The sequence below is a fragment of the Eleutherodactylus coqui genome, chromosome 2 (assembly GCF_035609145.1).
Source record: "Eleutherodactylus coqui strain aEleCoq1 chromosome 2, aEleCoq1.hap1, whole genome shotgun sequence".
Classification (NCBI taxonomy): Eukaryota; Metazoa; Chordata; class Amphibia; order Anura; family Eleutherodactylidae; genus Eleutherodactylus; species Eleutherodactylus coqui.
Genome location: NC_089838.1, coordinates 292,622,174 through 292,694,262, shown reverse-complemented (window position 1 = coordinate 292,694,262; position 72,089 = coordinate 292,622,174). Strand labels below are relative to the sequence as shown.

Genomic DNA, 72,089 nt, shown 5'->3' with positions numbered 1-72,089 from the left:
GTGTGGCGGGTTGTCAACAGATGGAAAGAGACACAGATCAGTCTACAATTTATTTTGCTCCATACCATAGGAGTCTGATGGCGGTAACGTTTTTCCTTGTGGAGAGCATCACGAGAGTTTAGTGAGTATTTTACAGCATGCAATGCTCCCTGGGAAAAGGCTATGCAAATAAGCATTACTTCATCACTTATTTGCATAGCTTTTAAATAAATTTAAAAAACTTATTGGAACACAAAAGGTAGCCCAAACTTAATTAAAAGTTGCCATTATAACTTTCTGATAGTAGGAGTGGATTAGGATAGCAAAGCCCTCAACTATGTGACAATTTTTCATGGGAATCTACTGCGTAATTCCGCACCTACAATCTAATAGACAGTAAGGTTGGTCTCACACGATTGGATTTGAATTGTGGACCACGCGATCGCTGTCCGCCAGGGCGATCTGCAATGAAATGCAGGCATCAAAAGGCATGTAGTTTTGAATTTGCCTTCACTCCGTGGGTACGAATTCCATGCAAACGGCCTCCAATGATGTCAATGGATGTGTTCAACCTGCAGCACATAAGCAATTAACATTGCATATAGGCTACAGGTACCCATGACGTCACTAAGCGACGGCACAGAAAGTACAAGCAAAAGAAATAAACTGTACAGCGCATGACCACCTGTGAGCCTCCACGGTCATACACAGTACAGCTACTTGCCGTATGCAGGGTTACCGAACGCAGCTCACAGCTGGAATCCGCTGTGGGCCTCCTGCATGTGGAATCCGACCCGGTCGTGTGAGTCCGGCCTGAGGAACTGGCATTTCCTTTTTTACGATGGAAACAGACCCCTTGCCCTGTGGGACGTTGTGCTGCCGTACAGGCTGATCAGTGTTTGTCAGAAAATAGCACACTCAGCAAAAGAAGAGAACAACTATGAGAAAATGTGGTTAAGTGGTCATGATAAGGAGGAAAGGAGATACATGATTAGGGGTTACAGGAAGTTCCTGTATCTGTACTGTTGCCTTCTGCACATTTAACCCTACAGCAAGGAAGGCACTTACATCCACACTCTACATCAGGGTTGCCAACCTGAATTTGTCTTTTAGCTGGACAACGTATCTAAACACCACGGACAACCAAGACTTTTACGGACACATTGGAATAAGATTCTGAATCATAAAGTCTCAAGTATATAGAGGTCTTTAGCTGAGATACTGATAGGAATTTATAAGAGCCTTATTTTTATGGACTGTCCAAGAATTTCTGAATAGTTGGCAACCCCTTCCGAAGATGGAACTCGATGAGTTAATATTGTCCTTGAGTTGTCCTCTTCTGTGTAGCCCCGTCTTCTACCCAACCAATGTCCCCATAGAGCTTTTCATGCAGTTTTTCCAGGTTTCTGGATCTGACCAGTTGTGCAGATGAATGTATTGCTACATACTGCAGGAGTCTGGTCAGCTACTACAAGAGCTATATTGGCATCCATCACTACATGTTAAATACAGTACATTGGGTATATAAAGTATTTGTATGGATCTAATGCCAAGGAGAACCTGCAGTGCTGGAAGGTCCATGATGTTTATTCATGTGGTAAGAGGCAGCACCAAACACCTCCGAGCTTGAAGAAAACAATTTTTGGAAGCCCCAACTTTGTGTGCAAACTGAAAGCAGTGAGGCTCAGTCACACCTGCACTAGAGCTCTACTAGGGCTTTCTGTAGCTCCATTCTGCTTTTGGAGCGGTCTGCTTCCTTTTTTTTCACCATTGATTTTAATGGGTTTTCATTTTGCTTCTGTTCCATTAGATTTCCCTTTTTTAATGAAAAAATTACACAATGGAAACCTAATGGAACGGAAGCAAACTGAAAACGTTCTGTTTGCTTTCCGTTTTTTGAAAACCCATTGAAATCAATGGTGAAAAAAACTGAAGCATTTAATTCAGTTTCTCTGCTCCAAAAACAGAAAGCCCTAACGCAGGTGTGAATGAGGCCTTACCCATTTTTTTCTGTATGGGAAAGCCAGTTGACAGCTGTGCCATTTACAATACTTTGTCACCTTAGAAAGAATTATAGAGCATGACTCAGTATAAACATTGGGAAATCTGTTTCAGTCTTCTGGCCTTTACCAGCAAGGACTATGTGAGAAGTGCATTCTTATTGGCTCTCTGGGTAGATTTTAGTAGTCCAATTAGACTATTCACACAGCTAAACAAGTCGATGAGGTCCAAAATAGGAGACAAACAATTCCAGGGATCCAAAAAGTTTCAGAGCTCATTTCTCCAATGATTAACTCCACAACTGGTAATTCTGGTTAGATACATATACATAGCTCACCACCAATCACTACTCTTCATACTGTCTCCCTACAGACACATGTGTCTTTCTCAATCTTTGGTTCCCACAACTCCAATCATGTACATTTAGTATATTCTTGTTACCTGTGCTGGCATCATCCAAGGATCGCTCATAAAGATTCTGCATTCCTTCGGGAGGTAGCACTGTCTCCTCTGACTCTGTCTTCTGTATGAAGGATTAGGGCCAGCTCCAGTACATCACATGTCCAATCTCATGCCCATTTGCTCCCTTATATTTCCTGTAAACAGGGAGAATCACGCAAAGAGCTAAAAAGAGGTGAAAGAATAGAGGAAGCTGGTGGAAAATGCTGACTCCACGGCAATCTCTGGACAAGCATAAGGTTCAGTTTAGTATGATCCAATATTCCATAGAAGTAGCAGAAGGGCAACATTAGTAACATTTCCAGCATTTCACACAATTCTGATACTAGGAAAACTTTTTTTTCACAACCAACTTTTTGGATGAATGAAGGAATTTTACAAATGGTCTTAATTCTCATGTATTGATTTTTCAATACCGGTCCAGCGATCCAAGTAAAAAAAAAAAAACGCTCATGTGAATGAACCCATTTAAATGAACCAATTTATTTTCCATGCGAGTTCTGTTCCCCATGCCTCTCGGCTTAGCCCGCCGCTGAAACTTTCTCTGTTTTGTGAGGTCAATGCTTTTAGCCTAATGGAATAAAGTTTCACAGTTTTATTATGAAGGTGAGCACTGAATCTCTTCACAATTTTTAACTCGTCCGATGCCCATGTCTGACATGGTTCTTCCACAGCACAGTCCAGGATGTGTGGAGGACCGATGGTAGACAGCTCCACAATTCCAGGCTTGCTGAATCAGGAAGGATCAACTGCTCAGTTTTACCTCCATTCGTTAGCATGAGTTCTTCTTCTTCAATGGGTGTTGAATGATCCCACATATACACTAACCAGGCGCAGGTTGGGGCCACACCGGCTCTACAAATGGTCGAGTGAGGAAAAAGGCTCTGCTTAAGGTGTACACCAGATTGTCCGGGGCAGAGGTTCATACATAGGCTGTAAGGTCATGCTGGTAATGGGTGAACTGTTTTATTTTAACCCTACAATGCAGGCTGTAGAATTCTGGATACATGATTCAAAGTGCAGAGAGGACACAATAAAAAAAATCATGCATTGTAGGGTTAAATAAACACATCCAATCTTAACAACGAAGAACTTGAAACTTACTTTACCTAATTGCTCGGGCTATATCGGTGGAAGCGAATATAGAGGAGCCAGTAATGATTATAATATCCTACGCCTCCTCTCACAGTGGCCAATGTAGGATCATGCACCACTGGTGCCACATAGAATTGCTCCAAGGAGGTACTCTCTGATGCCACTCCCAACTAGCTCACGTTCTCCTCTCTCATGCCCAAAAACTCTCCGTTCTTCTGACTCCACTATTCTTACCCACTCTTAAAGGGACACAAGTCAGTACATGTTCCAGGGTAACACTCACAATATAATATCATATAAACCCCCCCCCCCCTCTTACTACTATAGACATGTGGCTGGACTGAGAGCAGTGAGTTGGCAAATATTTGCAGTTTATGTTATAATCCTTGATTGACGAGGTCATATATCGCCCTCCACACTTTAGAAGGCTAAAACTACATGTGGCAGGGTCAGTAGTGTAACAAGGGTAGGCCCTGGTTGCTAGATGCCAGGGGCCTTGCCAACAAGCCACTTTGCCTTAGCCAGGTTATTTTGATACAGGGCTAGGATGGCAAGTCAGAATCTATGACTCTGGGCAGGGCAAATTCTCTACATGTGAGGAAGGGATCCCTCTTCTGCACCTACCACACTTAACGGTTCAGTCCTGATGCATATATAAGAATGTCTAGTCCAGTATACTAGGTCAGTTACAGGGAAATGAATAAAGCTTGAGAAATGTCATAATATGCACTTTTATGTGGTTAGTATATACAAGTGTTATGCATTTTTATTCAGATATTAAATGTGTATTTGTGCTGTTGCTACTGTGTTTCCCCAAAAATAAGGCACCCCCTGAAAATAAGGCACCCCCTGAAATTTGCAGAAGTCCCAAATATAAGGCATCCCCTGATAGTAAGGCATAGTAAAGTGTGCAGGCAAGTCAAGAGGCCTGTTTCCTGCTGCTATTCCTGTTGTCTCCTACCTCCAGATGTATAGGTAGATCTGCAGACAGTCTGCTGTTATCCTGTCCCTGCTGTGCTGTACGAGTGTGCTGTTGTGAGCTCCCCTTGCTGGCTGGAAAGGTCCATACTGTACGTTCTGTTCCTGCTGTACATGTCTGCTGTGATTAGCTCCCCCTGGTGGCCGGAAGCTGCAATACCATCCCTGCTTACAAGTGGTACAGGAACTTCTGTCTGCAGACAGGTACGTTACTTTATAGCCCTTATTTTTTTATGGCTCTGTGTGTGAGTCAGGCACCCTGTGTGATTCTTAATGCTGGCTTCTCACAGAGCGTATTTCCAGCAGAAATCTCGCAGTTTGTCCACAGCGATAAACAGCGAGATTTCCGCCGGGAAAGCGCTGCTTCAAAACCCACGGCACTTAGCCGCTTGTTTTGAAGCGACCTGGCTGCACGCTTTTCCGTTTCTGCGGCCCGTGAATCCGCACCACGACATCGGCTTCTCCCAGCTTTGCCGTGACAGATTTGCTGTCCCATGTGGACGAGATTTCTGAGAAATTTCGTCCACAAAGCTGGCCAATTGAGGGATTAGCGGCCACAGATGGATTTGCCGCAGCGAAATAAGACACCCCCTGAAAATAAGAAGTAGCGCATATTTTGGAGCAAAATTTAATATAAGACGCATCTTATTTTCGGGGAAACAGGATACATGTTTTTGCTTGTACTGTGTTGTCACAGCCATGCCGTACATGTACCTGCACATTAAATTGTTGGAGATGCTTCCACGTTTGTCATGCACTAGCTTCATTCATCTGTCCCAGGCCTTTTAATTAGACTATATAGCCTGGTATCCTACTTTCCCTAAATCCATTGAAGCTTATAACAGAGAGGTGTCTGTTAGCGTTAGAAACCTATCTGAAGGAAAATGGTCCCCTGGACGTAGCGGATGGGCACACATGTTTTGATCAAACTATGTGTAAAGAACTTTCCATTTTTATGTGGTTACTATATCTACAGTTATGCACTTTTTGTTTAGCTATTACGTGTATATGAGTGCTGTTGCCACATGTTTTGCTTGTACTATGTTGTTGCAGCCAAGGCATACATGCACCTGCACATTTAACCCCTTAGTGACCAAGTTTTTTACATTTTTTCCATCTTCGTTCTTTCCTCCTCCCTTTTAAAAAATCATTACTCCTTTATTTATCCATCGATGTAGCCGTATAAGGGCTTGTATTTTGCTGGACGCGTTGGATTTCCAATGGTACTATTTAATGTACCATATAATGTACTGAAAAACCATTTAAAAATTCTAAGTGGAGAGAAATGGGGAAAAAAATGAAATTCCGCCATCTTTCGTTGCATCTTGCTTTTACAGTGCACGAATTGCTACAAAAGTGACATGATAAATTTATTCTATAGGTCAGTCCGATTACTATGATACCTAACTTATAGGGGTTTTTTTGCTATATTACTGGTATTTTTTTCAAAGATTTTATTTTTTTTTAATTTATTTTCTGCCACCAATTTCTGCGCACAATAGCTTTTTTATTTTTCCATCAACATAATTGTGCGAGGGCTCATTTTTTTTGCAGGACGTCCTGTAGTTCGTGTTGGCACCATTTTGAAATACGACTTTTTGATCGCTTTTTATTGCATTTTTTCTTGGAGACCAGGTGAGCAAAAAAGTGCATTTCTGGCGTTCTTAACTTTTTTTCCTGACGACGTTTACCGTGCGGGGTAAATAATGTGTTACTTTGATAGATCGGACTTTTACAGACACGGCGATACCAAATATGTATTTTTGTTTTATTATTTACATTATTTTATTACAAATATGGCAAGAGGGTTTTTTTTAACTTTTAATTTTTAATAATTAGTAAAACTTTATTCTTTCTTTTTTTTAAATCCCGCTAAGGGACAACAACTTGCGATGCTTTGATGGCTCCTGCAGTATGATGTAATGCAGTACATCATACTGCTATCAGGCAGGCAGTCTATCAAGCCACCCCACAGGGATGGCTTGATGAGCATTCTGCCATGACAGCCCTGGGGCCTTTCAGAAGGCCCTTGGCTGCCATCACACCCGCGCAGCTCCCTGTAATCTAATCGCAGGGGCCTGTACGGGACCCCCGAACATAGTTCAGGGAATTTAAATGCCACTGTCAGAATTGACAGCGGCATTTAAAAGGTTAATGATCCCAACTAGCTGTGTGGCTCATTGCAAGAAAGAGCCGGCACCGGATGTATGAAGGGAGGTTGCCCCACGATCTGCAGGACGCAAAAACACACCAGGCCAGTCACTGAGGGGTTAATTTATTTGTTGGAGTTGCTGTTTGTAATGCAACATTAATGCTGACAAGCATCGTATGTCTCCTTAAAAAAAATGGTGGTACATATACAACATGGTTTAATCTTGTCAGGCATCGGGCTACGCTACCGCTATCTCTGCAGCTTGGGGCTGTTTATAATGTAAAATTTATTCTATTAGTGTTGAATTATAACAGGGGCCAACAAGAGAACAGATTAGGACCCACAACGTTTCTGGGTCCAAGAGAATATGATTAGCACATCTAGCAACAGGCCATTTTACTCAATTGGTCAGGAATGTCTTCCTCTGTCTGCTTCCATGTCTTCTGCTGACTCTGCATGAATAACATAGAATTGGGGTCAAAACCTAGTATGCAATGCTACATGGAGATACTTGACGAGCTTCACAAGTATCCATTTTCTGGGTACCAATACTTCGGGTGCAAGAAATGCAAAAATTCCTGACATTTTGGAATCTTAAAGGGGTTGTCCCGCGGCAGCAAGTGGGTCTATACACTTCTGTATGGCCATATTAATGCACTTTGTAATGTACATTGTGCATTAATTATGAGCCATACAGAAGTTATAAAAAGTTTTATACTTACCTGCTCCGTTGCTGGCGTCCTCGTCTCCATGGTGCCGACTAATTTTCGGCCTCCGATGGCCAAATTAGCCGCGCTTGCGCAGTCCGGGTCTTCTCCTGTCTTCAATGGGGCCGCTCGTGCAGGATGCCGTCTCCGTGTAGCTCCGCCCCGTCACGTGCCGATTCCAGCCAATCAGGAGGCTGGAATCGGCAATGGACCGCACAGAAGAGCTGCGGTCCACGGAGGAAGAGGATCCCGGCGGCCATCTTCACCGGTAAGTATAGAAGTCACCGGAGCGCGGGGATTAAGGTAAGCGCTGAGCGTTTTTTTTTTTACGTCCCTGCATCGGGGTTGTCTCGCGCCGAACGGGGGGGGGGGGGGGGTTGAAAAAAAAAAAAAAAACGTTTCGGCGCGGGACAACCCCTTTAAGGTAAAGGGTGGTTAATATGAGTCTGTGTATTCATCCAGCATCAGAGTGCGCTAAGTAACCTCAGGTAATGTTTCTGCTTTGCCAAGTACCAGTTGTGGAACAACAATAAACTACAGCTGTAACTTACATATAATATTCATTCTAGCAGGAGCCTAGCTAAAGGCTCTGGGGCCTGGGTGCAAAAGTATTAGCTGTACCCATACCCATACCTACACTGTGCTGCATACAGCTGCAAAACAATAGACATGCATGAGCCAGCCCCTTGACATAAGCTTTCCAAACATGAATCATTTACTGGACTATGTGAAAAATTTGTTTGTAGCCTCCTAGGGTGTGTTTGTGTATTTTGTTGCATTTTTGAACCACAATTAAAAAAAAGAAAAAAATACTGAATGCAGTATACAACAATTGTGTGCATTTTTAAAAAACTGCGTACACTATTAAAAACTGCGAATGGATTTAAACAATACATGTGTACATATGTAATTATATACAGGAGATACCCAGGTTATACCAGCATAGTCCATATCACTATATATATGGAGATGTATAACTTATACCAGCTGTACATATATAACTATATACAGGAGATACCCAGGTTATACCAGCATAGTCCATATCACTATATATATGGAGATGTATAACCTATACCAGCTGTACATATATAACTATATACAGGAGATACCCAGGTTATACCAGCATGGTCCATATCACTATATATAGGATGTATAACTTGTCAGCGCAATTTACTGTAGATTTTCTGCATACAGGGCATATTCACAGGGACGTGGGATGACACCCCTTCACTGTGATTTAAAAGGCTTTTAAGCCTAATGAGGTCCAGATATTTTCTTTTTTTCATGGAATTGCTCTTGAAAAAAATCTTATGTATGCTCTGGCTGGAACAGGAAAGGTTTTCCACTCATGCTGATTCATGTATGCTGATAATCTGCTTTATTTCCAGGAATTCATTAATAATACTGTCACCAGCTCAGATCCAGTAATCAGCAATGAAATTCATGTACTGTAACATAGAGGTTATCTATAAAAGTTCAATAACTTTGCTTCCAACGATATAGCAAATTAGTTGCACAGTGTGTCATAGATATATTAGTCTACACCCAAGTGCTGGAGCACAAAAATTGTAACAGCCATTCAAACACCCGCTAATGTTTCTGTTCCTACTCACAGCAGGCCTGCTGGCTGGCTATTTTGTCCCTAATGATGTGCATACCTATTTGTTGGAGGCTGGCCCCACTTACGGTTGTGCTGTGCGGGAGTCTCCACTTTCACTGAACAAAACTGTGTCAGGTCAGGAATACAACTGCACTGCATTATTTCTGTTGCTCCTGTTCACAATCCAGGTGTCTCACCAATTGTTGTTCTGGAGACTCGCTATTTCTCCCTCTTTGTGACAGCAGGCAGTCTCAGTCTCCTTAATGCAGCGATGTGACCTCCCAAGAGGTCACATCAAAGCACATCACATAGGAGGCAACAGGGAGCAATCTGGGAGCAGTTTGTCAAACCGGCCACTAGAGGTCACTACAGTCCCAGATTTCCCATCTCCAAAGCAACTTAAAGACTGTCAGGATCTTTTTGCCCCCTCACTGACAGCACCATAGGTTAGTGCCTGTCACATTTACGACAGTAATATGTCTGCTGTATGTATCTGTGCAGTAATTTTGGAGAAGCTTATAATTTATCATTAGCAGCCAAAAAGAACTAGTCCTGCATATTCATGAGCTGCAGCCTAGCCACACCCACCTTGCCCTCCAGCCAATGATTGGCAGCTCTCTCTCTCTCTCTAACTTTTTCTTGGCCCACCCTGTATGTGAAGCTGGCTCAATTGTATGTTTGCTGGAGTTGGGAGAAACAGTCAGTGGGGTTCGTGACTGTTGGACCCTTGCAGTCACACATTCAGGGCATATGCTATTTGTATAATAATGTATAATTCCTGCAAAACCCTTTTAATAAATGTCATAACTGGTGACCTGTCATATAACTGTCTTGGTAAAAACTTTTTTTTTCCAAAACCCTTAATGACACGCCCCCTTTTTAACTTAAGTGTTGTTTTTTTCTTCCCAACTTTCAAAAAATCCTAACTCTTATTAATCTATTGATGAAGTTGTAATTTTCAATGCTACTATTTAATGTACTGAAAAACTTTTAAAAACTTCTAAGTGGAGTGAAATGGGGAATAAAATGCAATTCCGACATTTTTTTTTTGGGGGGGGGGGGCAGGGGGGGTGTCTTGTTTTTACATTGTACACAATATGGCATAAATGACACGGTAACTTTATTTTAGGACTCAGAACGATTCGATGACACCAAATTTACTACTTTTAAAAGACAAAATCTTTGTAAAAAAAATAAAATTATTTTCTGCCAGGAACTTTTGACAGCCATAACTTTTTATTTTTCTGATGACCTAGTCGTGTGAGGGCTCATTTTTTGCAAGACGTCTTGTAGTTTCTATTAGTACCATTCGGGAGTACATACGACTTTTTGATCGCTTTGTATTATAGTTTTTCTTGGAGACGGGGTGACGCAAAAAGCGCAGTTCTGCTATTGTGCATCTTTTTTCTGATGATGTTCACTGTACAGGATAAATAATGCATTACTTTGATAGCTTGGATTTTTATGGACGCTGCAATACCAAATATATATTTTTTGCTGTTTTTTTTAATTATAAATATGGTAAAAGGGTGTTATTTTAAACTTTTAATCCCTTTATTTTTTTCTAATAAGTAATACAACTTTTTTAAACTAATTTTTAAATTTTTTTTAGTCCCCATAGAGTATAATGCTCATAGAGGCAGAAGGCAGAAGACCCCAGGCTGCCATGGCAACTGAATGGCAGCTCGCAATTTCATCGTGGGGGAGGGGGCCAGAACTGATAGCGAATAGAGGTGAGCGAGCGTACTCGCTAAGGCAAACTACTTGAGCGAGTAGTGCCTTATGCGAGTACCTGCCTGCCCGTCTCTAAAGATTCGGGTGCTGGCGGGGGAGTTGCAGGAGAGAGCAGGGAGAAGCGGGGGGAGAGGGGGGGGGGGAGAGTGAGAGATCCCCGTTCCTCCCTGCTCTCCCCCACCGCTCCCCGCCGGCACCCGAATCTTTAGAGACGAGCGGGCAGGTACTCAAGTAGTTTGCCTTAGCGAGTACTCTCGCTCATCTCTAATAGCAACATTTAAAGAGTTAAGAGCTGTGATCAATGTTTATGCTGATCACAGCTGTTGTGGGTGGGTGTCAGCTGTCAAAGACAGCCAAAAACAGCATTGTATGAAGCGGAATTGGCTCCCTGTCCCACTCCATACAAACCCCAAACCCCCAGAACGTAACTGTATGTCCTAGTGGAAACCTATAAAGTCCCTTATTAAAGAGGACCTGTCATAGGATTCTGCCAGCCTGACCTGACTGAATGGCTTTACAGCCATGCTGCCTTTATCCTCATTTTTCTCCATACCCATCTCTGTTGACCCAGATGGGCCCTACTTGGGTCCAGCTCCCAATGCTGTCAGTGTGTGATGTGGACGGTGCTCTCAGTGGGTGACATCGGACTATCAATCACGTCTGATGTCACCCATGCAGAGTGGTGAACACCACTTGACACATTGACAGTGCTGGGAGCTGGACCGAAGTAAAGCAAGCTGGACCAACCAAGTAAAGGGACAAGAGTATGAGAAAATAAGAGGGACTAGAGTCAGGCGTATTATATCTCATGACAGGTCCTCTTTAACCCTTTGCAATCCAATTTTGGATTCAGGATTTCCTAGGGGGCTCTCTCTTTCTGCCATTATACAATGGCGCCATCTGCTGGCTAGAGCCAGTACTGCGGTATGGGACATGCTGGAGAGGCCCCCCAACAACAGAGCGGCCAGTAATATACAAGAAGAATACCCTGCCGGACGTCTTCCAACACCGGAGCTGTACAGCCTTCCATCAGAATGTCTTCAGACGTCAGACAGTGGATTGGAAAGGGTTAATGGTGCTGTGGTGACCCAGTACTGGCACTACTGGATAATAATGACTGTGTCACCATATGCATTTTATTCGACTGTGTTTGATTATATGTCAGTATCTCCTGTGACGTTGCCTGGCCTTAGTAATTCCCCGCTATTGGTCAGCCCCTCTGTATTACCTGACCCCTGACTGGTTGAGGAAGGGTTGAGCAGGAAGGTGCTAGAAGCTTCTGGAAGGGGTAGTAATATAAGACCCCGCACTTCCTGTTTGGGTCAGATTACAGATGAGAGAGTATGGAGCAGAGCGGGGTGATGAGTGATTTATCTGCTTCAACTCCACTGATGCAGCATAGGCACCTGATGACTGCAGAATTATTGCAAGCCCAAAAAGGAGCCTCAGCTGAGACCAGCAGGAGTAAAGCATGCCTGGATTGGACCTGAAGTGGACCCCCAAGTCTTGGATAAGGTGCAAGCGCTATTGTGAGGGGATACAGGCCGGTGCTACAGTGTTTCCCCCCAAAAAAGACCCTGTCTTATATTAATTCTTGCCCCAAAAGACACACTATGTCTTATTTTCAGGAAATGTCTTATTTTACTTACCTAGCAGGCTTGGTCTCTTCCACTTCTCTCTGAAGCTCCACCACACTTCTTGCAGTCCTCGACTGCCGACAGAAAATCATTTCCTGGTTACGGGATTCACAAATCCCGCCTCCAGGAAGCGATGGCTCTGATTGGTTCTTCGACCACTGCTCAGCCAATCAATGCAGCGCTTGATGAACTAATCACAGCCATCGCATTGTCGAGGCGGGGTTTATGAATTGGCCAATTGATGCAGCAGCTTAGCCAATTCATAAATGCCGCCTCCATAACGTGATTGTTGTTTCGACCACTGCTCAGCCAATCAATGCAGCGCTTGATGAACCATTTTCAGCCGTCTCATTGGTTCATTGAGTGCTGAATTAATTGGCTGAGCAGCGCTTGAGAACAAAATCAGAGCGATCACTTTCTGGAGGCGGGATTTATGAATCCCATAACTAGGAAATAATCTTCTGTCAGCAGCCGAGGGCTGTAAGAAGTGCAGCGGAGGTCCAGAGCTTCGGATAGCAGCAGGAGGGACCTGGACGAAGCCTGCTAGGTAATGTATTCCTTTTTTAATGTAATGCAGCTAGGGTTTATTTTTGGAGTAGGGCTTATATTTTAAGCTTCACCAAAAATCCTGAAAAATCAAGGTAGGGCTTATTTTTGGGGAAATGCAGTAGTACAGGAGAAAAGCTGGGAGCAGTTAAAATAAGTCACTCTTATTAGGCTGTTGGCAGATGTATACAGAGACATTCCCCAGGCTGCTGCAGAGATATACATACTAGGGAAGCTGTGGATTTTAGAAGTGCTGTGGGTGTGGTAAAGATTGGCTGTTACCTGTTAGTAAACCTTCAGTCATTTTCTAGTTTCTGTTTTTACAGGTTCCCTGCTCTGCCTTGTTGGTCCTGCATTGAATGCCACAACCCCCACCTTCTATAGACTTTGTTTGTAGCATGACCAAGCTCCCCCTCACTCCAGCCTGCTGCAGACTGGCATCACGAACTATAACCACCATCCTTCATCAGTTCATCTTTCCTTTGTAGCCAGAACATATAGCCATCGTAAACTTAAGCTGACATCCCCAAATCTCGCTGGCTACAGAACTACTGTGTTTCCCCGAAAATAAGACATACCCTGATTTTCAAGGGGGGGGGGGGCTTGCAATATAAGCCCTCCCCAAAAAATAAGCCCTAGCTACACTAGGTTAAAAAAAATGCAATACTCATCTCGCAGCTGGCGTCTGTGTCCCCAGCGATGGTCTCCCGGGCGGTGCGGCAGGCTACTCTGTAATCCTTCTTGCTGTCGTCCCTCTCTGGTAAACGGGGCTTTGAATTCCTCCTTCTCCAGCAAATAAGCGCTGTGATTGGATCGAGCAGCCGGCATCTGTGTCCCCCGCTATGGTCTCCCGGGCGGTATGGCAGGCTGCTCTGTAATCCTCCCCGCTGTCATCTCTCTCTGGTAAACGGTGCTTTGAATTCCCCCTCCTCCAGCAAGTAAGCGCTGTGATTGGATCGAGCTCAGCCAATCACAGCTATTGAATGACATCACTGAATGGCTGTGATTGGTTCATCGAGCGCCAGCTGTGATTGACTGGCGCTCCATCCAATCATAGTGCTTACTTGCTAGAGGCGGGAGAATTCAAAGCCCCATTTACCAGAGAGAGACGACAGTGGGGAGGATTACTGTACAGCCTGCCGCACCGCTGGGAAGACCATCGCTGGGGACACAGACGCTGACTGCAAGGTTAGTATACGCGCCCCCCCCCCCCCCTCCCTACCTCCAAAAATAAGACACTGTGCCTCTTTTGGAGTAAAGTTTAATATAAGACAGTGTCTTATTTTCGAGGAAACATGGCATCTATTGGTGGTAGTTTCACTAGAGGGTTTCTCATTGATTATACCTCTCAGTGGGAATCCATTGATGTCAATGGCTGCCATAAATAATTTTACAATGTAATACATAAATGTATTTATATATAACACTTTACATAAATTCGGCTTTGTACAATTCAGGAGAATACAAAATAAGGAACAATAAAAGCTCATTTCCTTGCAGAAATAAATAAGAAAAAAACATGAAAGCCAAGTTTTTCCGGTTGTTTTTGTAACAGCAGAAGTTTTTTTTTTCAAACTCAGATTCTAGTGAACAGATCAGACATAATAAAAACATGACAAGAGGAAATAGACCCATGTTGGACAATCAGATCAGTCCCCTATAATGTACAAAGACACAGGTTAATCAGAAGGGAGAGGTGCTAAAAACTGACACTTCTACTCTGGTGGATTTAGCCTGACCATGCAATACATGGCCACCCTTCAGGTCTACAGGTGATCTAGTTTAAAGAGGACCTGTCATGTCCTCATGTCAGCACGGCCGGCTGCCTCGCTTTGCAGGTGTGGCCCTGCTGACTCCAACGATGTTGTCCTTTTGCTTATACTCGCCTCCATTCCCTCATACTGGCTATTCTTAGATTCTGCTCCCGAAGCTGAGAGTGTGTCCAGTGGATGGTCCTCACCACTCACTATCTATACATGACATCAGGCATGATTGACAATGAGCAATGGGGGCCACCCACTTGACACATTCCAAGTATAGGGGCCACCCACTTGATACATTTCAAGTATAGGGGCCACCCACTTGACACATTCCAAGTGCTATTTAGGAGCAGAGTCTAAAAACAGCTGCTACAGGGAGTAGGGAGGTGAGTATAAGGAAAAGGAAAGGCTAGGATAGAGATAGCTGGGCTGTGGGTATAAAGCATGCAATTGGCCCTACTGACATGAGGACATCACAGGTCCTGTTTAAGCCTGTTGACACCCCTGATAATCTGCCTGGCTGCCCACTCCATCCTATAGACTGCTAACACCTAATAATAGGAGTCGGCATGATACAAGAGGGCGGTTCAGTTTATTGGTTCATCCTTTGTTTCATAAGGGAGTATAGGTCTAAGCACCCCCATCAAGGAATAACATGTCAGGGCTGAATTTAACTATTCAACTATTGCCATTTTTTTAGTAGTTGACCACTGAATTGGAGTATCGCTTTAAGTCTATACAAGATGAGTAGTTGATCCCCCCCAGTTACTGCTTAGGTCTAAGTTACACGGAGACTGATTGTAGCGATACTGTTTGTTTTTAGCTTTCGAGTAACGGCTGCAGTCTACAAGATTGCACACAACTCGATGGATTCCTTTGGGCTGCAGCTCCATAGTTAAAATCATTCTGTCCAAAAATCCCCCTTTTAGCCCTAGCCTAAGGTGGCCATAAACTGTAGAAAGTAATGACTGTTAAGGGTTTTCTGGTTTTAGCAAATAGATGCTACTGCTTGTAAAATGGAAAGTTATACAATTTTCCAATATACTTTTTGTATCAACTCATCACAGTTTTCAAGATCTCTGCTTGCTGTCATTTAGTAGAAACCTTTACTGTTTAAATCCATTGAACAAATATTCATGTGCAGGGCTAACACTTTAGAAGTTGGCTGTGCTCATCATAACGGGTTGTGTGAGACACAACACTGAGATTGCAGAGCAAGCACTGTATGTGCCAAGGTTGCAGCCCATTGGCATTTACAGGGGAAAGTCACTGATGAGGTGTAGCAGATCACACAAGAAACGACCGGTTGCTTGAATGGTGTGGTCTGTGGAAATAAGCATCAATGGCAGGGGTTGATCATAAAACTTTTGATTTTAAATACCAACAAACTATATTTTTTGGGCCGGCCTACCTGACAAAGGGCGGGGCACCGGCTCGATACATATAGCTGGTATTTAAAATATAACATTCTATGGTCAAACCCATAAGATTGATGGTTTATCTCCCCAGACCATGCCAGTCAAGCAACCAGTTGTTTCTTCTACAACCAAATGCCTAACTTGGTCATGTGATGTCCCCACAGGTGCTTGGTTTGTTACCTGTATGTCCCTGTACATGCATCTATATGTACGTCACATTACCAGCACAGATGAATGAAAGTTCTTATTGCATGACAGCAATCTTGACAGGGATCTTAAAAACCATGAAGAATTAAGACAGGGAGTATCTAAGAAAATCATAACGTTTCAAACTACAAAGAATGACCTTTATTTGTTGAAAGCGGAACACTTCTTTAGTCATTTATATCATTTGTACCTGTATGTTACTACAATTATTAGCTCCAACTGCTAATCTATAGTATTGTGTAAAGGTTTAGGCAGGTGTGGAAAAATACTGCAAAGTAAGAATTTTTTTCAAAAATAGAAGGCAACTGACCCCAAACATCCAACCAATGTCATTAGAATCTATCTTAGCCTGAGGAAGAACAAGGAGTCCTGGAGGTGACGAGTCAGAACCCACCTCTCACTGCTTTCCCAGGAGCGTCCGTCAGGGAGAAAATATGCGGCCGCCGCTACTCAGCTGACGGCCGTGGCCAGGAACTCACACGTGAGGCAGCGGTGACGGAGCTGTCAGACGGCGGCCGGAACGTAGAGGCGAGCGGCCGGACGCTTACCACGCTTCAGAGACATGGCGGCCAGGACGGACCTTACACGCTTCAGCGTGTGCATACTTTTGGCCCAGCGCTGCACCCTTCGGCTGGGGGTTACTACTGTTCTTAGACTTGCATTATGACATGTAAATGCTGCCATGTTACAGGTAATAATGTAAACCTAACAACGGTAGTAACCCTCAGCCGAAGGCTGCAGCGCTGGGAAAAATCTATGCACACTGTGCTAGTAAGACCTTCATCCCTTGGCCCAATCGAGAGCTAGGAGTGTGAGAGGTGCGTTCCCCCCGTCAAACCCCTAGCTTCCAGTGGCGTCAAGACACACTAATACCAAGTCTGTCTGGGATTACATGAAGAGTCAGAAAGATTTGAGCAAGTCTACATCTACAGATCATCTGTGCTCAGTTCTCCAAGATGTTTGGATCAACCTTCCTGCCGAGTTCCTTCAAAAACTGCAAGTGTACCTAGAAGAACTGATGCTGTTTTGACATCAAAGGGCGATCACACAAATATTAGAGTCATCTTTGGTTCATTCATTTTGCATTTTGTTATCTGACATGAATAGCCTATTAACCTTTCTATTTCTGAAAACATTCTTACTTTGTAGCATTTTTTTTCCACACTTGCCTAAAACTTTTGCCCAGTACTGCAAACTTTTTAGAGAGTTATCATATAAGAAAATCCATGTGCAACATAAATAATGTGTGATCATTTCACTACCTTATTGGAATAGGATATCAGCAGGACACACAGCCAGCATTATAGTATCTACAGAAAATGAAACCATTAGAGCGAGCATTGCCCTTAGCGAGTACCTGCCCGCTCGAGAGAAAAGGTTCGGGTGCCGGCGCGGGGGAGTGGTGAGTTGCGGCAGTCAGCAGGGGGAGAGAGGGAGAGAGAGATCTCCCCTCCGTTCCTCCCTGCTCTCCCCTGCAGCTTCCTGCCCACCGCCGGCACCCGAACCTTTTCTCTCAAGTGGGCAGGTACTCGCTAAGGGCAGTGCTCGCTCGAGCAATTGCCCTTAGTGAGTATGCTCGCTCATCACTAGAAACCATCTATCCTTTTGTAACTGTAACCCCCATATCCTTATCACTGGCTGCACCCCCACAAATATCATCATTATCGATAACTGTAAACATCCATCAGATCCGCAGCCACAATGTTTAAATCTAGCTGCCAGGTATACTTGTTATGGTTTTTTTTTACACAATTGTTGTTTTTTTTAATCAAAATGACCAGCACAATCAAAAGGCAAACCATTTAGAAAAGTTTTTTTTTGCTTTGCAACACTATGCAGTTCTTCCTGGACTATTTACAGTGCTTCAGATCTCTTGTCATCTCATTCTTTCGAAAGGCAATCCAGATATTTTAAACAGAAGCTCTGGTTCTGTGCTGGCCAACCATATTCTGCAACTGCCAATTCCGCAAACTACTGCTAGTGCGGTAATTGGGAAGGTCCTCGGGAGCTCAAACCCGCTCATCCAAAGACTCCAAATTTGTAGAGGCCTGTCCTGTTAAATCCGGAAGACCTGAAGACTTACTGTTGTCACCTCCTCATGTATCTCCTCAAGAACATATGACGATTCTTGTAAATATCCAAATCACTCTTGGATTTTAATCTACATGGTATATGGTGTCTCGTAAGTTCCTCGTTTTGGAGTCTTTCTTGACTCTTTTCAGAGATCTTTTGAGGGGGGTCTTCCATCACAATCCTGTTTCTCAGGTTCTTGGTAATCTTTAGAAGCTCCCATATTGGATGTGGAGTTCAGCATTTGATTTCCCTTGTATACATGAGAAATAAGTGTTAAGAAAAAAAGTCCGGATCTACTTTGGAAGGAACCAGTTTTTTTCAAGAACAGTGAAATTTGTTTCAAAGAATCTTCCAGGTTCCTTAGGTTTTCCAATCTTGGTCTCCTCTGTACACAAAGACCTCCTTAATCCTCAATCTTCAGTTCCACCATCACTATGTGACCTTTTGATCTGTTCACCCCGTGGCGCTTTCACGGGCATACGGCTGAAATGACCCCTGGAATATGTTAAGCTTTCGGACAGACTCTCGTCATCTTCCTCTTGTCCACGATAGGCCCTTTCACCGTCTTTTCCATCAAAATCTAGAATGAAAGACAATAGAGAGATCTATCAATGATGCCGAATTGGCATGAAGTTGAAAATGGCAAGACTTTGCCTTTCAGTTCTTCACTCTTTTCGATATCAAGGTATTTCCTATCATAAATGGGACATTCCTGATTAATATCCATAGGCTGAAAACTTGCCTCGAGCCGTTTTTAATTGAAACTGATCAGTACAGCGTTTCAAACTTTGGATTTAAACAAGAATGTTTCCATTCACTGACAACAAGAAGAAATCTAGGAGACGGCGGACGAGGAATTAGACTGTATTAGTAAAGTTGTATTACTTTTTATCATAAAATGAATAACTTTAATGTACAAATAATAAAGGCTGAGCTATGAAGTCTGAATGGCTTGGGAACATGTTATACCTGATATATCAGCACAGTCATCAGCGCCCTCTGGAGGATCCTACAGAAAAAAGCATGTCAATAAATTACTGCATAGGTTTTGTGAATTTAGCCCCAAAAAGTTACCAAATATTGAAAGCAAGTGCAATAAAAACACTTAAATAACCCAGTCCCCTTGGTATACTACAACTAGAGGAAGAAGATGAGGTGAAGACGAAAACGATGCCTCCTTTTAGTAAATCTCTACACTGGATGGCCACTTTATTAGAGACCCCATCTAGTAGCATGTTGGGCCTCCTTTGGCCTTGAGAACTGCAGCAATTAGTAGATTCCACTAAGGCCCCCTGCACACGGCGGGATTTCTTGCAGAATTTCCGCCCGTGGAAGCTGCCATAGGATTGCATTAAAAAACGCAATCCTAGGCAGACGGCCTTGATTTGTCTGCATGAAATCTCACGCGGAAAACAAATCGCGGCATGCTCTATTTCTGTGCGGGTCTCTTGGAGGCCCGTACAGAAATGTCTCTCCTGGGCCGCCGGCTCCGCTCTGCGCATGCGCCAGCTGGCTGGCAGCCAGCATATCAGAGAGCCAGAGCCGCGGGAGAAGGTGAGACCCGCACTGGTCCCTGCAGGGGCGCTGGTCGGGTCCCGCTGCGAGAATTCTCGCAGCGGGATCCGATCCGGCCGTCTGCAGGTGGCCTAAGTGATGAAAATATTCTGCAGGTATATTGGTCCATGCAAACAGGAAGCTTCTTATAGTTGCTGCAAATTAAATGGCAGCATTAACATGTTCTGAATACCTGACAGGAAGGGGTCATTGATCCATGCTGCTTGCACTAAATTCTGACCTCCCAACAGAAATCTAGATTCATCCAACCAGGGGATGTTTCTCCACTGCTCAGTGATCTGATTTCTGCGCTCTTTTTCCCACTGGTGTTTTAACTTTCTGATTCTCTTAGTTGGCAATGAAACTGGAACTTGTCGCCTGCCGTCATAGCCCATCCATTCTAAGGAATGAGGATTTGTATATTCAGACATGTTATTTGGAGCACTAGCATTGCATTTAGCTGCCATTTACATGACTGTACACAGACTGTTAGTTAGAACGATTTTTGACATCCTCCCCTGACCCCTATAGTTGGCAAGTAGTTGACTTCCACAGGATCCCATTTCGCTGGATGTTCTTCCTCAATTGCACCATTTTCTGTATGCTTTCAACACTGCTGTACGAAACAAACCCACATGGTTGACAGTGTACGAAATCCTAGTCCTGATTAGTCAAGCACCGATGACTAGACCTCATTGGAAATTGCTTATATCACTGGATTTTCCGATTCTAATATGGATTCGCATTGAAACTGGACTTGCTCACTTGACTTCATACTGCACTCCAAGCTCATGGGTCTTCACACAAGGAAGCTCCAATCGTGAAAGGGCCGGTGTCTCGAATAAAGGGGCCATTCAGTACACATAGGACAAAAGGGAATGGAAAATCCCCAAACTAGTCTACATCAGTAGTGATCTTCTCAACCAGATCGTCTTTTGGAGGGGTGTCATCATACTATATTTCTTACCTCCGAGATCATTGACTCATCCATATCGGCCTCCGATTGGTCTTCAGCCACTTCCTGACGCCCCGCTGCAGGTAGTTCTTCCATCCCAAATATTTTCTCATAGTTATTAATAAGAAATTCGACAGCTTGTGCTTGGTTTCCAGAATCTAACAAGCAGGTCATAGGTTTGTCCTGATCAGGCGCTGGGCGAATCAGTGTAGGCCCAAAGATAATACCCAAGTTATTCGGACTCATCTTGTTGTCCTCAAACCTTTCTGAAACTCTGTGAAATTTGGAAACAAAGGATTGATCTTTAGTTGTGCGCCATAAAAATTATGGAAAAAAAATAATAATTTGCGAAACAGAAATTACACAAAGTCGAGGTACTCGAATAGTTATAAAAATGCGATTGTGTAGAAAACTTCTCCTGTAGGGGGCACTTTTGTGTATATAGATCGACAACCCCTCAACGTCCCACTCACCGATACAGGTGAGCTGTCAGGTGGCGCAGTGTGTTGTAATGACTAGCTGGAAGCTGACAAAGAATATCCTTCATGTGTTGAATGGCCTCTTGTCGAATTTCTGGCTCCTTCTTGTCATCGGGGAATTCTTTTGAAAAGGCCATAAACTTCTCATAGAGGTGATGGGACACGACAGAGTCTGGGAGCTGGAGAAAAGGACATGAAGCGTTACTGTTGAATACACCATTGTTCCTCCCTATAAACAGTGGCATTGAAAGCTATCTGTATGCTCTCATACACCTTCCTAGTATGCCAAGTTACATAACATTGGTATCGGCATGGAAAACACTGGCTCTGTCTTCTAATTCTATGGGTATAGTTAAAACGCACTGCATGCAGATAACACTAACTGCAAGTTAGATATGTGATGGGTACACAAATTTGAAGATACAACATTTCTGGTATATGACGTGTATTCATATGTGCATGTGCAGTGGTATAGCTATTGGGGATGCATGGATAGCAGTTGCGTTCAGGCTCTGGCCCATGAGGAAACCCAAAAGGTCCCTCTGACATATAAGACACCAGTAGGTTGGAGCCGTGTTACAAATTCTGCCTAGGCGTCCAAGAGCTTTAAGTTATGCCCCTGTGTATGTGCAGTCAGAGTTAGGATGAACGCCATCATCACTGTACTGAGTACTGCAGTTCAGCCCCATCTAAATGAATGAGATTGAAGTCTGTTTAAGCTGCAGTACCAGATGCAATCACATATGCAGACTAGAGATGAGCGAGTATACTCGCTAAGGCACATTGCTCGAGCGAGTAGTGCCTTAGCCGAGTATCTCCCCGCTCGTCTCTAAAGATTCGGGGGCCAGCGGGGAGCGGCGGGAGAGAGCGGGGAGGAACAGAGGGGAGATCTCTCTCTCCCTCTCTCCCCCCCGCAACTCACCTGTCACCCGCGCCGGCCCCCAAATCTTTAGAGACGAGCGGGGAGATACTCTCTCGAGTAATGTGCCTTAGCGAGTATACTCGCTCATCTCTTATGCAGACACTTTGGTATGTATGAAATAACAGTGTTGGTCCTGCAGTACTCTAACAAACACCTCAACGCTTCCTTTCGTGGAAGACCCAGTGAGTTGAACCAACACTGATCACACAATGATGGCCTATATACTGTATTATACTGTACCTCTTTCAGAAAGTGTTTGAGGGCACTGGTGATGTCATGAGGTGAATGTCCTGATAGATCCACAAGTTCTCTGCCATTCTCAAATGCCTGTAGAAGTTTTTCCACTCGAACTTTGGCCCCACTGATACGATATAGGCCCTGGAATATATACAGTATGAAAATGTGCTAACAGGAAAGCTTAGGCTTACAATTAGCTTTGCAGCAGAAATCACCTATTGAAGAATTCTTCCAGAGCATGAGACGCTCTTTGTAACCACTCTCCACTCTGGGCAAGAGATGAGGACCCCTAACTCAGAATCCCTCAATAGGATGTATGGAAAATGGGGTTTCTAAACTGGACTATAATGTGTGATACACGAAGTGATTAGCTATGACCAGGTTTACACGGAATAAATAGGTTTACCTGTTGCCCAAGTGCCCGTAACTCAATCTCAGATGTACATTTGGCGATGATGAAGGGCACCTCCTCAGGAAAGTATCTTGGGAAATGACAGAAATCAACACCAAACAGAGGTATTTTAGGTGGCAGCTTCTGATGACCACATTTGATCAAGAGACTCTCAAGACACCTCTTATGGCAAGTTAAGTAGCACTGCAGTAAAAAGAAAGGATTTAGTATAACTCTAGTAGAGATGTATGGCTCCTATAAGTACACCGCAGAAGAACTAGAGTTGACCTGCTCTTGTTCTATTTACAGTAGGTAGACTTTTGACATCTCACCTCCTCGCACTCAAATCCCGAAACCATGAAGTTTTCACACTCCCTGCATTTGCTTGGAACTCTTGTACGTCGAAGTCGGTGGGTTTGGGCAGCTGGAGTCATGACCAGCTTGTCCACACTGTGTGGATGTAAGCCATTCTCTGAGGAGGCGTCTGTGGAGTCTACAAAGCCAAGTCAACAGTGAAGTAGGGCTGAATGTGCAAATAGGACATACAATAACTTGGAAGTGGAAGTTTCTGAATGTACAATTACTCACCTACATCCTCTCCGTGGTAGGAGTCTCTCTCTTCAAGGTCATCAGAAGACATGGTCCCTGTGGAGGAAGCCTTGGCAACTTTTCTTGCAAAGTGAACTAAAGGGAAACAAGAACAAATAGATGTAAGTAGATGTATAGGTATAAATTCCTATAGTCCCCATGAGTCACGATCAGCTATCCGAGGCAACAGGTTAACAGATTGGAGTTGTTGGGTATTGTCTTTTTGAAAGAACTTAAGAACAAATATCTTCAAAGACTGGAGAGGCTTAAAGGGGTTTTCCAGCTTTTAAAAACTGATGACTGATGACCACAAGATAGGTCATTATTAGACATGAGCATCGCTCATCATGAGTAACTGCATACTCGTCCGAGCAAATGCTGAGGGGCGGCGGGGGTTAGCGGGGGGGGGGGGGGAGGGGAGAGAGATCTCTCTCCCCCCCGCTATCCCCCACCGCCCCCCTGCATTTGCAAGGATGAGTATGAAGTTACTTGAGAAGAGCGATGCTCGCTCATCTCTAGTCATTAATATGTGATCAACAGGGATCCACCGACCAGAAGTCTAGAAAATCAGCTGTTCGCCGGGTCAGTGTCACAGTGTATGAAGCAGATAGCTCCATATGTTGTGCAGTGGCCTGGCATGGTATTGCAGGCACTGCTACCATTGACGTGAATAGCAGCTGTGCCTACAACATCCCCAACAATCAGCTATTTGTGACCTATCTGAAATATAGGTCATCCATTTTTACCATTTGTACACTCCCTTTAAAGGGGGTTTCCAGCATTGAAAAAACAAGGCTGCTGTCTTTCAGAATACAACACCCCATCTGTGCACAGGTTGTGTGTGGTATTACATCTCAGCTCCATTCTCTTAGTAGGAGCTGAGCTGCAATTCCTGACACAACCAATGACCGGGTGTAGCGCTGTTTGGAGATGCAAGAAGACATTTTTTTATAGTCTTGCACAAAAACATTTAAATACCCCGGCATTACAAGTAGTCAAAGCTGATTATTGTGTCCTGGTAGAAGCCCTTTATAGGAAAATCACTTTTCCCAATGACTAAACAATACAGCCTATGGATGAATCTAAGGACTCATGTGCGTAAAACGCAGCGCTAAAACTCCATTGATTTCTATTGGACCGCTCACACCTAAGTCCTAAGATATTCTGAAGCTGGAGAGCAAGAATACAGTCTGTCTTGATATCCACACTTAGTGACTGTAGACTTTCATTACCTGGACTGTCCGAGGGAGATTCTAAAGATTTGGGCTCACTGCTGCCCCCTATACTCTCAGAGTCACTTTGCAGAATTTTATTACCCCAAGAGCCTCGTTCTCCTAAAATAAAGGAAACATGCTTGTTATTAATGAAAAATAGATGTAAGTTCCGATACAATATCTTTTTTTATATTTTTACGTTTTTTTTACTTAATACATCAATTGTAGGGAGTCGTTCTGTGTGAGATGCCAACTGCAACCACATCACAAATAATAGTGAACATGGGCATAGATATGGAACGCGCAATAGTAGCAGTTGCATCCACCATTATTATGAATGGCACATGGTAGGTGGTGCTCTGTTATACATTTGGCACTTGGGCCAAGAGCTTTAAAGGGGTTATCCAGTTGTAAAGTATTGATGGTGTATCCTTAGGATACGCCATCAATAGTAGATCTGCAGGAGTTGGTTTTGCAGGACCCCTGCCGATCAGCTGCTGGTTGCACAGTGCACTTGCGCACTGAGCTGGTTTTTGCAAGAAGCAGACAGCTCTATTCTCATTGCAGTGGCCAGGTTTGGTATTACAGGCAAAGTTTCCATTGATGTGAATGGCCTGTAGTACCAAGTCTGGCCATTGCAGTGCGAATGGAGCTGTCTGCTTCCTGCAGAATTCAGCTCAGTGCAGGAATAGCTAGTCATTGATGGTCTTGGAAAGCGGACTCCTGCAGATCTATAATCAATAGCTTATCCTAAGGGTAGGCCATCAGCAGTTTACAACTGGATAACCCCTTTAAGTCACTGTTCTGATGCTATATGATGGTATAATTGAGTATGCATGATTATAAGTAAGTATGACATTTGCATGTGATTCTGTCTATATATACACTGCATCACAGAGAAAATGCCACACCACGGATATTGTGTCACACCATTATGCAATTTTCAGAGTATGTTCAGACAAACAAGTTATGCAAATGAGTGCAGTTTCGGGCCAATCCTGTGATCTGGGAGTGTGATAAATGGCATAAACGAGTCTGTGAAGCTAACTTTGGAGACCTTGTCACACCCACGAAAGCTTTGAATCTCTGTTTTTGGTATCTAGATAAAGAGTAAAGGTTGAAGACACCTCTAAGATACCATCGAGGATCATTTCATCAAATGAATGGGCTTACTAAAGGTTTCATCATGGGGCTACATCCAGCCGGTTAGTATTTGCGTCGTAGTGTGGCAGAAAGTCAACGGCATGCCAGAACCATGGGTCGAATTTGGAGATGGTGGTCAGCATCACGTAATGTGCATCACTGTAAGGGGACTTAAGAATGTACAGATTGACGCATGTAAAGCAAGTGGTGGTGTTGTATATGGTGGAGTAATGACAGATGGAAGCGGAGGCATTACTTTCTTTTATATAAAACTAAAACCTTTTGCTTAATGACCTGGTTAGCATTAAAGAGGCAGCGTCTGCTTTCATTGTCGGGATACACCGGGGTCGGAGATGAAGCCGCTGCTCCGACCCCTGTGTAGGGGCCAGCACTTGTAACTGCAGTCACAGCTCCCATTGATTTCAATGAGACCCTAGCCTGTATTTACGACCACTATACAGGGGTCAGAGTGGTGGCTTCCGCTCCGACTTCGGTGGCCATTGCTCGCAGGGTTACGTGACATCAGACTCTTCTGCCATTTTGGAGCGCCACATAGCTCATCAACGGTGAGTAATGCTTTGAGGAGCCATCAGCACCTACAGCTGATCCCCTCTAGAACGTGTCGGGGCACATTGATGGCACACCATTATGTCGATGAGGTGCTGTAGCCCGCTGTACTACCATACCGTCAGGGTGTACCTAATACCATTTTCCAGCAGGATAATGCGTGGCCCTACAGAGTGAACACCAGTAGGCATGCTTTACAAGGTGTCCAGGTGATCCCTTGCTCAGCACTATTCCCAAATGAGAACTTTCCAATCAAGAACTGTAGGACACTTTTGGACGTTGGGTGAACACTCTCCCACATCCTTGTAATGAAGATGAACTGCTGACTATGGTCAATGCCACACGGTCAACACTATTCCTGGATGGTAGTCGAGCAGTTATTGAATTGATGTCATGGTGCAGTAACAGCTATATTGCCCAACATGGTGGCTCCACTTCTTACTGATCATCTTTTTTATTGGGCCACAGGAGACATTTAATTGTTTGAAATTAAAATTAATTGTTCAGAACTTAATTCTCTATCTGTGTGTTGAGTTTTGTCCCATTTCGAGCATTTCCTCATAGTGAAGCATTTTCTCCGTAAGGCAGTGTAAATTAGACGCATGTGGTCTCGGTTCAATACAACACCTGGCAAGATCCTTGTTCCGGTCTCATCAGTTTTGACACTGAGGTCGGACAAGGAAGACGACACGCGGACCAGCTGCACCGCATTTTTCCGTTTGCCGCTAGGTGATAACCTGCACAATTATAATAAGATTATTAAACAGTGTAATGAGGCTGCAGATTACTATAAAGCAGTCATTTTATAGGATGAGGTAACAATAACTGGCGTGCCATCTGCTAAATAACATTTCACCAGAGGCAACCAAAAAACAATGCCCTTAGCCAAACAGCCCCATCTCATCTCCACCACCCACGATATCATAGCATGTCCTACTTTTAAGGAATTTTCCTTCAGTGGGACCCTCAGCAGCAGAACAAAGGGGCCAATGCATTATCTGGTGCGCCTGTAGCCTCTTCACTCTCCATTCAGTTGTGGCTGTGTCTGGTACTGCAGCTAAGCCCGGTTTACATTCTTTCATTCCGTTGACTGGTGGAGGTCCAAGTGATGCAACTCCACTGATCATACAATGATGGTCTATCCTAAGGAGAAGACCTCAATTCATTTATCTCAGATTGTCCTGCTGCTGGGATATCCAGTAATCAGCTGTAATCAATAGGGGAACCCAACTGCAAGTTTCTAATTCCCATGCAGTGCTACCACAGAGGAGTATTACATAGTTCCTTTTGAAATCAATAGGCTGTCCATGTAATATTGGGTCCTCCAGAGCAGACACACTCTTTGTAGCTATTTTCTATTCTGGCTCATAGAGGATGTTCCTAATTCCTGCTATTAACATAGATTCACAACTAGGGTATTTGAAAATAGTTTCTGTAAACCAAATAGCCTTTTAAGGGACTCTTGTAAGTCAGAATGTAAAATCTGATCTTTAGTGTACGGACCCGGTATTCCAGTTCAGTTTGGTTGTATGTTGGTTAGGGTGCCTTCACATCTACACTAGGGATTCCGCTTTCCTGCTCCATTCAGGTAGCAGGAAAGGGGAATCTCTGCCGCCAAACAGTTCCCTCTCTGGGTGGAACCAAACAGCGCCAAACGGACGCCATTGACAATAATGGTGTCCGCCCACTTTTCGCCCAGCTGCCCGGCTTTTGGACAGAAGAAGCAGCGCCCCATGTAGCGCTTTTTCTTTTGGTATTTTCAGCCAGATCTGCGATGTAACCTTCAGCCGGAGGTTCCGACGCAGATGTGAAACCACCCTAACCCATTAGGGACAGCTTGCATTGCCCTTATTTAAAGTGACAGGCTACATTTTAACTGTTCTACATTATACACTGGTTGTACCTCGCTTGATCCGATGGGTATCACTGCTGCTCCGCTAAAGTTATTAAAGCATTTAAAGAGGTTGTTTCATGAAGAAAACCGTATCCATATGCCGTATTAGAGTACATGGACATCATAGGGGGAGAACCCCCTTCTATAAGCTAGAACAGAGAGCCACTCATCCAAATGGTCACCCTATAATACTGCATTTCCAATGCAATGGAAAGCCAGGCAATCAGCTGATTGTCCTGGGAGGCCACATTTCGAAAGGGGTTGTCTTTGATGAGACAATCCCTTTAGACATAATTCTAGTTCATATATAATAGTAATTCCCATGATACGTAGACTGTATCAACTTACATACAACAGTTAACAGTTAACAGCATTGATCCTAGTTGAAGCCAGTGGAGATGGGTCAGAAATACTAATTCCACTTACACGTGGATAGAAAATGTACAGCAACTTTCCCCCATAACACGGTAACATTACCTTTGGCCTGCAGAGGTATGCTCATGGAAAGTGAATTTTTCAGGCTCTATGTGCTTTCTTGGTAGAGTCAAGATGAATTGGAGATATCGGTCTCCAACTTCATATGGCTCACAGAGGCTGAGCAAGTTGCCGTATCCAGCGGGTATAGATTCACATTGAGAACGCTTCATACGCATAAGATTCTGCGTCACCTGCCCGAAAATAGACAAAATGCTTGTAATAGGTTCGAATCAGTGTCAGGCTTCCACAAAAGTAAACAAAGAATAAGAGGGAACAGGATTCTTTACAGTAAGAGCATAGAAACAGAGTTTATTCTTAGAAAACGTGTCTTCAGCAGACCATACAGATGGCATAAAGGACACAATTATAATACTATAACTCAGATCATTCCTGGTATTCTCTGACACATCATTCTATACAAAGAGCCATTGATCTGAATGGGAAATGAAAAATGTATCAGAGATCATACATTTTTAAAGAGTTTCTCCCAAAATGTCATATACCTTACCAGGAATCATAAATGGATTAATTTGTAAACAAGGAGCTGAAAAAGCTAGAAAAAGCAGCACCTGCTCATTTGAATTGCCACTTTATTACATTGAGGCATCAGTGAAAATATTTGGGTCACCTTTTGAGTAGAGGAGAACCCCTTTCAGTGGTGCAAATCAAGCAAGCAGAAGATACTGTATGCTCCAGGTGCTGGGTGCCCAGGGTTAATGTCAACACATCACTCTGCTGCCCTACCCCTGTATCTAAATAACCTGGCCATAGCAAACTAAATCTTTGCACCAGTGGAAGGAAAGCCTAGCTACAGCCCTATAACCACAGTCACTGGCGTAACTATAACGGATGTGGGGGATGCGGTTGCTCCTGAGCCCAGGAGCCTTAGGGGTCCCATAAGGCCTCTCTTCTCCATATAGGAAGCCCAGTACTATGAATAAAGCATTTTAGTTGGGGGCCCTGTTACAGGTTCTGTGTTGGGGCCCAGGAGCTTCAAGTTACGCCTCTGACCACAATCTACATTGGGCATGTTTGAAGAATTTTAGCCTGGACGTTCTCTCTTTAGAGCTAAAACCAGTACTTTGAGATGAGCAACCCCGATCTAGACCAGATTTTGGTATTCTACTGTATTCTTATACTCTGTGAACATTGTTCTTCTCCTTTGAGAGGACAACCACCGGTCTGGAAGATCAATTTCACCATCAATGGCTCCTTTTGTGTTTGTTTGCATGCTTTCTTAATTCACACATCACAACACTTCCACATTGAAATTTCTGAGATAATATGGAAATTGTTTGGGCAGAAAATGGATTTGTGACAGCCTTGTTATAGGGTAATTCTAAGTACAAGAAATCAAGCTAAAAACAAACCTTGTGCTAGGTTTGGCCACCGGTGGTTACAATTCATGTTGATGCCCTCATAGATAGTGTAATATGTGGCAGACCACACATCTCAGGAAATAATCACCATCTTCTAGTCATTTACAACAAGACGGCAAGAATAACATGTTCTGTAAAAAAAATACCAGAACTCTGGCGGAAACTTGATGGACCTCCAGATAAGTAAATGGGATCCTTTAGAAAACAGATCCGCCATACTGGTCATGGCTCCCTTACAAATGAACAGAACGTTAGACCTCATACACTTGTGTCTAGTGTGCAATATGACCCATAATGTTGTGAAACTCTATTAAAGGGGTTGTTCACTTGTAAACTGTTGATGGCCTATCTCTATGATAATTCATCAACAGTGGATCAGTAGGGGTCTCCTGCCTGGAACTCCCACTGATCAAACTCTTTGCTGGGACGATGTACTTGTGCACTGAGGTGAGTTCTGCAGGAAGCAGACAGCTCTGTTATCTCACTGCAGTGATCAGGTTTGGTATTACACCCATTCACTTCAATGGGAACTTTGCCTGTATTACCAAGCTTGGCCACTGAAGTGAGAACAGAGCTGTCTGCATCCTGCATAAAACATCAAAATGCACAAACACACTACCCGAGAAAACAGCATATCAATGGAGTCCCAGGAAACAGAGCCCCTGCTGATCTACTATTGATGATCTATCCTTTGGATAGGCCATCAGTAGTTTACAATGAGAAAACCCCTTTAAGATATCGTGCCAATTTCCTTATTTTAAAAGGCCTGCCCAATGATGGGGTCTCTTTATCTAAATTAGTGCCTCCAATCTAAGAGGGACCAATGTAAGAACTTCATGAAGCAAAATGTCATACGTTGGATGAAGTAGTTGTATCGTACCCGAAGAGTTTCTGCACCATCATTTCATAGACCGTATAATTGGCACATACCTCCTTCATCACCTGGTCTCCTTGGTTAATGAGTTTTCTGATGTGTGATATGATTCTCTGCCGGACCTTCTCCTGCTGTTCACTGCGGGCATTCGCGTCTGTCACGCAGGATTTGTATATAACCTCAGCCTCATGTGCCTGAGATAAAAAGAGAGTGATGAAGACATTAATACACCTTTCAATAGTAAACCTAACCATCATCTGTACAAATACACGGCATCTCAAAAGTAAGTAAACACACATATAAAATGAAAATGATTCGGCGGATGCTAATCCAATTTAGACACGAACTGTGGAGGAAGGGAGAAACCCGTTGGGCCATGTCACCAGCATGATGGCCATTTTGAATGTTGATATCTGGAATTTAACTTCAGTTTTTCCTATGGGAAGGTGGACGAGTGACACATCAAATTGGTAGAGAATTTCACCAGAAAAACAATGGCGTGCTTCATGTTAACATAACATAGTATGTTGGGCTGAAAGAAGACAATGTCCATCTTGTTCAGCCTGTTTCCACCTCTCTTCCTTTGTTGATCCAGAGGAAGGCAAAAAAAAAATAATGAAGCAGAAGCCAATTTAGCCCATTTGGCAGAAAAATTCCATCCCAACTCCATAATGGCAGTCAGAATAATCCCTGGATCAATGTTTGAAAGTTCCTACCGGACTCCAAGATCCTGGCTGGTTATTTAATGTCTATATCCTATAATATCATAATGCTCTAAAAAGACGACTAGTAGCCTCTTATCCTATAGATAACTCCTCTATCGATTTTACAATCACCACATCCTCAGGCAGAGAGTTCCACAGTCTAACTGCTCTAACAGTAAAGAACCGCCTTCTGTGGTGGTGATGAAACCTGCTTTCCTCTAAACGTAGCGGATGCCCTCTCGTTACCGTCGCAGTCCTGGGTATAAACAGATCATGGAAGAGATCCATGTATTGTCCCCTCATGTATTTATACATAGTTATTTGATCACCCCTTAGCCATCTTTTTTCTAGAGTAAACAATCCCAATTTGGATAGCCTCTCTGGGTATTCCAGTCCTTCCATTCCGTTTATTAGTTTAGTTGTCCTTCTTTGAACCCCCTCCAGCACTGTAACATCTTTCCTGAGCACCGGTGACCAGAACTGTACACAGTATTCCATGTGAGGCCTGACAAGTGCCTTATATAGTGGGAGGATAATGTTCTTGTCCCTCGCCCCTATACCTCTTTTAATGCACCCCAAGACTTTATTAGCTTTTGCAGCAGCTGATTGGCATTGATTGCTCCAGTTAAGTCTACAGTCAACTAGCACCCCCAGGTCTTTTTCCATATCACTTTTCCCAATTAGTACCCCTTTTAGTGTATATTGGTGACATCCATTTCTCCTGCCCATATGCATAGCCTTACATTTATCAACATTGAACTTCATTTGCCATGCCATTTTTCTGCCCCAGTCCCCAGCTTATCTAGGTCCTCTTGTAGCCGCACATTGTCCTCCGTTGTAATAATTATCTTGTATAGTTTTGTATCATCTGCAAATATTGATATTTTACTGTGCAGCCCCTCTATCAGGTCATTGATAAATATATTGAACAGAATGGGGCCTAATACTGAACCCTGTGGCACCCCACTAGTGACGGTGGCCCAATCAGAGTGTGAACCATTTATTACCACCCTCTGCTTTCTATCTCTGAGCCAGTTTTTTAGCCAAATACACACGTTATCGTCCAGACCGAGCTGTCTCATTTTATATATCAGCCTATTATGTGGCACGGTGTCAAATGCTTTAGAAAAATCCAGATATATGAGATCAATAGACTCTCCCAGGTCCAGCCTAGAACTTACTTCATTGTAGAAGCTGCTCAAATTGGTCTGACATGATCGACCCCTTATGAACCCGTGCTGAGGAGTTATGCCGTTGTTTTCCTTGAGGTATTCCAGGATGGCATCTCTCAGAAACCCCTCAAATATGTTTCCAATTATTGAAGTGAGACTTACCGGCCTGTAGTTACCAGGCTCTCTTCTTGACCCATTTTTGTTTATTGGCCCTCACAGGATAGACGTCTAAAACTAAATTTTAATGATTACTACTAAAACCAGGGCAACTAAGACAAACACAGATCCCACGTGGGTCCACAATTGAACAAACATGGAAGCGTGGGTGATTGACATATATGGACGACACAGAACAAATAATTCCATGGAGCCCTCAAGAATAGGGGAGCCACGCGTATGCCTCTACTCAGAGATCTCGCAGAACCTGATTGTTGGCTGTAGGAGATTAAAGATCCTGATATAGTGATTTTGATAGCGCAATCATGGATAATAGGCCTTCCTAGAATACCTGGGTGTTTTGTGCGTATACCTGGATAGCCAACACAACAGGGAAATTTTTTCTTCCCAAGTGTAATACTGGTATAGTAGCCCCACTGTTAGAAGATGACTATCATGGAATTCGGGCAACTAGACTAATTTAGCTCTCATAAATTGGCGCAGTTCAGACGCGGTTCTTAATCGGTTCTACGCGTTTCCCTACGGATTATGCAGTTCATCAGGAACCGTTTCTTATAGCCCTTGATTTACGGGCAAGTATTGTAGCAGTATATCTACTGAGAATATATTAGAAGTGTATTCAAGAACCCAGAGTGTTTAGATCGTCCTGATTTCCTTTGAACAAAGCACATGATCATTGCATAAGATTTCAACCAATGCTACCCAAACAGACCGCCCATTACACACAGTGCACTTGCCAACTGATTGCCAAATCTGTTTAATCACTGAACTGTACCTGATAAGGAAAATGAGAGTTTATCTGAAGTTGCTGTGTCACACTTTCTGCAAATTCTATCCAATGGTCTGGGTCATCATCAGTAAGATGTTGCAGTATCTGAATTTTGTAGGGGTGTCATTTAAAGGTAGACACAAGTTTCTGAATTAAGGCATGGTTAACCCTACCGTAGTGCTATATGGGTTCTTGTTGAATTAGACCAGAACAGCGATTGCTGTTGCTACATTCATAGCTGTTATTGGCCATCCAGCTTTTGGTTTATTGGCAACAGAACAGAATTTTGGGAAGAAGTTTGGCAACCGCATTGTGGGTAATTGGAGGTCTGTTTCGATGGCGTTGGCTGAAATATTCTGCAATGACCCTTGTGCTGTGAAAGAAGATGATCTCAACATGTTTTGCTTGGGATAATGCCATCAAGCATATCACCTGTACAGAATATAAATCACTGCTTTAACAAGAGAATCAATAAGATTATGGTAACATGAAGTGCATAATTGTTTTTATGGTGAAATTCTTTACTAGTTTGAAGTGTCCCACACCTACTTTCCCATTGAAAAAACGGAAGTTGAATTCAAGACGGTGGTGTTCAAAATGGCCGTCATGCTGGTGACATGGCCTAGCGGCCTTCCTCCACAGCTTGTGCCCAAATTTGGATCATCATGCAACCAACCATTTTCATTGTATATGGGCGTTTCCTTACTTTTGATACACCCTGTACATAGCGCTGCTTGTATAATGGCCGATAGTTAGGAGTCTGCTGTACTTAGTAGACTGACACCCCGACTCTACTAGCCTTACATAAAGTGAAGCTGTTATGAGAATATGATCCTCTAAGTATTTACTTAGGTATATTGCCACATTAGAGGAAGCCTGTCACCCAAAATTTCCCATCTATCAATCCTAACCATAGATGTGGGATAGAAAGACCTAACATTACCATATTATTTATTCATAACACTCTATGGCCATATGCAAAATAGGAGCAAAGAATCCAATGACCAGTTAATTCCTCTGGACTGGTCCAAGCTCTCTCCCCCTCCCATTGCTCTAACCCCACCCATTGCCAATTAATGGACATCTGTTGATCCCTTGAGCTGGGAATGCTGTATGTTCCAGACATACTGAATGCACCACACTTCCAAGATACAGATGTATTCAATGCCAAACAAACATTGGGCATGCCAAAGCAAATTGTTTAATGCGCCACATAGTTGTTCAGCAACTTATATTCTTTGTGTAGCCCATTGTAGTCCATTGACAGTAGGTCTAAGCAAAAAGTGTAGACATGCCATGATAACTATGCAGCCCTCCGTACCAGTCAAGTTAGAAAAATTATATGTCTGTATGCATATGTGCAGTGATGTCAGTGAGGTCCATGCCTTTAGCAGGGCAAGTCACTGTACACGTGTCTATCCCCAAAGTGCATGGTGACCTTGGGGCCATTGAGTTGACCTGAATAAAAAAAAGTATAATTAGATTGGTCTACCAGGTTGGTACTGCAGGTACAACTCCCATTGAATTCCAGGGCATTGAGCTAGTAGAGAAATGCTCTTCTAATGTACACATAGGACAATAGTACTGTTATGATGTCTTCCACCATGTCTCGTTATAGTTGATCCTCACCTTCATCTGAGCCTCTTCACGGGACTTTCTGCGTCTTTCCAGAAGTTTGCTTGCACTTCCAGGGTAGGTTCCTGTGCTTTGCTCTTCTTCTATCTTGGCGCTCAGTTGCTTGGCCTTCTCAAGGTCTTCACAGCGCTGAACGTACTGTTGACGAGCCTTACGTAATGAGGCCAGAGAATCTGACTGCGGTGGAATGGAAAAATTTGTAGAAGAATGAGTCAAAATGTGTCATTTTAATACATAGTGAACATGTATAACTAGGACATCTCTGGCATCTTAAAATAAAGGTACTTGATATATGCTGGCCCTGTTTGGTTCAGACTCTATGGAAGACATAACCTGCCTTTGTAGAGTGAATAACCATAACTAAATTGTCTTGTTATGTTCTAGATGTTAATATCTATACTGTTAAACTGTCTGACGTATCTTCATCATGTGTTGTAGAACAACCTTTATCAATCCTGAGGTTTCTGTCTCTTATCAAAGCTGTTAGGAACGGGCAACTTAAAGGGGTTGTCCAGTTTATAAGACTTATTTTCATATTAAAAAATTATGAGTTTAAGGAGTTTTCCAGGCAAAATATTACTGATGACCTATCCTTCGGATAAATCATCAATAGTTGATCAGCTGGAGTCTGGGCTAAGGACCCCGGCCGATTGGCCAACTGTCAGTGCTGCAAATACACAGAGGTCAGGGTGGAAGATGCTGCTCCGACTCCTGTGTGGTGGCCGGCGCTTGTATTTGCAGGCTGGGGTCTCATTGAAATCAATCGGAGCTGCGCCTGCAATTGCAAGCGCCGGCCACTACACAAGGGCCGGAGCAGTAGCTTTTGCTCCAACCCCAGTGTATTTGTGACACTGACAGCGGGCGCCTGATCAGGTGATCGGCCAGGGTCCCCAATGGTAGATCCCAGCCAATCAATTATTGACGACGTATCCTGAGGATAGGTCATCAATAGTATTTTTCTGGAAAAGTCCTTGAATAGAGTGGGGTTTTCTGTTCAAGATCCTCCTCTCTAGGCCAAAAAGCGTCTCTTGCTCTGGAGGACCTGCATTACAAAGACAACCTGTAGATTGGAATGAGCACTATATAATACTTAATTTCCCTTATGGTGGCATGGCACAGAAATTGAACACTTACTACCCCAAGTTTCCCCACAGATAACAAATGATCACTGGGGCTCCCAACAGTTTGACACAGCTTATTGTCCAGGGACTCTTCTCAGAAAAACTTATATAATGTGAAGAACTCCATAAAATGCTGGTTTAACATTTTTACCACATGAAGGTCTTTCTTATGGCCGGATAGGTTTACATCACCTGGGCAATGCAATTGGTGTATCTAAGACTCCATCTGTGCCCAAGGACATAGGAACCTAAAATTGTCACCCACCGCTTTCAAAAGGAGCCACTTTATGATATAGACCTCATTTCTATGGATGGTGTTGGTGTTAATCCATCACATTGTGACCTTCATAAGACTGATTGACCATATCAATGATTAAATATCAAGAAGTTCAATAGAGGAACGTCAATGGAAATATCTGATAACTTTTCAAAGGTGTATTTTACATAACATTTTGAATAATTTTGTTAGTTCTTCACTTTGCTTCTCTTGTACTAAATTAAAGTTATATGGTGGTTTCTTCTCCATACATGGATAAAGCTTAAAGGGGTTGTCCGGGTACATGCTCATTTTAAAATTAAGTCCAAATGAGTTAAAAAAACAAGATCTCACTTCCACAAATGTATTTTACCTGACATATTGTGTATTTTTTGTGCATATAATAAGCAGTGCTAAAAGCCCATTGATTTACATTTGACTATTCACACCAGCATTTTTCACCTGCACATATTACACGTATGATAAAAACAGAGCATGTCCTATTTTGGTGTATATTATGCATGTAACACATAGAATGGTAGAGTTGGAAGGGACCTCCAGGGTCATCAGGTCCGGCCCCCTGCTCACACAATTATCATAGTCTAGTGAATAAAATATACAGTAAATATGCATATTACATGGATATTTGCTACAAATAGTGTATTACGAGCATATAAAAATATGTGTGTAGTACGTTTAAGTGAGACAGGCCTCAAATAGAGGTTACTTACCCATCCTCAGTGCCTTCAAGCCACCGTTTTAGCCCTGCAATTCTCATGGTGTCTGTTGACAGCAGAAGTCATGTGACCAGCGCCTGCCGATCAGAGACTACAGCATCACTGCTCGTTCTCCTAGCATCAGTGCTCACATCCTGGACACCATGGTGATGCTACGGCCTCTGATTGGCTGGCAGGGTCACCTGACTGCTGCTGTCAATAGACGCCTGGAGAACTGTGGGATTTAAGCGCTGGATCGCAGGTGCTGAGGATGGGTAAGTACCCTTTGCTTTAGTGTTTTAACTCATTTGGACTTCATTTTAAAATGTCAATATGAAATAAACTATAAAATGTTAGGACTTGAATTATTGTTCTGAATAATTACAAGATTGCAAAAAATTGGAAGGCCCATTTACATGCAAACGATTGAAAGATTTAAAGTTTTAGCGATCGTTTTGCATAAAGTACTAATGGGCACTACTGCCCATTAGTAATTTATCAGCTTCATCTGCATACAAATGAGCCTCCAAGAGCTCCTTGCCAAACTCAGCAGGTGGTCTCAGCTCTGCAATTAGCTCATTTGTTCTGGCATTGGCTGCTAAGAGAAAACAAAGTAATCTCTAGCTCCTATGTAGATAACAGTATAAGGTTTGTTTTTCTCACAAGGGCTGCAGAGATAATACAATGTTATTTCCTGCTCCTGTGGAGAACACAGCCTGTAGTCTGAAGGATGGATTTTAAGCTCACCTAAAAATCATCCTTCAGATGAAAAGTGCACAATGGTAGCATTTACATGCAACGGTTATCGCTCATATGCCATCATTTTAACGACTTTTGAGCAATAACCGTTGCGTGTAAATGGGCCTTTACATAGTCCTGGTCTAGACAAGGTCACTCACCATTCTCTTCTGTTCTCTGAGCCACTGCTCCCTAAACTCCTTCCTCCACTTCTCAATCTCTGTCTTCTTTGCTAATAAAGGCTGGAACACAAACCAAATGTTATATTACAGAATTCTAGTATATACAAAAGAATTTTCTCCAAGGTTTTAAGACGGTCATATAGTTGAAAATGGAGATCAACCGTAAGAACTACATTATGGATGTGGGCGGAGTAATGACACAACATTTATGGAAATCTGTGGGGACTTACTGTAAATCTGATTTCATCTAGACGCATACAGAGGTGTTCTGTCAATTTTATAAGACATCCAGGAATAAAAAAAAATATTTGTCAGCCTGCACTGGATACGATTTTATAGTATGGCGCAGTACGGACTTTACTGTGTGCATGGGTCCAACAAATTCCTTTTTGTCTGTAAGTCATCATCAGCTATTGCTATATCTCTCTTAGCTATTTTGTGAGCCGAACATCTTGATATACTTATACCCATCACCTTTACAGTAAGGAGCAACGCCAAGTAGTAAAATACATGGCCACTCACTTGACAATACTTCTTCATCTGTAGCAGAGCCACTGTTTCAAGGGCTGTGTTTCCAGTCAGGGTTTCATGGTCCAGGAGTAGGAGGTAAATATCTTGTAGCGGCATGCATGTCTGTAATAGTCAGAGTAACCACCCAAGAATGATCTATGTTAAATAATCAGTATTGCACAGATAGGTCTAGTGTACTGTACATTGTAACTTAGAGGGGTTGTACAGCTGTAAACTACTAATGAACTATCCTTGGGATAGGCCATTAATAGTAGCTTGATGAGGGTAAACTGCCTCGCTGATCAGCTGTTCACTGAGCCATTGTGCTTGGGCACTGAATTGATTTCTGCAGGAAGAAGACAGCTCCGTTCCCACTGCAGTGGCTAGGCGAGGTATAGCAGGCAAAGTTCCCATTGAAGAGAATGGTCTGCAGTACCAAGCCTAGCCACTGCAGTTAGAACAGAGCTGTCTGCTTCCTGCAGATATCAGTTCAGTGCACAAGCACAGGGGCCCGGCAAGCAGCTGAGTGGTTGGGGTCTCTGGAACCAGACCCTACCTGATTACTACTGATTACCTATTCTGAGGATAGCCCATTAATATGTTACAACTGGACAAACCCTTTAAACACTATTCTCCATGAGGTTACTATTAAAAGGGACTGTATCACAATAAAAAAAAAAATTAAACCAGATAGTTAAACATATACAGTATTCCATATTTTATTTTCTGATTGTAGAATTTTTTTATTCTGTTGTTTGTACATGATTATTTAGGGAGATGCTTTACAGCAGTATCGTGGGCCGTTCGCACAATGAACAGGAGGGAACCCACTGACTTGTATGGAGACCGTACTAGTTATGTCCTGTGACCCGTGCAGAAGTTATTGAGCAAGGAGGGGAGTAGATAGTCACAGCTGATCGCCTATTGTGTTATCACCTGTGTTATGTATACACAGGTGTCACCTCTCAGTGTAATCCTGCCTGTGATGTTAGCGAGATGACAGCTGCAAAGCTTTCTCTACAGATCAGGAAGGGTCAGACTAGTATTAGGCTCTGTAGTCAGTGTGCAGGGGAGGGGAGGAGGTGAGCTGTGACATCACCTATTGTGAATGGGAGGTCCTGTGTTATCTACATATACATGTTATCTCTCAATCACTCTAGTCACCAGAATTTCTTAAAAATATGTTTAACACTAAAATGTGCATATTTTGATATCTGCAGCCTGTCAAGAATCTGCTGCCATTGTTTCCCCTCTATTTATATGCACTGTACTTTGTTACGGAGTTTCAGTGCCAATTCTGCATGCAATGTGTGAATCGGGCTAAGGCTTCCTGTTAACACCCACTGGCAGGGGCGTAACTATAGAGGATGCAGGGGATGTGGTTGCACCCGGGCCCAGCAGACTTAGGGGGCCCATAAGGCCTCTCTTCTCCATATGGGGAGCCCATTACAGTTGGGGGCCCTGTAACAGATTTTGCATTGAAGCCGAGAAGCTTCAAGTTACACCTCTGTCCACTGGAATCTACTGAAGGAACCTACCTGTTGGTTAAGGGTGCTCCTCGCAGACTCACACAATCTGATGGTGTTCTTAGCAAATTCAGACTCTACAAAGAAGAAGAATCATTGAGCTGGGCAAAAGAATTTCTCATAATTCATGTGTTCTTGTAAATTTGCCAAGTTCACCACGATGTCTTAGAGGTGTCTGTGGTTAAATGATAATCCACACTGAACTAAATAAGACATGATTAATGAAGAGTACATGTTACAATATACTGTACAAAGGGAAATAAACCAGCAGAGGTTTTCCTTCACTCAGGGTCAGCCGGCTCTAGACAATCACTGGCCGCAGCGGTGACCTACAGCACATGACCATTTCGACTAGGAACAGTATAAAATCAGGTGACGATATAAAAAAAAAATGTCACAAGCGGTATCCAGGTGGATCCTCAATTTAGATTCAATAGGGACTAAATTGCAGAACTGAGTTATTTGCTTTAAATAGATTTTTAAAAAAATCATTTTTTAATAAAGATTTTTAATGGATTTAATAATTTTTGGATATTATTAAAAAAAATGTTATTATAAGGATTTTTTGTAAGGTCCATTTATTTTATTTTTCCCTTTATTCATAGCTGCTATTTTATTTCTAGATTTTGTATAATCTATTTTACACAAACATGTATTACAGGATTGGGCAGCTCTGTTGTATGGACTATTGGGAATGTACTGGCACTGGGGGTAAAGGTGTAAGAATGCTTTCTGTAAGGGGATTAAACAGGTAGGCAAAGGGATTTTGCAGTGATACCCATAACTCTATAAAAGTCTGCCTGGTAGCCGTGTATTGCCTATTCCTGAGGCAGAACCAAACTTGTTTTGAAACGTGTAGGATTCTTTTTGGGCTTCAACTGCTTCCGTAGCTGCTGGATGACGTCACCGACTACCCACGTGTAGTAGGGATGCGAGAAGACCCTTCCATCCCTCAATGTCCTCCGTCCCTGCTCACTTGTAACAGGCAGTCTACTTAGCAGTCCGTTTGTTGTTTATCTGGACACCTTTGTGGAAGCGATCATGCGCGTCGAATCAACATGCTCTGATCGCTGCCCGATTCCTCACATGATTCCATCGATGGGGAACTCATCGTTAATATTCTACATTGGAAGTGTATTTTAGATTCGGCTATTTTGATATTGAAGGGGATGTATTTACATCTTTTTCTGCCCACTGTCTGATATTGTTACTGGTATTCATACTGGTTTATTAAGTTAAGCCGTACTATTAGTTTTTGCCTGTTGCACTTGGATCATTGGTATTATTAACATATGATCAGCTGGTTTTCAGGTGTCGCTTCTGGCGAAAAGGGATTGTGAAAAGTGGACAAACTCTTTAACCAAATCTCACACAACTCTATTGCTTCTTCATTCTACTATGCCCTATGTAACAGGTAAGTGAAAGTGCCCAGGTTCAGGATGGCGCAGTGATGACAGGCGGAGGTGGCACTTTTTTTTAAATAGAATTTGACGGAACTTGAATAATACGTCATTCCATTGGAGGGTACTGATACTTTAAGTGTCACTTGAATTTAAAGGAAAGTCACATTAATAACATGTGTCACCATCATACATTCTGCGGCATGTGGAGTTAGTGCACCATAGTTGTGAGGTACATCTCTTCTCCTTCCTCGGGGACAACAGGGCACTTCACACTCTTCCATAACTGAACATCTTCGTCGTAATACACTGTGCTATTTATCCAAGATACGCAGCATGATTACCTTGTGGCCTAACACACAGAAGATGCTAGAATACATCCTAGATCTCAGGTTTCCCGTGTCACTATTGACTCACGCAGCATAGTTGTGAACATGTTCTAACATATACTTTTATCTCATATCTTGTTTACCTACGCATAATGCACATACCCCAAAATGCCCGGTTCTCCATCACAATTCACTCACTAACACAACTGGTAATGCTAAACATTGTGGCATCAATCTTTGTAGAGGTACTTCCCACAGTTGGAAAGGAGTCTGTGGTCATTTTCAGCCCCAGGCTCGTCAGGCCCTTTCGTCACTCTGGTCATGTGCTGCTTTCCTGGCCTGGGGAGAGTGTTCAGGTCACCACTGCTCTGACCGCTGCCATGTACTCTGCGGGCCTCTGCTGCAGCTGGCCGAGCTCTACTACATCTGCTGCTAAGCAGCAAACACACAGAGTCAGTCTCGCTCTGTCTTTATCTCTTGACTAGAGATGTAACACAGCTTCAGCCTTTATATAGTATGCCTTTGTGGCGCCAAACTTTTCCCAAGCTTCTTACTAGGCTCGGGGCTGGGCCTTAGCCCTTTATTGTATTGTGGGGCTGAGGCGAAGACACACTATTCATCATCATCACCCATATCATCTTCTCCTGAGGCTTCAACAAAATGGTGCCCTCCATATGCCCCTCATCTGCATCCCTATCCCGGCCATGATCATGACTGGTGGAGGAGGAGGCCTTTGTGCAGCCAGGCACTTGATCAGAAAGGGCGGAGCCTGACGCTAGTGACAAGTGACTGCTGGGCCACTAGTAATGGAGATCGGGACTCCCTTACCCCTTTACATTCTACAATACCCTCAATGGTGCAAGAGGGTCTTATTTCCTGCCTGGGTACCTTCCACCTAGTGTCCTTCCACAGTAATTGTCTCATTAAAAGGGGTTGCCCTACAACAACCTCTTTTCTACTTTTAGATCTTGAGTTTGTTGGAGATCCAACATTTGGGAGACCCAACCATTGCTGAGAATGTTATTGGCTGTATAGCAAGACTAGCATGCGCTCACCGTGAATGGAGTAATCTGAAACAGCTGAATAACTGAGTTCGTATATTTCCAATGTTCCAACTGAAGTCTATGGAGAAGGACAGTACATGGTGGTCTTGCTCTCCAGGCCAGAACAGGCAAAGGTGGGAATCCCACAGATTTGACCCTCCCCCTTCATAAAAGCTGTATTCTACACAATTAATTATATGCTCTCGCTCATGACCTGAAGGTTGCAAGTTCAATCCCAGTTTGGTTCAGGTAGCCGGCTCAAGTTTGACTCAGCCTTCCATTCTTCCGAGGTCGGTAAAATGACCACCCAGCTTGGTGGAGGGGGGGGTAATAAATACAAATTACCTGAAAGCGCTGCATAATAAGTTGGCACTATACAAATAACAAGATTTATATATACCATAGCTGAGTTTCTTCTCGATGTACCCCAGCACTTCACGCACATATTTACACCAGCGTTTGGCGTAGTTAAGAGCACATTCCACTCCTCCCTCATTACGTATAAGAATTTCATCAGCTTCTGCTGCGAAGAGACGAAAAACAGAATGAATATACATTGTAAACGTAAGCAAAAATAAGTGCAGAATGGACTGATAATTGGAGTTTAACTCTTTAAAGGGACTCTGTCAGCAGCTTTAAAGGAGATTAAATTGTAACTGAACTTTAAAAAAAATCTTTGAAACTTTAGTGACAAAGTATCGAAGTAAAAAAATAAGTCTGTTCCAGAATTTCAGGTTCAAAAGCCTTGAGGAGTACTGTAATGTATTACTCCTTCACCAACAGCTGATGGAGGAGGAATAAATTACATTCAAGTCTTTTGCATCTGAACTGCCGTCACGGATGCAAATGATGCATGAAGACTTGGATTGGGGCTTGAATATTAAGGAATATTGTGGAGTGTCCATGTAGACATTGGTTATGCTTAGTACCGGCACTCTGAACATTGACAGGCTAAAATCAGTACTTACTAGACAAGGGTGTCCCATCCCGGTCATTTGTTGTACGGTTTAGTTCCAGAGGAGTGCTGATCTACAACAGAATAGAATATGGATGTTGATAAGCTATTTGTCACATACCCTCAAAGTAGTGTGTACCTGGAAAACACTATAAAAAAGAGTTGTATTACATACAGATGTAGTGAAGTTAAACTTCTAGAATAGGTCATCAACAGTTGATCGGCTGGGGTACGTTCCTTGGGACCCCAACTGATCAGTTGAGTGGGCGCATGCTGTCAGCGCCACAAATACACAGAGGTTGAAGCTGAAGTAGCGGAAATCTTCGCCCCAACCTCTGTGTAGTGGCAGACGCTTGCAACTGCAGGCCCTGCTCGCATTGACTTCAATGGGGCTCACAGTCTAAGTTCAACTATTAGTGTGTTTTTGGAGTGTGGAAGTAAAACGGAGTAACCAGAGGAAACCCATGCAAACACAGGGAGGACATGAAAACTCAATGCAGATGTTGTCCTTGGTGAAATTTGAACTAAGGTTCCTGGCGCTGCAAGGCAATGGCGCTAACCACTGGGCGATAAAAGTCTGTCGGGTACGGGTCCAATCACTGAGACTCCTACCGATCCTGAGAACAGGGGTTCAATGTCCCCCTCTTCTCATCATTGTGGGCTTACTGCACCCACCTGCAGTAACATGGAGATTAAATGGAGCAGCTGTGTCACTCCATTAATTTTATTGGGGCAGATAGTAATTGTTGAGTATGTGCTCTTACTGAAGATGAACCAGGCACTGCACATGGTTGATCCCAACTTTATTCAATCTGTTCCTCACTGCGGGAGGAGGGGGGAGTGCAGTGAGCCCACAGTGAGGAAGAGCAGTGCTGAGACCTCCACTGATCAGACTTTTATCACGTATCCTACCAACAGGTGATAAATGTCAATCTTGGCACAACCCCTTTTAAAGTGTGTCATAGAAAGTAATTACAGTCAAGCTAACCTTTGCTGCATCTGTAGATGTCCTTCGTAATCACTAATAAGTATTGCAAGATTCTTCCTACCAGTGATCTGAAGAGGAAACTTCATAGCAAAGACTAAAATGCCCCTACCCTAATTCATTGCAGTACCTGATTTTGTTACCCAGTAACAGTAGAGTATGCTGCTTGCTTTATCCCCTGGGCCAATTTCCCTTCCCTTTGTTTGCTAATAATCGAGTTCCTCTGGAGAGGGAAAGTACAGAGGGATCAGTCCTATTTTCATCTGCACAAGGAAAGACTAGAAGCAATGGGATGAAACTGAAAGGGAGGAGACACCAATCAGATATTAGAAAAAACTTTCTGACTGTGAGGGTGATCAATGAGTGGAACAGGTTACCACAGGAGGTGGTGAGTTCTCCAATGGAAGTGTTCAAACAGAGGCTGGACAGAAATCTGTCTGGGATGATTTAGTGATCATGTACTGAGCAGGGGGTTGGACCCGATGACCCTGGAGGTCCCTTCCAACTCTACAATTTTATGGAGAGGGGAATCCTACAGAGGTCCTCACCGTGCAATGACAAAGAGGTCAGATCCCTGCTTCTCTTGCCATGGTGCAGCTATGACCCCATTGGGGATTCACAGAGTTGTAGCATGGACTGGTACTCATGTATGTATATTTGTGCATGCACACACAATCTTTGCACACGGGTACTCACATGTTAATGTACAGACAGTAGGATCAAAGTTTGTCTCTACTGCCATCACTGAACTACCAATCAACCCAGGATATTCCGGAAGAAAAGCCTATGTTCCTAGGAGACCTCAATTTTTTTCTGGCTAGCCAAAGTGAGAAGACCTGTATTTACAATAATTTACATAAGTTTCTATGGGACTAATAGAAATGCTAATGCCTTTGATTTCACTAAAATAGAGTGCACTATTAATGATAAATTTGGAGCAGGCCTCGCCTATCATCCCTGTTCTAATGGTTGTGATCAATTGTGCATGTCAGTCTACTCTCATGAACTCCCATCATGCCTTTCGGCAAAGATGCCGCTGACTCTATGTGAGTCATACAGTCAACAACGCTCAAGACTGTAATGACCAGGAAACTATGAGATCAGATCAAGTGGGAGAGGAAGTTCAATACACCCATTGTATATGTTGTATCCATTAACACAATCACTCATAACCACATACCACTTGTAGCAATCTTACTTTTTTAATAAATGCCCCTAATTCTTAGCAACTAAGAGTCAACTAGCACTCAAGTTATCTCTACAATCAATAAATGTTTATTATATATTGTATGTGGATGGGGTTTGTATCGTGCGATGGACTTTGCACATTCGACACCAGGTAATTTTTGCCCAAGGGTTCTGGAAAAGGCTTAGAGGGGAAAACAAACACCAGGCCATTCTGTCTTGGGTGGCAAAACCAAACCTTATTGAGGGGCTCATTTTGATCATTGTTGTGGAACTCCTGATTTTCTATATATGCCATTGCTTTTTAATGCAGTTTATGGGCACACTGTAGATATATAGTCCAACTGTAGATATATAGTCCAACTGTAGATATATAGTTCATTGTGCATAGCATACCCATAGACTGGCAAACATACAAAATTTGCCCATACAGCACTGTACCTGAGATCCCAACCCAAGGAACCGTTACAATCATGTACATTATAAACAAGATTACAACTGATTTAGGGCTCCTGCACACTGGCGAGAGCAATATCGGGCCATTCAATGAATGACTGAGCACTGCCTCTGATTAGTCACAGCGCTCAGCCAATCAGAGGCAGCGCTTTCAGGAGGCGGGGATTTTTCAATCGCCTGCCAGAAGAGAAGCTGAAGAAGAGTGTAGGGGACATGCTAGAAGATGCGCTGGAGATGACAATGCTTCAAAGGTGATGTACTATCATTTTTTTTTTCTAATGCTAGGGATTAGTTTCGGGGTAGGGCTTATGTTTGAAGCCCCACCCCCCACCCCGAAAATCCTCGCCGCGGTGAGTCCCCTGCCACTGCTGTCACAGCAGTGGCAGAGGATCGCGATCATCTCCCATTGATTTCAATGGGGCAGGCGCTGCTGCCGCTGGCCCCATTGAAATCGATGGGAGAAGATCACCATTCCTTCAGCCCTACTGGGATGGGAGGCTGTTTCCCTGCAGAAACGCCTCGCATCCAGAACTTTTCAGAAGGATTGCGAGAGCGATATCGAGGCGTCAATCACATCTCGATATTGCTCTCATTAGCGTGCAAGAGCCCTTATGAGACTTTGAAGACCATAGTGCCTCCTGTAACCATGATAGCCACAGTACCCCCAGCTGACAGACGTTTGTCTGCGTTATGTAAAACGACTCTCACCGGGTCCCCAATACTGTAAAATAGCAAATCAGCTCCTACTAACCGCTCCCTGCTCTTCTCACGCTCAGGGCTCCGGTGAGTGATAATCGCTGAGTGCTGTCATTGGCTGCAGCAGCAGCTGGCTGGGTTCACACAGGGCGGATTTGCCGTGGAAAATCCGTCCAGAATTTCCGCGCGGCAAATCCGCCTGCAGCCGCTAATCTCGGGATTAGCCAGCCATGTGGACGAGATTTCTCAGAAATCTCATCCACACGGGACGGCCAATCCGCTGCGGTTTATCCGGCCGAAACCGCGGCTGCGGCGCGGCTTTGCTGACCGCAGCATGTCCATTCTTTTTTCTTTCCGCTGCGGCTGCGCTCTCCTCTATGGAAGCGCCGGCCGCAGTGGAAGAGCGAGCGGCCGGGCCGCTTCAAAGCCGCCGCGGGCTTTTCCGCGGTGCTTCTCCCGGCAGAAATCTCACAGTTTTTGCTGCGGCCAAACTGCGAGATTTCCAGCGGGAATCCGCCCCATGTGACCCCAGCCTTACAGGAATCATCGGCTGACTGCAGTACAATGGAGACCGGAGGGGACTATCAGTTAGATACTCATATATCTAAGACACAGTGATGCTTCACAATTGTATATATCTTGCCTTTTGTCAATGTGGGCATCCTTCCAGTGAATTTCCTACTTCCTATTATCTAGAAATGCCCAAAAAGAGAAATTGACTTTTTTTTTCTGAAAGTGAACATCCTGCTAATGCCATATAACTAGGAAGATACAATCATGCATCCTTAGCGACACTTAGCAACTACTAGGTTCTTTCTCTTAAATGGAATGCGTCATCAGTAGAGATGAGCGAATATACTCGTTTCGAGTAATTACTCGATCGAGCACCGCGATTTTCGAGTACTTCCGTACTCGGGCGAAAAGATTCGGGGGGCGAGGGAGGCGTGGCAGAGCAGGGGGTAGCAGCGGGGAACAGGGGGGAGCTCTCTCTCTCTCTCCCTCTACCCCCCACTCCCCGCTGCAACCCCCACTCACCCACGGCGCCCCCCGAATCTTTTCGCCCGAGTACGGAAGTACTCGAAAATCGCAGCGCTCGGGCGAAAAAGGGGCGTGGCCGAGTAGGTTCGCTCATCTCTAGTCATCAGACAATGGCCTATTGTATAAATCAAGTTTTTATGTTAGTCACAGTTTTCCAGTTTTTGGTGATTTGCTTCCATTTTCAACGTAACACTCTAGGTTTTAAAAAAATTCCTAAACTTCTGCGGTGTTGACCACTAAGCCTAATAATAGTCTAACATTTCCTGTTTTGTAGAGAAAACATCTCAAGTAGTCATCTACACATAAGACAGGATCCATCATTCACAATAGATGGTGGTCAGAGCTCACCTCCTCCTCCTCTCTGCACAGTGACTTCTGCCCAGGTGACAGAGCCTACAGCAGCACTCTCCCATAGAAGTCAAGGCAGCAGCATTGTATGAAAGGCCCATGGGGCTGCTGTAAAGCATATCTCTAAAAGCTATTATAAAGTATATCTCTACAGCAAAGGCAAGATGGCCACCCATAGTCATGTACAGACAATAGAATAAGAAAAATCTAAAACCAGAAAATACAATCAGATCAGAGAAATGGAAAATGTTTCACTATCTGATTTTAATTAGTAAAAAAAATGTAATTGGCACATTCCCTTTAAATGAATATTATCAACTTGTGATAAAACCTGTAAATTGCAGCTAGGCCAAGTGTTTTTGCAGCAGCTATATAATGCTTTTAAAAGGGTTTTTGAGGGCGTTAAAGGTACATACAAGGTAGAATAAGGCCCAGATAAAAGGATTACAATGCAAAGCATATTTTGACATAACTATATGCCCTACAATTCATTTACCTTAAGGCCTCATACGCACAACAATGCCTGTACAGCGCCACTCAGAGCCCTTAGGCTGCCTGCAGACCCGTGCCGCTGCAGAGGCCTGCGGCTCACCCGCTTCCGGCATCTTCATTCTCTGTTATGTGCCAGCTGCCGGCCAGCCGGCGCATGCGCCGAGCGGAGCCGGCGTGTCACCACTGACATTTCTGTGTGGGCCTCTGCGAGACCCGCACAGAAATAGAACATGCCATGTGTTTGCACGCGGACCAATCACGGCTGTCTGCCTAGGATTGCGTTATCTAATACAAGTGGGCACGGGCGGAATTTCTGCCTGTTTTTTATAATGTATTCAGGTAGAAACACACTTTTTTAATGTCCTACAAAAAGATCTTTGAACAAATTATTAAACAGCATGTATGCAAGTACTTGGATAAAAATGGAGTAATTAACCAGAGCTAGCATGGGATTGTAACAAACAAGTCATGCCAGACGAATCTAATTTCCTCCTATGACAGAATCACCGACTGGTTGATCAGGAAATGCGGTGGATATAGTTTATAAAGCATTTGACAAAGTATGTCATACCATACTTATTGAAAAAAATGACCAATATGGGATTGACAAGGCAACTGTTGGGTGGATTCACAACTGGCTGAGTGATCATACTCAAAGAGTGGTCATAAATGGCTGCACACTCAAGTGGAAGAATGTATCAAGTGGGGTACCACAAGGCTCTGTCCTGGGCCCAGTGTTCAATATTTTTGTAAATGATCTGGAGGAGGGAATTGATGGGAAACTGATCAAATTTGCTGACAAAAAGCTAGGAGGCATAGCTAACACTAGGGAAGACAGAGAGAGTATTCAAAAAGATCTAGAAAAGCTTGAACATTGGGTGATGACTAACAGTATGGTATTTAACAAGGTGAAATCTGTGCAAGAAAAGTGAAAAAAGCACACACAGAATGGGAGGAATTGGGCTAAGCAGAACATGTGAAAAAGACTTAGATATACTAATAGATCATAGACTGAACATGAGTCAGCAATGTGATGCAGCAGCCAAAAAGGCAAGCATAACTCGGGGATGTATTAAGAGAAGCATAGAGTCTAGATCATGTGAGGTAACTAATCCCCTCTACTCTTCCTTAGTCAGACCTCATCTGGCATACTGTGTCCAGTTCTGGGCACCCCACTTTAAAAAAGACATAGACAAACTGGAGCAAGTTCAGAGAAGAGTTACCACGATGTTGATCGGTCTGCAAATCATGACCTATGAAGAACAGTTAAAGGATCTGGGAATGTTTAGCTTGCAAAAAAAATGCTAAGAGGAGACTTAATAGCGGTCTGCAAATATCGGAAGGGCTGTCATAGTGCAGAGGGATCAGCCCTATTCTCATTTGTACAAGGAAAGACTAGAAGCAATGGGATGAAACTGAAAGGAAGGAGACACAGATTAGATTCCTTCAATGGAAGTCTTCAAACAGGAGCTGGACAGACATCTGTTTAGCATGGTTGGACCTGATGACCCTGGAGGTCCCTTCCAACTCTACCATTCTATGAAAAATAACAGATAGATATCTGATATCTCGGAACAATGGCCATCACAGTGAGGACCACTGATTACTCATCTCATGAGACCTTCTGGTATCACAGTGTAAATTTCTGTGTAATAAAACCTTTAGAGGCTAGAACGATAGACACTAGAGATGAGCGAGCGTACTCGTCCGAGCTTGATGCTCGTTCGAGCATTAGGGTACTCGAGATGCTCGTTACTCGAGACGAGCATCACACGGTGTTCGAGTCACTTCCATTTTCTTCCCAGAAAAGTTTGCGCCGTTTTCTGGCCAATAGAAACACAGGGAAGGCATTACAACTTCCTCCTGTGAAGTTCCAGCCCTATCCCACCCCCCTGCAGTGAGTGGCTGGGGAGATCAGGTGACACCCGAGTATATAAACTGGGGCCGCCCGCGGCTCGCCACAGATGCACGCTGAGAGACATTAGGGAAAGTGCTGTCCTGCTGTAGCTGCTATAGGGAGAGTCTTAGGCTGTTATCTTCGTCTTCAAGAACCCCAACGGTCCTTCTTAGGGCCACATCTGACCGTGTGCAGTACTGTTGAGGCTGCTTTTAGCAGTTTTGCACATTTTTTTTTTGTATATCGGGCGTGCAGACCATAGCGTCCTCAGTCTGCAGTCATTTTACAGAGTATAGGGGCAGTACTGGTGAGGCAGGGACAGTGGTACAGGGAAAGAGATATACTGGCTATATAGGCAGTGGGCTTTTTCAAAAAAATTGGAAAAAAAAAATCTTTGGGCTGCCTGTGACCGTGTTCAGTTTACTGCGTGTCTGCTGGGGGTAGTAGTCGCTCACTATTACCCAGCTAGGTGTTACTGCAGCCTTGCGCATAATTTTTTTTGGCTGCACTGTGCTTTCAATAACCACAGTCATCCTCCAACAGGGAGATCCATATACAGGCTATATAGGCAGTGGGCTTTTTCCCAAAAATTGGAAAAAAAATACTATATTTGGGCTGCCTGTGACCGTCTTCAGTTTACTGCGTGTCTCCTGGGGGTAGTAGTCACTCATTATTACCCAGCTAAGCGTTACAGCAGGCTTGCGCATAAGTGTTTCCTGGCTCTGCTGTGTCCGTTACATGATCGCCGTCATCCCGCCAAAGGGAAAGAGTATACATATATACGCTGCATACGGTGTCTGTCTGGTTTTTCACCTCACCATTTTAAAAAATTGAAGCAAAATACTTAAGGCCTACCACTTGCCTTTGGCCACTTGACTGGTTCTGACCTGTGAATTCCAGTAGCTCAGTCATACGCACCTAGGTCTCACTACAGGCTTGCGCATAATTGTTTCCTGGCTCTGCTGTGCGTTCCGTAAGCGAAGTCAGCCTCCAACCACAGGCCAATAAGCGGCACATTTAATTACAGCGTTCTGTTTCTGCTCTACTCAAAATACACCATGCTGAGGGGTAGCGGTAGGCCTAGAGGACATGCTCCCCCTATACTGCTGCTAGTGATATGTTACTGGGGCCTGTCTTGACTGCTACTATTACTGAAATTGAACTAATACTGTGCTCCCCCTATACTGCTGCTAGTGATATGTTACTGGGGCCTGTCTAGACTGCAACTACTACTGAAATGGAACTAATACTGTGCTCCCCCTATACTGCTGCTAGTGATATGTTACTGGGGCCTGTCCAGACTGCTACTACTACTCAAATGGAACTAATACTGTGCTCCCCCTATACTGCTGCTAGTGATATGTTACTGGGGCCTGTCTAGACTGCTACTACTACTGAAATTGAACTAATACTGTGCTCCCCCTATACTGCTGCTTCGGAATTGTTACTGGGGCCTGTCTTGACTGCTACTATTACTGAAATGGGCGGTTGGGCAGCATGTTACCCAGGAGAAGTGGCAGCGGAGTGTCATGCAGGCAGTGATTGTGCTTTGTTGGAGGTAGTGTGGTGCTTAGCTAAGGTATGCCATGCTAATGAGGGTTTTTCAGAAGTAAAAATTGTTGGAAGTGGGGGGGCCACTCTTGCCGCTATTGTGGCTTAATAGTGGGACCTGGGAACTTGAGATGCAGCCCAACATGTAGCCCCTCGCCTGCCCTATCCGTATCTGTGTCGTTCCCATCACTTTTTTTTGAATTTTCCAGATTTTCACAAATGAAAACCTTAGCGGAGCATGGGTGATATACAAAAATGCTCGGGTCGCCCATTGACTTCAATGGGGTTCGTTACTCGAAACGAACCCTCGAGCATCGCGGGAAGTTCGACTCGAGTAACGAGCACCCGAGCATTTTGGTGCTCGCTCATCTCTAATAGACACATATTATATATATATATACACACACACATAAAATATATAATATAAATATATAACTAAAACATTTCAACTATCAACCTAAATACAAGGAATAGTAGTGCAAGTGTGTCAGCTCTGCTAACTGAAGTGACAATACCACATATTCACATGAGGTAGTCACAAAATAGTGATGCCACGCAAAATGTGTGCCAGATTCCTTCCCTAAACGCAGTAAGGACTGTCACCAAATTATATATAGTACACAGGTAGCACAGTGATGTCATCAGTTCCAGGACCTAGAACTCAAGTGATGTCATCATTCAAAGATATCAGCGTTATTTCCTGGGATCACATTCTTGCGTATTTCTGCAGATTCTGCACTTAAAGGGGTTATCCAGGTCTGAACTATGTTTGACCTCTCCGCAGGATAGTTGATCAGTAATTGATCAGTGGGGGTTGGCTGCTCAGGATTCTTGGCTGTTCACCAGACTGCTGTCAACGTGTACGGAGCAGAAAGCTGACAGCTCCATACACATTGCATGTGTATTGCAAGCACTGTTCACATTGAATTTAATACCAACCCTGCCTGTTGCGATGTGTGCAAAGCTGACGGATTCCTGATCCGTACACACTGACAACAGCCCAGTGAACAGCTTATCACCGGGGGTTCCAAGTGATGAAGCTCCACCAATCAACTGATGATAGATCTTCAATAGTTCAGACTTGAATAACCCCTTAAAAGGGGTATCCCCATCTTGGCTTTTCATGGTCAAGTTGGGAAAACCCAAAAGCTCTGTTCCAACCACCTGTCGGAAAGATCCAAGCGCTTAGCACAGCACCGATTCTGTAACTCTGATTGAAGTCAATGGGAGTTATGGAAACAGCATAGCACACTGTACTACACTGCACTGCGTCCTCGGCTCTTTCCATAGACTCTGGCTGGGTGGCCAATAGCCATGGCAGTGGTTTCCCCATATCAGCTATTAAAAGCCCAGATGGAAGTACCCCTTAAGGACTGCTCTTAATGACAAAACTGTTGTAGGCACCCTCTGATTATAACCTTCGGACACCACCCTGATGCCCAAATGGTCATCCTGCCCCGAGTTTGCTTGCATATCTTTCTGCTTACAAATGCCCATACCATAGAATCTAGTACCTACCACTAATACAAAATAATAACACCACATAATAAGAATGTGCCAACTTCCCTCTTCAGCACCTAATGATAACATCACACAGTAATACTCCCTTTGACACACATCATGATAGTATGACGAGACACAGTGCCAACCTTCATCAGATTAGTACCGAATTAACACCACCATTCTCCTCTTGTTGTGCGCAGAATGATAATGGAGAACACTATCAGTGCCAACCTCCTTGTTATCAGCGCACCGAACAATGTGACAAGTATAGCTCTGATCTCTGGCACATGCAATGAGAACACCACAAGGAAGGAAACATCTGCCCTGCCCTCCTGGACCACAAAAACGTAGACAAGTATTTTCCGTGTCTCACCAGTGGTTCTTCTTCATCATGTTGAATCTCGGAGTTTGATAGCCCGGAGTCATTTAAGAACATGTCTACAGTCCTACACGGAAGAAACATGATCATCAGTCACATGATTATCAAAGTTGAAAACGGATAAATGTTCAGAACGTTTGACTTCTCTGGTATCTAATATCTCAACCTGCCCTCTTTCAATATCTTTGGTACAGACACTTAAAGGGGTTGTTCAGGATTAGAGAAACAAGGCTGCTTTCTTATAAGACACAGCCATAACGCTCCTTGGGTTTTGGCTGGTATTGCGACTCTTTTTTATTGAAGTGAATGGGCGTAAACTGCAGTACCATACACAGCCTGTGGACAAGTGTGGTGCTGTTTTTGGATGAAAGCAACCATAATTTTCCTTGCTGAGCTTTAGTTTATTGTAGACTGTTCTCTTCCTATGGCCACCTGTCTTCAACTGCGGTATGCATTTCACTAATACTTTGGCTGTGCTGGTGCTACCCTTGAAGTGACTTTATGGAAATGATTGCTATGACCTCATAACTACTTAAACCTATTACTTATTTGTAGGACTATGCTTAAAGGGATTGTCTGAATTGTAGCTTCTCTGCAATACCCGTTCTCCATGCAGTAACATAACAAATAGGCATATACCCACCTCTTCTCACTGCCCGCTGTGCCCTCGCTCTCAGTATTTGTTTACAGGCTACAGGATGTCACAGACGCTGCAGCCAATGACAGAGGCTACAGTGCTTGTAACGTCGTATAAACAGGCTGGGGTAGCCTGTAAATGTGATGTCAAAGGGGAGACCTACAGCGGTGACGTGAGACAAGGTGGGAGTGGGGAGTGAGGAGTATATAGTATTTGTTATGTCAATGCATGGTGAAGGGGCTTTACTGAGAAGCTACAACTCAGACAACCCCTTTAAGAAGGCCTTCTCAGTAGAAGGAAAGTTTCAGAAATAGAGGGTTGCTATCCTCAAACAATTCTATAAAGGAGGGTGCAGGTGGTATATTATCTGCAGTTGTTCTTCTCTGCTGTCCCTCCAATCCGCCGGTTCCAGGCCCCATTTCTGGCGTTTTTAGATGGCTGCAGTAATTTTTGTAACTACCTAATGCACACTGTGCACTGCTCTCGAATTAGCTACTGCTGATCAGGTGAGCAACTCTGGCCAATCAGAAAGCAGGTAAAATGCATTGGTAGTCTAACACTACCAATGCACTGTGGTGAATTAGGTAATCTGAAGATTACCTAATTCCTCACATTGGCCATCTTCGATGGCAAAAAACAGGACTTGGGATCAATAGATTGGAGGCACAACAGAAAAGAACAACTGCAGGCAATATACACCCCTCCGGTCCCGGGACAGAATTTTGTTCTGAAACTGAAGGGTCACTTTAAATTGTTATTATATAAATGGATATAAGCCTTTATTATCTCCAGATTAGACCTCTCAGGTATGTGTCTACTTGGGTGGAGGATGTGATTTTGATAAAGTATGAACAGCATATGCCTATGGGGACAAACAATTGCTAATACGATCGTTCGTCCCCATAGGGCGGCTGTATATCTCCTTGTTCACACAGGCAGATATTCCTCCAATCAGCGAGTATTTTGATGCTTGCATAAATGGGCCAATAAGTGGATGAACGAGCGTGTACTCGTTTGTTAGCTGATCTTTTCTACCTTTACATGGCTGGATTATGGTGAACGAGTGTCCCGAGGATTGCTCAGTCATGACCAGAGGCGTAACTTGGTGCTTCTGGGCCCCATTGCAAAATCTATAATGGGGCTCTCAACTATAATGCTTTATTCCTAGTACTAGGCTCCCTATATGGAGAAGAGAGGCCTTATGGGCCCCCTAAGGCTCCTGGGCCCAGTGCAACCGCATCCCCTGCATCCTCTATAGTTACGCCTCTGGTCATGACAATTGGCCCATGTAAAAGGACCATAAGTCCCTCTCCAGTGATGCTATTACCACTATCTACATCATAAGGTTATACTGTATTGCTGAACATTAAAGGTCATTTAACTGTTCATGTTATGTTCTTTCTATAATAACTCAAAACTTCTCTGAAGACCACCTCTTAGAGAAGACCACCACTTATCCAGACCAGATTTCCTTTGACAAATTTTCAGTTCCACCATATTGTATACTATGTATAGTGGTCATATTGTTTGAGAAGATCACCCCCTAAAAGGCCAGTTTTCAATGCAGTTTTATCATCTCAAAGAGGTTTCATTGTACAGTATATTGCATTAAGCTGATCTTTACAACCTCTTCCTAATTTTCATCAGCAAAACCAGTAACTTTACTTTTTTTTCCATCCACAACATCATCAATAACCAAAATTCCAGATTCTATCTAGAAATGCACTGGTGATACTCACTCATTCCCAAGGCTTATCTCCAGGGCATCCAGATCTCGAAATATTTCACTAAATCTTTTCCGACCCTCCGCAGGTCCAGTCTGCGCATTAACATCTAGAAGAGGGACAGACATTAAAATTGACAACAAGATACTGTAGTGAGGAGTCAGATGGTACTCAGCAAGGTTCCACAATTGGTTAGACTTTCTACCTAACAGTAAGGGGATAAAATACTAAATAAACTAATAAACGATTAGGATCATTCAAGGTCGAAGTGGCCACCAGAGGACCAAATGATGGTGGACTTGAGGTTCAACTCAATAATGGGACCTTTGGTTTTTATACATTTTTTGTGTAAAGTAGAGGATATGGAGACACTTCGTACGAACCCTAAGAAACAATTTTTACTAGTGGGTCCGCAGATACTCAATCACTTCCAGTAGACCTTTATGACATATACTTTGGATTCCGCCACGTAGGGATCACACGTCACTCATTGAGCAAGCACGAGCCCTTGGGTGCAGCTCGAATGCTCTTGTACAGAGCTGCATAATTGGTAAGCAACATCACAAATCATGGTAAGAGCTTTAACGACCCCCTTTTGACATGTTCACAGACCCTTACTAAGTTAGGTTTACCTATCTTTCTCCATCACTATTAGACCAACCCTGTAGGCAATGCTCTGAAGTGCAACTCCATAAAAGTCAACACAAAGCCATTGTGTTGCACCTTCCGTTTACCCTTGCCAATGGAAGCAACATACATGGTTGTATAGGGTGATGCCATCATTCCATTACTTCTATTAAATCCTCAAATCTCGTATCATGTGTGGATATCTCATAAACTGATCCCTCCTTAATTACTTTTAAGCTTGCCAACCTCATGCCACATTCTCTGTAGACAGAAGTAAAGTCACTGACTTGTTATACTCCGTTGAAAGCAGGATGTGGTTAAAACATCACTAAGAGAATAAATAACCCTAAAAAGTCTGACACAGACACGTACCATGACCATGATATAGAAACTGAGCGTATAGATACGGGTTCTAATCATAGCAATGAGTATATAATGCATGCATATACAATAATATATGTGAACCCTACAGTCATATAGAAGTAGACATGTTTGAACACATACAGTAACATAGTATATATCTTGTCTGTCTGTATACTGCTAACGTAGATATATACTTATATAAGACAACAAAGGCAACCAGCTTCAAGACACAAAATTAAATTAAAGTCTGGTCAATGGAGGTTCAGACATTGCAGCCACAATACGGAAGCTAAATATTACAGCCGTGTGAAAGTCACCTATATATAACATATACATGGTACACATATAGTAGAAATCGTATCGTAAAGCCAGTAAGCTATACACTATAATGTATATGCACAACATATGAGTACGTGGTTGGAGAGCAGGTTGCGACAGACAGCTATACGTTAAATAAAAGCCAAGACCACGAGCTTCGCGAACGAGGAAAAGAGACAGCGGAATGAAGAATGTGGGGGGGCAGGCGGCAGTTTCTTACCCACTCCTCTGCCTGACGCCATTTTTCCAGGCCCAGCTGGCGTGGACGCCCCTGCCAATTGTGGAACCCGGGTTTACTGATGTAGTGACAAAGACCCACAGCTTCCTGACAGCAGTCATCATATCAGGAAGTGCAAAGTGAGAGTGCTGAGCACTGCAATCACCCTCAGAGGCGTATATACTTTGTATCTCTCACTGAGAAGTGGGCAATAGTTACTGCTCATTAGACTGAAAGGTATAAGTGTGCAGTGCCAGCCTTAGGTTAGATGGCACCTTGTGCGGAAATTATTTGGTGCCTGGGCATAAAAGAAGCAAAACATATATTGCTCTGATCTGCAGTCTGCGTGTAAGCAGTACGATATCAGCATACCCATACCACAACAGCTCAGTAAATAAATACTATGCCAGAAACAAGCTCATAACATAAATACAGCACCAGCACCAAGCTCAGATATAAATACAGAACCACAAGCCCAACCAAATAACAATTACAGCAGCAGAACTTCAACTTCATACCAAATACAGCATCAGACCCAAGCTCATGGCATAACTACAGCACCAGAACCCCAATCACATAGCATAAATACAGCACCAGAACCAAGCTCATGGCATAACTACAGCACCAAAGCAAAGCTCATAACATAAATACAGCCCCAGTACAAGTTCAGATGTAAATACAGCACCAGAACCAAGCTCAGATATAAATACAGCACTAGAAGCCCAACCTCAAAACAATTACAGCAGCAGAACTCCAACTTCATAACAAATACAGCATCAGACCGAAGCTCATGGCATAACTACAGCACCAAAGCAAAGCTCATAACATTAATACAGCCCCAGAACAAGTTCAGATATAAATACAGCACAAGAACTCCAAGCTCATAACATAAATACAACATCAGACCCAAGCTCATAGCAGAAATACAGCACCATAACCAAGGTAATAGAATAAATACAACACCAGAACCAAGTTAATAGCATAAATACAGCACCAGTACCCCAAGCCCTTAACATAAATACAGCATCAGAACCAAGTTCAAAATCTAAATACAGTAGCAGAACTAAAGCATTATGTTGCAGGGTGCCAATGGCCTACAGCAGTACATCAGAAGATCACAGTGGAGGAGCCAGAGCCAGAAGGAAGATGATTGATTAACTGTAGCTATACCAGGTGCTGCTGCACAGAGGATGAAGATCATCTTCTCCAGCGGTCCTAAGGAGGCAATAACCTCTATCCTACATCCACCTGATGCCTCCTACAAGCTGGTAGCCAGTGCCCTGTTCAACTGCATGGGTTGCACATAGTTAAGGTTCATCACGTCAATGTGTATTCTATATGGTCATCATGCTGAGGATTTCTAAATACATGTAGTGTAAGTAAACATATTTAACCCCCCACTGTCCGATCTGCACGGATGCTGCACATTGCATGTCCTAGTCTCTTCCAAAAAAATGGATAAAAATAGGACATACATTGATCATATCCCCACAGACTGATTGTTTGTATGTAAAATTGCTCATGTGTATAGCCCTATCGGCTGTAATGGGGCCATGTGCTGTTCATGAAATACACGGACAGCATACGGCCTGAAAACATGGCCATGAGAGTTGGCCCTGAGGAAATTTGTTTCTGCTGAAACAGTTAATATTTTCCCCTTGGCACACACTTGAACATTAGGTTTGATGCAAATGGTTCTCAGGTGGCTCAATTATTTCACACAGTTGCCCGTCCCCCCTGCTTCTTTCTCAGTACCCCTCATTCGATTGCTTTGGCATCCACAATGTCTCAGACATCTTCCCTGTAGCCCCAGTCACAGCTCTGACATTCCTCATCTTCTCTCATTGTCTTAGGCCCTGTAGCAGTCACAACTTAAGTTTGACCCTTCACAGCTACACCAGTAATGCATGAACGGTTAGTGCTCGTAGCAAGGACACGTGCAGCTAGCAGAAGTCGGCGGGAGTAGCCCGAACGGGTGCGCTAGCTCTGACCTTCTCACGGTGGTGGCTACTCTGCCTAAAATGGTCGCTTGTGTGGCAGGTGGGATTGCAAATGGGATTCCTGATGTAGCGATGAGTAACTAGTGTAAGTACGGTGTGACGCCAGTGCCTTGCAGTACATTGTAGTAATGAAATAAAGAGACTACTCCAACGCGCGTTAGTGAAACCAAAGGCACACAGTTTACTTGGACTTGGTGGACTCAGTACAGTGGTTACAGTTGTCAGTTGGCAAGCAGTGAACATTTCAATGACTTCTTGAACAGAGTAAATTGCATACAATAACTCTCTAGTCCTTTCCTTAAGAATAAGAGGGCTTGCCAGACCACGTGAAGCACCTGTGGGGCAAGGAGGTTATTTGCAGAAGACTGGAGGGAGTAGCACAGGCTCTCCTGGGGACTCACTGATTGCTTATTGTGGAGGGACAAGTTTAACTCACAGTTGCAATGACTGATTTCTTCCCAGCTTACATGGGCACTGCCCTGGCTCTGGTCCCGTCCAGCAGGCATATTAGCCTTTTACTCCTCAATTTTACTTGAGCCAACCTAAACAACCAATCACCATGAATCAGCCAAACTAAACCAATCACCAGGAATCAGCCATCTCAAATAACCAATCACTGTGAATCAGGCAACCCAAATAACCAATCACCGCGAATGAGTAAATCCAAACAATCAATCAGGTTGCGAATGGTGTGGATTTGGGGGGTAATACAGATATATGCGTCCAGCAGGGTTGATGAAGACTCCATTACTGCTCCGGGCTCTGTTGGATCCCAGCCCACGGCTCCTGCACTTCTCTAGCATGTGCTGACTCTTTTCCGCCTCTGCTCTTCTGAATAAATTCCTTTTGTTCTGCGGAAGGGCTGACAGCTGAGACAATGTAATCAGCTGTTATCAGCGCTCCACAGCAGAACATAGCATGCGGTCCTGCTTATGAGCTGTTCTACTGAATGACGGATTTCAAGCCGAACTGACATCCATCGTTCAGCAGAAAACTGAAAGATGGGCACATTTACATGCAACGATTATCGCTCAAAAGATGGCTTGAGCGATAGTCGTTGTGTCTAAATGAGCCTTAAGGGAGATTAGGTGCCATTCCAATAGAAGTCAATGTTTGTTGAATTGCAACTGCGGTACAACAGATCACAAAAAGGACAACCTTGCTGGATTTTTTTAGAATGTCAGGTCGCAGCAACTTGTGAGTCCTGACACAACCCACATTGACTTTTATTAGATTAGTAGATACACAGCAATCTTTTGCACACAAATAACAGTGCCATATAATGTTGTTGCGTAATGCCCAAATAACACCACCATGTCTTGCCTATAAAGAACACCCTAAGTAGTGACCCAGAGTTAGGGTCCCTCCAGCACTTGTGGTCTGTTCGTCTTTATGTGAAAGTTAGTCTGTGTAAGGTGTATGTGTTGGTGTCATCAACCTCGATGAAGTCTGTCTGTTTGTCATCCTAACCTGCTGTGTGTGACGTGATTGGTCTTTAAGGGTTTAAGGAGGAGCTAAGAGGAGGAAGAGAAGGTGGTGTGCGCGAGGTCAGTGGCTCTGATGCTCCTGCCGGGGTTCAGCCTCGGTCTGGTCTCACATGCCCAGAAACTTTTAACCTATGGGGAATGGAGCTCAGGAGACGCAACCTGGAGAGGAAGTTGGAATATGGTTGTTGCACACTCCCCCGCTGAACTGCATCGCCAAGGGAGGAACAAAATCCACTACAGCCAGCAGAGGGTGCTGAAAAGAAGGAGACGAGGAGAAAAAGCTTCTTTCCAAGACAGGACTAACTGCCCCAAGAGAGTGTCCATGGGATAACTATGACTGAGGATGTGTGTGCCTTGGGGGGGAAAGGACTCTCTGTTTTCAAGTGTGTTGGAAAGGTGTGAAAGGGAAGGAAGTGTGTCAAGAAACATGGTACCTAATTTGTTTAAGAGCACTTGTTTCTCATTAATAATAATAATAATAATCATTTTTATTTGTATATCACCAACTTATTCCGCACTGAAAAGCAAAAGCACTTATTTCTTATTAGAAAGTCAAGAGTTGAACCATGAGTAAAAGAAAACCGAGTGCCTTCGGTTTTGAAAGACATTGTAATAAACTCATTTATTTACTGTGAGTGACTCGTCACTCATCTAGGGGCACTGGCGTCACGAAGACAATCTAAAACAAATCCTCGGTAGTAAGGCCTGTTAAATCTTATTCCCCTGCAAGTACATCGATCCTTAAGAGGGAATATGTTAGTGCCACTGTGAACTACTGCCGTCTTGTACCCTGCTGTCTTCCCTGCTGAAGGCCTGGATCTTGGTCGCTGCACCTACAATGGCCAAACTATGTGATCACAATTCCAAAAACACAAAACTATACTATTCAAAAGCAATAATGCCATATGGTGCCCTAATACCCTCACATGCTGCCTAAATAACTGTGCAACTCAATGCCAAGATAATTGTTCTGACCCCTGGATGGTGTATGTCCCAGGATGAAACATCTTCTACAAATCTATCCAATGTCATAAAACATGAATGACTGTTGTAACGTGGAATGCAAGGCTCACACATGAATGAAAAGCTTCCAGAGATAATTATAAAGTATTAACCAGTGACAGTTCTCGAGTAGCATTTACTATTTGCGTTCAATTCCAGTTCATAATTGAGGAGTTCCTATTGTTCTAACGTCTATTACTGTAATCAACTCTGGAATGTCCAGAAGACTAGACGTGTTCTTTTGACAGCGTGATACAAGACTGCAGACTAATGCAGATCCCTATATATTTTTGTTGACCCAAAAGAGAATGCCACCTAAACACCACTGTTTGACTGGATAGCAGTGCCCAAATGGTCCATCCAACCATATGTAGATGCTACAGTTCCTAACCTGCGGAGCGACAACGAAATGCGTGCTAGTAAAGAATTCAAGGGCTTGTATCACATCCTAGTGGGGGTCCACACCATCTTCTGTGATGACAGCACTTTGCATTCTTCTAATAGGATAGATCATGTTGAAGTGGCACTTCACTGTGGAGCCACATTAAAGAACTTCTTAGAAATGCTCTCACGTAATGTTATTATTGAACTTGTGGTTAAGTTCCAATGATAACAGGCAGCTCTGTGGGCGATTTCTGGGGAGTATTTCAGATTTCCTTATCTGCCTTCAGACCAATCTTGGACTATAGATTTGATATAGTTACAGGTCTATCAATGTGTCTCGGGTGGTGGTACGACAACAGGTCCCAGATGGCGCAGCAGCTGATAGATGGAGACGGAGGCCAATGGAACCTAAATGTTTCGTAACTCAACCGGTAATGCACAGTAACAATACGTCTAATCTTGGAACGGCAAGGCACTTCAATCCCTCTTTATATCAGTCTGTCTTCATTTGTAGTATTGCATACTCTATTTCATGAATTCTGCAGCACACACTAACATCACAGCCTCCACCGTAATGCCGAGTGCATATAATACAGACCATAACTCATCTATACGTAATTTCTGAGCTCCGCCTACTTATGGACTCGAAGCGCCATAGATACAAAAGGTGCAGCAAATACATCCGCACTAAATGCAGTACATCACTTCCGGATCACATAACCTCTCTACATGCATAAAACCTCTGTAAAGTGCCAAGCCTTCCCAGTACTTGCATTTAAGGACTCCTTTAGATGACTGTGTTGTTACAGGGTATTCCACGTATGGGTTTTGCATGCAGAATATGTTGTACCAATCTGCCATAGGCTACCATGCTGCCAATCAGACATAGTGCACAACATACCAGTGCAATAAAGATCACAGCATGTTCCACCTTGGCGCGTATTATGTGTGCATACACGCCAGTCAACACATAATAGGTCTTAACCTAGCAGTCACATATGTCTGACATTGTTTGATTAGTCTGAATTAATTGTCAGACGCCGGCCTCATATATCTGGCAGCTGTCAACGTTCTGGGCTATCCTCTTCTGGGACTGAGTCCCATGAGGGAAGTGAGCCTCCCTCCCCTTCCACGTGGTCTATGTCTTTCAGGGTCATGGCTTGTCACTTCTATGCCCCACGCCACTCTCGGTCTTTTCCAGAAGCCTCTTACTGCTACTACAAGCCCCACAATTGCTGCCACCACCACGTTCTTGGCGCCCTTCTCCAGACCCTGACAAACTCTGGCTACTGCTGCTTCCACTCTGCTGCTGCCACACTGCCCAATGACATGGCTTTAATTCCTTTATATAGTCCTCCTGCATGCCTGCTGGTGATTTTGGGGGGCCTGCAAGATGGGCGCGGGCCCAGCCCTGCATTATCTCCCATGGAGGGGGCAGATCCGCAGGACCTGCAGGATGGGCGCGGGCCCAGCCATGCATTATCTCCCATAGAGGGGGCAGATTTGCAAGACCTGTGGGCTAATCTTCCTCATGACTATGGGGATTGAACCGCTCTTTTCATTCACTAGAGGCTTCAATATTATGGTGCCTTGCGCCCTTCACAACTCCCAACTCTCATCCTTCTCCTGCCAGTCATGGCTAAGGCTGGCAGAGGGGACTGCAACACTGGTACTTCCCTGCTCCCTGTGTCTTTCTCCCTGGGTACCAGACTAAAGGGGGTGGGGCTAATGGCGCAGCCATTGGCTGTAGATTCTGAGCTGCTTACAATGTAATGGAAGTTGTGGGGCATCCCCTCTTACAAATGAACTCCAGGCTACAGGATGCTATAAAAATGCTTGTAGGGGAACCATAAGGAACCTGAAATTCCCCGGGGTGCTGCATGTCATTAACTAATTATAACTTGTATGATGGATGATAATAATTTCTGTTCAGCACTATGGAATATGTATGAACTATATAAAGCAGTAAATTAAAATAGAGATTTACTATGTAAGCATTTTCCTTATAGTTTCCCAAATGACGGGCTTTAGTATTAATATGTATGCAGTATATGGTCAGAATAATGATGTAGTAGAGCGGAGTATATAGGACTATAGAAGATAGGGCAGTATAACAATATAATACAGAGAAGTGGATAATAATATGTAGAAATGATATAGTAGATTGAAGTGTAGCACAATATATACTGAATGACCACATTATTACCGGCCCTTTCACAACTGCAGCTTCCCTATAGGGAAATTAGACCCGTGACCCCGGATTGCAGTAGAGAATCATGTGACAAGTTTTCATGGATCAGTTTCAGTGTGAAAGCAAATTAGAATGAGAAAGTCGTTATCATCTGAGCGACCAATCTTATGGCATCTTCTCATGCAGCAATATGGAGAATATACCAAGAATGATGTGAATAAGGAAAATCATCTGTCGGATCCTGTGGACATAAACAACTCATCGATAGACCGAGCCTGAGGAGAGGTCAGCAATCGTTCTGACAAATAGCCGCCGCTCAGTCAAGCAAATTGCAGACGACTACAACAGCGATGTTCCAATTACGTGTCTGAACGCACAACTCATCATTCCTTACATCAACTATAACTACAGATGACCAGTTCCAGCGTGATTGTGTCTACGAGAAACGGGCATTGGGCAAAAAATGCATCAACGAGCAGTGGAAGAACATCTCTTGGTCAAATGAATCTAGATTGTTGTTGCCCCATGCTGATGGGAGGTCAGAGTTTGGCACAAGCAACATGAATCGATGACCCCTTCCTGTCAGCTGATCAGAACATGTCAGTACCTCCATCTAATTTTAAGTACAAAAAACTTCTTGTCCACATGGGTCGATATTTCTGCAGAATGACTTCGACACCTACTGGAATTTATGTCATGACAAACTGTTGCTATTCTTTGGGGCCAAAGGAAATCCAACGTGCTACTAGATGGGGGCGTCTAATAAAATGGTCATTCCGTGTAGAACAGAGCAGCATATTGCAAATGTGGCAGAGCAGTGGATTATATAATATAGGACAGTACAGTATATCACAATACCGGGTGTAGTCAAAAAGCCGGATGCAGCGCTGTATCTCACTACTGGTGTCCTATATTGAAATAACAATAGTGTACTTGAATAGGAAGGCATGGATGTGCTACACGATGGTATGGCGCAACGCTTGTGAGGGCTCAGGAACATGGATTTCAATTTTGTGTTGTGGCCCCTATAAGAAATACAGAGTAAAACCCATTTGCAAAGTTGAAGAGTAGCATGTGCGAAGCAGAGATCCACTTTCTGTAGGACCACTACAAGGACTGAAGTGAGGAAAGCGGACTGGAAGTGGCCTCTTTCTGCTACAATACATGCATGGACCCATCGTTGGACCTGGGTTGATTCCAGAGACTCCCAATGCGGATCGTCATTCTGTAGATGACGGTTGATGAATCCCTGGATGTTCTGCCCATTATGTAGCAGAAGGAGGACACTTCCAGTACGCTTTCCTTACTTTACCAATAGCAGTGGTCCCAAGGGACTTAGAGAGACATGGAAAACGGATTTATGCTTCTCACATGCTAGTCATGCTACTCTTCAACTTTACAATTGTTTTACTATATATCTCTTACAGGGGCTACAAAACGAAATTGAAATCCATGTTCTGGGGCCTCCAGGGACCTGTGCACCGTACCACCTTTAGTGCATCCATGCACACTATTATTTAGATATAGTGATGGATACAGCCTGTATAGTATAAAGCAATGTACAGCAATGTTGTGGCCATGGATGGCTACATCTCCAGTCTGTGGTGGTCTGGTGGCTATAGGACATGTTGGCTCATACCTCGGACTCGGTTGATAAGGTTGGTCATTGCCTCCTGTATACAGTGCGATTTAATTGCTGGATATTTGAAGAGCAGGAATACAACGGACTGGAGTAATTCGTTTAACTTGAGCTCGATGTGGTCACAAGAAGGAGAGCCTGTGAGAAAAGTGACAAGTGTCAGCAAGTGGGAAAATGTACATGAAGGACAGAATTCAGAAGCCAAATGTCGCACATCCTATATTCATTGATACAGTAGTGAGCAGAAGCAGAAATGTAATCTCCAGGGCCCAATGAAAGTGTGAAATGGGGCATCTATAATACTGGTGTCTTTTAAAGGGAACCTGTCATGTCCTACAGCTCTATAAACTAAGCCATGGTGCTGTTACTGGAGGTGACGGGGAGTCGGTGATGTAAAAAAAATAAAACAAATAAATAAATCTTGCTATTTGTATAGCACTAACTTATTCCGCAGGTAATTTATTTATTACCCCCACCAAGCTGGGTGCTCATCTTACCGACCTTGGAAAAATGGAAGGCTCACTTAACCTTGAGCCAGCTACCTGAACCAAGTGGGGATTGAACATGCAACCTTCAGGTCATGAGTGGGAGCTTTAGACTCTGCATTTCTACTGCCTTAACACTCTGTGCCACATGTATTTTTATACCCACATGCTCTCGTGATGCTGCAGTGTCACCCTCTGAAGATTGCATGGCGGTGGAAAATCGAACTCTTTTTGGAGACTCGTGCGTGCTCTTCTCCCATAGACTTGCGTAGAAAAGAGTCCGATTTTACAGCATCATGCGATCTTCAGAGGGTGACAGTGCTGGATCGCGGGGGTATAAAAATTACATCACGCGGCTCCTTGTCACCTCCACTAACTTAGTTTATGGTGCTTTGGGGACATGACAGGTTCCCTTTAAGTGGCTTTTGAACCCCTTTAGGTACAGGACTCGGGCATGACTGCTACTTCTGCACTCCTTATAGCAACACCCCCACTTATGTAGCAATGAAATACAGATCATAAACTGCCCCCAATATTCATAGGCGGCTAATTCTATATGTATGTCTTAGTTAATTACAGACGTAGCATTTATGGATTCGGAGCTCTTTATCATTTTTGGTTCTTTATACGACGTCATGGGGATACTACCTCAACCCTATAGAAATATTATAATGACCATTGCACTAGAACATGCATCCCCTTGTGATGTATTCCGCCTCTAACACTGTCCATAGACATTAAAGGAAAGTCTAACATCTCACATAAGGCTGGTCATTCATCTGGCCCGCTCGGAGAACAAAAGAGCTGACGTTGGCTCATAGTGTCCAGCACCTGGAAAGTACTTAATGGTGCATAGGGCTTATTCACACAAACGATTTTCACATGCACGTGCCGTCCTTATTTACAATTGAGTCAATAGTGCTATACAGACATGGGATTTTTAACAGGGACAGTGAAAAAAAAACACAGCATGTGCTATTCTGATCCAGGTTCTTTGGTGATAGTTGCCCATTCAAGTCTATGGAAGTGCAACAAAAACAGAGCATACACGGAGGACATCCACGGGCGCTCAATTTTTTTTACTGACCAAGCAATTCCAGAAAAATTGCGCCTCCTTCAGTTTTTTTGTGCACAAGAAAAGTTGATAACATATGGATTAGGGCTTCGGCACACTTGCGTTTTTCTCGCACATTTTTTTACGTGATTTTGCTCCATTTTTTTTAACCTGGGAGTCAATAGGACTTACTAATGTTAAAAACGCATCACACAAAAATCGCAATGCGTTTTTAACATTAGAAGGTCCCATTGACTTTCGAATTTAAAAAATGCACCAAAATTGCGTGAAAAAAACGCACAAGAAAAACGGAAGTGTGCAGGAGCCCTTAGACAGATGTGAAAAATAGATACACGCAACACATATAGATGTCACACAGACATACACACACAATTTGTTCATTCTTCATGCACCAAAAAAGGACAAACCCTTGCACATCAGAGAACGCAATTTTGGTTCATGAGAAATGCACCGTTTTTAATGCGTGTGTGTGTGCATGTTACATGTGTTTAGGCTACGTGTCTGCATCCATGTAACATCCATTTTTCACACATGCAAAAAATATGCAAAAAGACCCAATTGTTGTCCCTTTTTTCACTGTCTCCTGGCAACATACATAAAAAATGCGGTGAACACACACATAACATCCGTGTTCCACTACGTTTTTTATGATCTCACAGACTTTCATGAATATGGACCAAAATTGGACATGCTGCAAATTTTTTTTTTTTACACGTTACATCAGTCCACATAAAATACGCACATCTGAATACACCAATTTATTCAATAGGCCCCTGTGCGGTCTGTATTTAGTCAGTAAAAAATACGGACAGAAATTACGCCCCTATGAATAGGCCCAGTAGACCTTGACCGATAAGCCTAAGAACATTCATTTGGCATTGGAGTCGTTTCAAGAGTCATTCAAATCTATGAAGATGCCATTGAAGGACTAGTAATAAAGAGCCCAACCAATACATCCAAGAACCGATTTTCATGGTGAGATAACTAGATCTGCTCAGTCACCACTCCAATAAAATCAATGGGAGCTCTATAAACCCACAAGTGCCCTCTCAGCTCCAGGACCACCACCAATTCCACATGCCAGAAGATACCCCAATGGACCAACCCATTGAATTCAAGGATTACATCCAACTCAAAGCCTTTATTGCCATGCTACTTATACTATAGCCCACCCGTTCTTCTAGACATTTCTTTGACGTCTCACCTGACCCTTGGTAGGCATCTCTCATCTCCTGAAGCGTCTGATCAACTTTCCTGAGCCGAGAGCAGAACTGGATCAAATGAGGAGAATTCACGGGAGCGCTGTGACTCTGCATCAACGTTGAGTGGCAGAGAGCCGCCAGGTAGCACTCACTTACAAGGTATCTTGATGTAGCCCCATTTTCCCCCGTATAGCTCATGTCTGAAGTAATAGGGAAGCTGTCACTCACCGACTTTAGATATCTCTTAAGCGTATCAAGGAGAAGCTCATCTTGTGTTCTTGTTCCGTTAATGAATAACTGGACCGAAGAGCTGATGTTCTAGGCATAGCTTTATATATGGAATCAAAGGATATACCTTACAGCTAAGGAATCTCTACCTCTGAGCCTGGGACACAAAAATTGCCATTTGCTTCTGTAGTTGAGCCCCCTCAAGTGCAAAGAAGTCCTTCTAAGCCAGTGATGGTATCTTTAGCTAACATCCATGTTGCCTGACGTTCCCCGTCTACCTGTCTAGCTAAGGTGATGCTCAGTATCTAGGAACCTGTATGTGGCATACCGAGGAAATCATAGCAATGTGGGTGAGAAGAGGGAACACCCTTATGACTGTGTCACTGCTACTGGAGAAGCACCCAGCATCGATGGATGAGACCGGAGATGGCCAGAACAACTCTATCCAGCCAATACAAAGAGTTGCGTTCTTCAGCTTGAGAGATTGATGCTTTGGTTGACTTTCAGGGGTCCAATCCGGTTTAGCATTGCTGCACAACATCTGTGCAAATTTTTACATCAAGGGTTAAATTCCTATAGCAGGCGTGTGTAGGCGATTTTAATTATCCTACTAATTGCAGGTAACCTGCTCTACAAGAAAAGGGAGACGGACCTGCCCTTAACTTCTTCCGCAGATACCTATTCACCGGTGTCCTCAGCAATAGTGTGAATCTAATAGAGGATAACAATATCAAACCCTCTGTGACTCAGGTTCATACAGGTGTCTTTGCGCGCGCAAAAGTTGCCTGCGCAATACGCAGAAATTAGATTCCATTGATTTCAAAGGATTCCTTCACGTTTCTGCATTTTTTGCACATATTTCAGTCGTGCAAAAAACAAAAATAAAAAATGCCCTATTTTTCTGCACGTTTGTGTACCAAAGGACCACATAGAAGTCAATAGAGGGTGCGTAAATGTGTGCGCAATGCACAAGGAGATGCGTAAAACACTACGTAACTCCACTGGAAATAGAACACATCTGGAACTCATTAAGACTAATTACCCATTTTAATTGGTTTGTCTTTGTTTGCCGTGTGCAAATGAACATGCCATGTGGGTGCAAAAATACTGTAAAATACGCCGATGCGGAAAAATCTGTGTCGGGCTCATTCACACGGGCTAGCGCCTGTGTTTTTTGCGCATGCCAAAAATGCGCAGAAGAGCCCATGTAATTGCTTGTTTCCTGCATATATTTGCACCAGCCCATTCACTTCTATGACCTATTGCAGTGCATAATATGCACCAAAATAGGTCATATTGCATTTGCCATATTAGCCGGCGTAATTGGGGAGAAAACACCGGAAAATTGTTCCAAGCTTTTTTGTTATATAGATTTAATAAGGGAGGCATATAGAGTTTCTGGGGGCAGACCTGGTTGTGATATGATGAGCAGTTTAGGCAGCGGAAGGCAGTTTGTCCTTCCATTAGATAGGATCAGAAGGACAGTGGGCTCTGGCTCAGGGCTTATTTAGACGACCGCATATCTGCTCGGTTTTCACACCGAGCCAATATACAGTGTCCTTGTCTGCAGGGGGGGGGGATGGAAGAGCCAAGAGCAGGAACTGAGCTCCCGCCACTTCCCCGCCCCTCACCACTATTTGCAATGGGAGGGGCGAGATGGGGGCGGAGCTGAGCGCCGGGACTTAGCTCTGCCTCCGTCTCACCCCCTCCTATTGCAAATAGTGGAG

At 43.6% G+C, this 72,089-nt stretch overlaps 2 protein-coding genes across 6 annotated transcripts in view; both read right to left on the bottom strand.

Moving 5' to 3' along the window:
- The window catches only part of LOC136610832 (CD209 antigen-like protein C), a 28,870-nt gene extending 26,318 nt beyond the window's left edge, over window positions 1-2,552 (bottom strand). For both annotated transcript variants that reach the window (XM_066590030.1, XM_066590031.1), the window contains exon 1: window positions 2,422-2,552. In XM_066590030.1, the coding sequence (XP_066446127.1) occupies window positions 2,422-2,464 (43 nt within the window). In that variant the 5' untranslated portion in view covers window positions 2,465-2,552. The remainder of the gene's footprint in view (window positions 1-2,421) is intronic.
- Window positions 2,553-17,002: 14,450 nt separating this feature from the next.
- GMIP (GEM interacting protein) lies at window positions 17,003-70,685 on the bottom strand. Of its 4 annotated transcripts, none has more exons than XM_066593233.1 (22): window positions 70,137-70,685; window positions 67,373-67,510; window positions 57,160-57,253; window positions 54,778-54,850; window positions 44,267-44,327; window positions 43,699-43,821; window positions 40,539-40,603; window positions 39,013-39,123; window positions 38,470-38,550; window positions 35,472-35,654; window positions 31,077-31,214; window positions 28,768-28,958; window positions 27,024-27,133; window positions 24,705-24,806; window positions 23,473-23,568; window positions 23,217-23,377; window positions 22,900-23,088; window positions 22,497-22,634; window positions 21,329-21,513; window positions 20,868-21,129; window positions 19,316-19,355; window positions 17,003-18,926 (listed from the first exon to the last, which is right to left on the bottom strand). In XM_066593233.1, exons 1-22 carry the CDS (start codon window positions 70,330-70,332, stop codon window positions 18,757-18,759), a joined length of 2,907 nt encoding a protein of 968 aa, XP_066449330.1. In that variant the 5' UTR covers window positions 70,333-70,685; the 3' UTR covers window positions 17,003-18,756. The 4 variants fall into 4 exon arrangements, with proteins under 4 accessions (XP_066449330.1, XP_066449331.1, XP_066449332.1 ...); XM_066593234.1 differs by having other exon boundaries at window positions 43,699-43,818; XM_066593235.1 differs by having other exon boundaries at window positions 70,363-70,685.
- Between the last annotated feature and the right edge of the window lie 1,404 nt (window positions 70,686-72,089).

What these genes read in the sequence shown, in the direction of transcription:
- GMIP (XM_066593233.1), bottom strand. Translation starts at nt 70,332, where the DNA reads ATGAGCTATACGGGGGAAAATGGGGCTACATCAAGATACCTTGTAAGT. An exon ending in GGAGCACCCTTAACCAACAG is followed by an intron (nt 39,124 to 40,538) that starts GTAGGTTCCTTC and finishes TGACTATTACAG; the next exon opens with ACATGCATGCCGCTACAAGA. An exon ending in TGACTGTGCTGATATATCAG is followed by an intron (nt 18,927 to 19,315) that starts GTATAACATGTT and finishes CTTTCATTCTAG; the next exon opens with ATTTTGATGGAAAAGACGGT.